Source organism: Pleurodeles waltl, chromosome 8, assembly GCF_031143425.1.
Source record: "Pleurodeles waltl isolate 20211129_DDA chromosome 8, aPleWal1.hap1.20221129, whole genome shotgun sequence".
Classification (NCBI taxonomy): Eukaryota; Metazoa; Chordata; class Amphibia; order Caudata; family Salamandridae; genus Pleurodeles; species Pleurodeles waltl.
The window spans coordinates 1530709595-1530781683 of NC_090447.1; the positions used below are offsets into that span (position 1 = coordinate 1530709595).

At 48.2% G+C, this 72089-nt stretch overlaps 1 protein-coding gene across 2 annotated transcripts; it reads left to right on the plus strand.

The window, feature by feature from the left end:
* The first annotated feature begins 22480 nt into the window (after positions 1-22480).
* SIK1 (salt inducible kinase 1) lies at positions 22481-39267 on the plus strand. 2 transcript variants are annotated; one of them, XM_069202947.1, is made up of 14 exons: positions 22481-22522; positions 26465-26671; positions 27479-27595; positions 30665-30728; positions 31119-31280; positions 31390-31514; positions 31887-32010; positions 32446-32663; positions 32840-32986; positions 33419-33538; positions 34714-34894; positions 35239-35514; positions 35975-36197; positions 36747-39267. In XM_069202947.1, the coding sequence occupies exons 2-14, from the start codon at positions 26537-26539 to the stop codon at positions 37087-37089; spliced, it is 2235 nt and encodes a 744-aa protein (XP_069059048.1). In that variant the 5' UTR covers positions 22481-22522; positions 26465-26536; the 3' UTR covers positions 37090-39267. The 2 variants fall into 2 exon arrangements, with proteins under 2 accessions (XP_069059048.1, XP_069059047.1); XM_069202946.1 differs by lacking the exon at positions 22481-22522 and adding an exon at positions 22677-22829.
* The last annotated feature ends 32822 nt before the right edge of the window (positions 39268-72089 follow it).

Genomic DNA, 72089 nt, shown 5'->3' on the forward strand with positions numbered 1-72089 from the left:
CCCCCCCAGGGTAGGTCGCTCCCCCACCTCCGCAGCGCCACCAGTGCCTGACTGCCTCCTCTCACCAACTCTCAGCTCCGCTCCAGCTGCCGTCTTGCCCGCTGGTGTCCTCCTTCTCCCGAGTGCTTGGCCCCGTGTGACTGGCTGAGTGATTGATTTCCCCCCGTTTTTTCCGTGTATCCCGAGTGCTTGGCCCCGTGTGACTGGCTTGAGTGATTGATTTCTCCCCGTTTTCTTCCGTGTAACCTGAGTGCCTGACCCCCCGTGAGTGCCCGGTCCCCCTGCCACGTTTCTCTCACCCCCGTTGTTTTTCTCTCCGCCCCCTCGCCGTTCTCTGGCCCTCGCCTCGCTTTTTGCCTCTTTTTCCACAGCTTTTGTCCACTTTTGGCCCCCTCGCCGTTCTCCGGCCTCACCGATTTTTCCTGCCGTTTTTCACTTTTCCCCGCCTACCCTCCCGCCGCCCACCTCCCAGCTGACCCCTCCTCCCCCAGCTACCCCATATATGGCGGCCGCGCACAGCGGGCGTGCCGCTGGCGCGCCGAAGGCAAGCCCGTCTGCGCCCGTCCGCGCCTGGACCGCGCCCAGCGCCCGAACCCCTGGCCCCCGCAACCCCTGCCTGACCTACGACTCAGCCACCCTCGCCAACCTCAACCCCGGCCGCACGCCGGGCTGCCACCGCGCCACCCCGAAACGAACCCATGGACCCTTCACCTGCAGCAACTGCCGCTTCACCTGCCAACGGACTCACACCGCTCCCGTCAAGAACGACTCCCCCGGAAGCAATCTCCACTGCATCCTGGTCAACACCCGATCCGTCCACAGGCACGCCATCGAACTGTGGAACCTCATCAACTCAACGAAACCTGAAATCGCCTTCCTCACCGAGACCTGGATGAACCCCTCCTCGACACCCGACATCGCCATAGCCATCCCCGACGGCTACAAAATCATCCGGAAAGACCGCACCAACCGCACCGGAGGAGGCATCGCCATCGCACACAAAAGCTCCATCCGCATCTCGACCCACACCGACGACTCACTCCCCGACGCCGAACATCTCCACTTCACGATCCACAGCGACCCCAAGACCACCCTCAGAGGCACCCTCATGTACAGACCACCAGGACCTCGCACCAAGTTCAGCGAAGACATTGCAGACTTCGTCAACCCTCACGCACTCTCGTCCACCGACTACATCCTCCTAGGAGACCTCAACTTTCACCTGGAGAACCTCACCGACAACAACTCCACCGCCTTACTGGACAACCTCGCCAACCTGGGACTGAAACAGCTAGTCAACACCCCCACCCACTACGCCGGACACACGCTCGACCCCATCTTCTCCTCCAGCAAACACATCACCTTCAGCCACGCCACCGAACTCACCTGGTCGGACCACAGCTGTGTCCACTTCAGCTTCAAGAAGACCACCATGCATCACCACACCCAGCAACCACCAAGAAGACACTGGAATCGTATCACCACTGAACAGCTCGCATCAACCCTCTCCCAGAACCAACCCACCAACACCACCGACCCCAACGAAGCCGCCAACAACCTCACAAGCTGGATCTCCGACTGCGCCAACCTCCTGGCCCCCCTGAAGACTCAAGCTAACACCAACAACCACAAGAAAAACTCCTGGTTCACCCCCGACCTCAAGGACTCCAAGAAAGAATGCCGCGCCCGCGAGAAGAAGTGGCGCCTCAACCAGACCGAGGAGAACATGTCAGCTCTCAAGGACGCCACCCGCCAACACCACCAACACCTCCGCGCCGCACGAAAAACAGGCTACCGGAACAGACTTGACAACAACGCCCACAACAGCAAGGAACTATTTGGCATCGTCAAAGAGCTCTCCAACCCAGACGCAGAAAACAACTCCATCCCTCCCTCACAAAACCTCTGCGACTCCCTCGCAACCTTCTTCCACCACAAGATCACCGATATATACAACAGCTTCACGACCGCCAACGCGAACCCCCCCCCGGAACCCGCCACCGACATCACCACCATCCTCACCTGGAGCCCAACCACCACCGAGGAGACCACCCGCGTCATGAACTCGATCCACTCCGGATCCCCATCTGACCCCTGCCCGCACCACATCTACAACAAGGCCGACAACATCATCGCACCGCACCTCCGAGACGTCATCAACGCCTCCCTCACCACCGCCACCTTCCCGAAGAGCTGGAAACACGCAGAGCTCAACGCCCTCTTAAAGAAACCCACAGCAGACCCCACCGAACTCAAAAACTTCCGACCCATCTCTCTCCTACCGTTCCCCGCCAAAGTGATTGAGAAAATCGTCAACGCTCAACTCACCACCGCCCTGGAAACCAACGACTCCCTCGACCCCACACAGTTCGGTTTCAGGGCCAACCACAGCACCGAAACCGCCCTCATCGCAGCCACGGACGACATTAGATCCCTGACCGACAAGGGAGAAACCGTGGCCCTCATACTCCTGGACCTCTCTGCAGCCTTCGACACGGTCTGCCACCGCACCCTGATACGCCGCCTCAGCAACGCCGGCATCAGAGGCAAGGCCCTGGAATGGATCGCCTCCTTCCTCTCCGGAAGGACTCAGAGAATCCGCCTGCCACCCTTCAGATCCACAGCCACGGAGATCATCTGCGGCGTACCCCAAGGATCCTCCATCACCCCCACTCTCTTCAACGTCTACATGACCCCCCTGGCGAACATTGCACGCAAACACGGACTCGACCTCATATCCTACGCCGACGACACCCAGCTCATCATATCCCTCACCAACAACCCCACCTCAGCAAGGACCAGACTACATGACGGCATGAAGGAAGTAGCGAACTGGATGACAGACAGCCGGCTGAAACTGAACACAGATAAGACGGAGGTCCTCATCCTCGGCCCTACTCCCACCGCATGGGACGACTCCTGGTGGCCCCCCGCCCTAGGCAGCACTCCCCAACCCACCGACCACGCACGCAACCTCGACTTCATCCTGGACTCATCCCTCTCCATGACCAGACAGGTTAACTCGGTGACCTCGGCATGCTTCAACACCCTCCGCATGCTCCGCAAAATCTTCCGCTGGATCCCCACCGACACCAGGAAGACCGTCACCCACGCCCTAGTCACCAGCCGCTTGGACTACGGGAACACTCTGTACGCCGGCATCACCACCAAGCTGCAGAGGAAACTCCAACGGATCCAGAACGCTGCCGCACGACTCATCCTGGACATACCCCGCCACCACCACATCTCCGTACACCTAAAGAGACTCCATTGGCTCCCAGTCAACAAGAGGATCACCTTCAGACTCCTCACCCACGCACACAAAGCCCTTCACAACCTCGGACCCAAACTCATCAACAACCGCGTCTCCTTCTACACTCCTCCGCGCACTCTACGCTCGACCGGACAGGCCCTGGCAGCCGTACCCCGCATCCGCAAAGCCACCGCCAGAGGAAGATCCTTCTCTTTCCTGGCAGCGAAGACCTGGAACTCTCTGCCCAGCCACCTTCGCGCCATACATGATCACCTCTCCTTCAGAAAGCAGCTCAAGACCTGGCTCTTCGAGCACTGACCCCCCCCCCCCCCACCAGCGCCTTGAGACCCTTTATGGGTGAGTAGCGCGCTTTATAAATACGAATGATTGATTGATTGAGGTGAGACTGTGTTTATGTGTGAGAGAGTGTGTGTATGTGTGATCGTATATGTACGTGAAAGCATGTACTTGTGAGTGAACGTAAAAGTGAAATGGCATCTGATGTCACTTCCTCTATACCTGGCCTTTTGGTGAATTGACTTTCATGCAACATATATCATGCCTGGTAATTTAGGACCTGGTTTAGAGTTTGGCAAAGGAGTTACTCCATCACAAAGGTGACGGATATCCCGCCCAATGTATTACAAGATCCATAGGCTATAATGGAATTGGAATACGGCAGACACGATATCCACCAAGTTTGTGACAGAGTAACCCCTCCGCCAAACTAGAAATCAGGCCTTTCATATCGTCCAATGGATACAGACGTCACATGCAATGGGGCAAAAACAATCGACCACGATCCTTCCGTTTTTTGAGTACCATATCCTAACATGCTGGTGTCTGGCCATTCCGAAATTCAAAGTTTCAAAAACTGGCGCACCCGCATTTCCTCAGATGTTTCTGGCATCCCAGACGCAAGAAACCCCAAGTTACCTCTAACCAGGAAAAGAATGCCAGGAACCCTATCTTTGAAAACGTATTACCCTCTTTGTTATCCTGGAAAGACTGCCTCACCGTTATCATCAGAACCTGAGAATTTAGAATACAATTTGTCTCATCCAGTTGATTACCTACTCTCAGGCCCTAATTTATGAGGCAAATGACTCAAAAATAAAGTTCCTTGTTCTCTCCTCATCAGTGCTGTCTTCCATGCCTGGATCTTTTCAGAGAGGGAGACCTTAAGGAAATTTAAAGATGGGGGTAGCATGTTCCTTCTTAGCCTATTGCTTCCCCTGGAGAACAGTCAGGTCCAAAGGCCATCTGTACCAGAAATGTAGGCAGCAGGATCAGAAAAGATCGCTCTCCTCGGTTCCTTTTGATCGCGATACAATGATCTCCACCTTGCCATACTTGCCTGACCGGGAGCATGGCTTCAAAGAACCTCGGGGGATCTTTCAATCCCTCTGCGATCTCATGGCTAAAAAGATGAGTTTATACATGCGTAGATGTTCCTTCTACTGCACGCGGACAGAACTTGGACCTTTCTCCCACACAAATATAAAGGGAAGTGGGCTTACTGCTAGTGCATCAGTGAACATCACACATGCAGGAGGGAAACAGGGTAGTTTTTATCCAAATGGCCATCTTCTCTAGATTGGTCCCTGTAGGAGGCTGGCCTGGCTTGTAGTGGGTACCAGAGGTACTTACACCTTGTGCCAGGTCCAGTTATCCCTTATTAGTGTAGAAGAGGTGTTTCTAGCAGCTTAGGCTGACAAAGCAGTTTAGGCTGAACTAGGAGACATGTAAAGCTCCTACTATACCACTGGTGTCATATGCACAATATCATAAGAAAACACAATACACAGAGTTACTAAAAAATAAAGGTACTTTATTTTTAGGACAATATGCCAAAAGTATCTCAGTGAGTACCCTCAGTATGAGGATAAGGTATATACACAAGATATATGTACACAAACCAAAATTAGGTAAGTAATAGCAAGAAAAGTAATGCAAACAGTGTAGAATTACAATAGATTGCAATAGGAGCACATAGGTATAGGGGCAACACAAACCATATACTCCAAAAGTGGAATGCGAACCACGAATGGACCCCAAACCTATGTGAGCTTGTAGAGGGTCGCTGGGACTGTAAGAAAACAGTGAGGGTTAGAAAAATAGCCCACCCCAAGACCCTGAAAGGTAGGTGTAAAGTGCACCTACTACCCCCAGAGAGCACAGAAGTCGTGATAGGGGGATTCTGCAGGAAGAACAAACACCAGCAATGCAACAACAGTGGATTTCCGGACCTGAGTACCTGTAAGACAAGGGGACCAAGTCCAATAGTCGCGACAGTGTCGAGAGTGGGCAGCAGCCCAGGAAATGCCAGCTGAGGGTGCAAGGAAGCTGCTACCGGATGGAAGAGGCTTGGAGTTCTGCAAGAAAGAAGAGAGCTAAGGACTTCTCCTTTGGAAGACGGATGTCCCATGTCGCGATGAAGCTTGCAGAGGTGTTCCCACACAGAAAGACCAATAACAAGCCTTGCTAGCTGCAAGGGTTGCGGTAGAGGTTTTTGGGTGCTGCTGTGGCCCAGGAGGGACCAGGATGTCACAACTTGGAGGAGGAGACAGAAAGGGCACCCAGCAACTCAGGGAGCCCTCACAGAAGCAGGCAGCACCCGCAAAAGTACCTGAACAGGCACTTAGAAGAAAGTGAACCGGAGTCCACGCGAAGTCACAAAAGGGAGTCCCACGACGCCGGAGGACAACTCAGAAGGTTGTGCACTGCAGGAAGGAGTGTAGGGGACCCAGGCTTGGCTGTGCATGAAGGAAATCCTGGAAGAGTGCACAGGAGCCAGAGCAGCTGCAGAACACGCGGTACCCAGCAATGCAGTCTAGCGTGGGAAGGCAAGGACTTACCTCCACCAAACTTGGACTGAAGAGTCACTGGACTGTGGGAGTCACTTGGACAGAGTTGCTGAGTTCCAGGGACCATGCTCGTCAGGATGAGAGTGGACCCAGAGGACCAGTGTTGCAGTCTTTTGGTGCCTGTGTTAGCAGGGGGAAGATTCCTTCGACCCACGGGAGATTTCTTCAGCGCTCCTGGTGCAGGGAGGAGGCAGGCTACCCCCAGAGCATGCACCACCTGGAAACAGTCGAGAAAGCCGGCAGGATGAGGCGATACAAGGTTGCTAGTAGTCGTCTTGCTACTTTGTTGCGGTTTTGCAGGCGTCCTGAGCAGTCAGCGGTCGATTCTTTGGTAGAAGGTGAAGAGGGAGATGCGGAGGAACTCTGGTGAGCTCTTGCATTCGTTATCTAAAGAATTCCCCAAAGCAGAGACCCTAAATAGCCAAAAAAGGAGGTTTGGCTACCAAGGAAGGAGGATTGGCTACCAAGAGAGGTAAGAGCCTATCAGAAGGAGCCTCTGGCGTCACCTGCTGGCACTGGCCACTCAGGGCAGTCCAGTGTGCCCCCAGCACCTCTAAATCCAAGATGGCAGACGTCTGGGACACACTGGAGGAGCTCTGGGCACCTCCCCTGGGAGGTGCAGGTCAGGGGAGTGGTCACTCCCCTTTCCTTTGTCCAGTTTCGCGCCAGAGCAGGGCTGGGGGATCCCTGAACCGGTGTAGACTGGCTTATGCAGAGATGGGCACCATCTGTGCCCATCAAAGCATTTCCAGAGGCCTACTCCTCCCCAGCCTTCACACCTATTTCCAAAGGGAGAGGGTGTAACACCCTCTCTCAGAGGAAATCCTTTGTTCTGCCTTCCTGGGCCAGGGCTGCCTGGACCCCAGGAGGGCAGAAACCTGTCTGAGGGGTTGGCAGCAGCAGCAGCTGCAGTGGAGACCCGGAAAGGCAGTTTGGCAGTACCCGGGTACTGTGCTAGAGACCCGGGGGATCATGGAATTGTCCCCCCAATGCCAGAATGGCATTGGGGTGACAATTCCATGATCTTAGACATGTTACATGGCCATGTTCGGAGTTACCATTGTGACGCTATACATAGGTAGTGACCTATGTATAGTGCGTGCGTGTAATGGTGTCCCAGCACTCACAAAGTCCTGGGAATTTGCCCTGTATGATGTGGGGGCACCTTGGCTAGTGCCAGGGTGCCCACACACTAAGTAACTTTGCACCCAACCTTCACCAGGTGAAGGTTAGACATATAGGTGACTTATAAGTTACTTAAGTGCAGATGTAAATGGCTGTGAAATAACTTGGACGTTATTTCACTCAGGCTGCACTGGCAGGCCTGTATAAGAATTGTCAGATCTCCCTATGGGTGGCAAAAGAAATGCTGCAGCCCATAGGGATCTCCTGGAACCCCAATACCCTGGGTACCTCAGTACCATATACTAGGGAATTATATGGGTGTACCAGTATGCCAATGTGAATTGCTAAATTTAGTCACTAGCCTGTTAGTGACAAATTTGGAAAGCAGAGAAAGCATAACCACTGAGGTTCTGGTTAGCAGAGCCTCAGTGAGACAGTTAGGCATCACACAGGGAACACATACAGGGCACATACTTATGAGCACTGGGGCCCTGCCTGGCAGGGTCCCAGTTTCACATAGATTAAAACAACATATATACAGTGAAATATGGGGGTAACATGCCAGGCAAGATGGTACTTTCCTACACAACCCCCCCAAACGAAGGACAATAAGACTAGCCATGACCTGATGAGTCTTCATTGTCTAAGTGGAAATATCTGGAGAGTCCATCTGCATTGGAGTGGGTACTCCCAGGTCTATGTCCCACTGTATAGTCCATTCCCTGTAGAGATATGGACCACCTCAACAATTTAGGGTTTTCACCTTTCATTTGTTTTAGCCAAAGTAGAGGTTTGTGGTCTGTCTGAACAATGAAGTGAGTGCCAAACAGGTGTGGCCTCAACTTCTTCAGTGCCCAGACCACAGCAAAGGCCTCCCTCTCTATGGCAGACCAACGCTTTTCTCTAGGGGTCAACCTTCTGCTGATAAAAGCAACTGGTTGATCCTGGCCCTCAGAATTCAGTTGTGATAAGACTGCCCCTACCCCTAATTCAGATGCATCAGTTTGAACAATGAATTTCTTGGAGTAACATGGGCTTTTTAGGACAGGTGCAGAGCACATGGCCTGTTTGAGCTCCTCAAAAGCTTTTTGACAGCTAGCTGTCCACAATACCTTTTTAGGCTTCTTCTTACTTGTGAGATCATTAAGAGGGGCTGCTATAGTTTTTAATGAATCTCCTGTAATACCCAGTGAGGCCTAAGAAGGCTCTCACCTGGGTCTGAGTTGTAGGGGGAACCCAATCCATGATTGTCTGGATTTTCCCCTGAAGTGGTGCAATCTGTTCTCCTCTCACCAGGTGTCCCAAATAAATCACCTTTCCCTGCCCTATCTGGCACTTTGAGGCCTTGATAGTGAGGCCTGCCTTTTGCAGGGCCTCCAAAACTTTCCAAAGGTGGACCAGGTGCTCATCCCAGGTGGAGCTAAAGACAGCTATATCATCTAGATATGCTGCACTAAAAGCCTCCAACCCTTGCAGGACTGTGTTCACCTACTTCTGAAAAGTGGCAGGTGCATTCTTCAAACCAAAGGGCATCACTGTAAATTGGTAGTGCCCTCCTATAGTTGAAAATGCAATTTTAGGTTTAGCATCCTCAGCCAATTTGATCTGCCAATACCCTGCAGTCAAATCAAAGGTGCTTAGATACTTGGCAGATGCCAGTGTATCAATGAGCTCATCTGCCCTGGGTATAGGGTGAGCATCAGTTTTTGTTACCTGATTGAGACCTCTGTAGTATACACAAAACCTCATCTCCCTTTTTCCATCTTTTGAGTGAGGCTTTGGTACAAGCACCACAGGACTCGCCCATGGGCTTTCAGAAGGTTCTACCACTCCTAGATCAAGCATTTTCTGCACCTCTTGTTTTATGCAGTCCCTGACATGGTCAGGCTGCCTATAGATTTTACTTATGACAGGCAAGCTGTCTCCAGTATCAATTGCGTGTTCACACCAGGAAGTTGTTCCTGGCACAATTGAAAAGAGGTCAGAAAACTGTCCCAGGAGATTTATGCAGTTGTCTTTCTGTTCTGTAGTAAGACAGTCTGCCAAAACTACTCCCTCCACTAAAGCATCAGATTCAGTGGTGGAAAAGAGATCAGGGAGAGGGTCACTCTCTTCTTCCTGTCCCTCATCTATTGCCATGAGCAGGGTGAGATCAGCCCTGTCATAGTAGGGTTTTAGGCGGTTGACATGAATCGCCCTAAGGGGACTCCTGGCAGTGCCCAGGTCTACCAGGTAGGTAACCTCACCCTTCTTTTCAACAATGAGATGGGGTCCACTCCATTTGTCTTGGAGTGCTCTTGGGGCCACAGGCTCCAATACCCACACCTTCTGTCCTGGTTGGTACTGGATCAGAACAGCCTTCTGGTCATGCCATTGCTTTTGCAGCTCTTGGCTGGCCTGAAGGATTTTACTGGCCTTTTTCATGTACTCGGCCATTCTGGATCTAAGGCCAAGTACATAGTCCACTATGTTCTGTTTGGGAGCATTTAAAGGTTGTTCCCAACCCTCCTTCACAAGTGTTAGTGGACCTCTTACAGGGTGTCCAAAGAGGAGTTCAAAGGGGCTGAAACTTACTCCTTTCTGGGGTACCTCCCTGTAAGCAAAAAGGAGGCAAGGTAACAGGACATCCCATCTCCTCCTGAGTTTTTCAGGGAGTCCCATTATCATACCTTTGAGAGTTTTATTAAACCTCTCTACCAGTCCATTAGTCTGTGGATGATAAGGAGTGGTGAATTTGTAGGTTACACCACATTCCTTCCACATTGCTTTCAAGTATGCAGACATGAAGTTGCTACCTCAGTCTGATACAACCTCTTTAGGGAAACCCACCCTGGAAAAGATTCCCAGGAGGGCCTTTGCCACTGCAGGAGCTGTAGTGGTCCTTAGAGGAATAGCTTCAGGATATCTTGTGGCATGGTCCACAACCACCAAGATAAACCTATTTCCTGAAGCAGTAGGAGGGTCAAGGGGGGCAACTATGTCAACCCCTACCCTTTCAAAGGGGACCCCCAACCACAGGTAGTGGAATAAGGGGAGCCTTTGGTGTGCCACCAGTCTTGCCACTGGCTTGGCAGGTCACACAAGACTTGCAAAAATCTTTAGTGTCCTCTGACATCCTAAGCCAGTGAAACAGGGGGACAAGCCTTTCCCATGTTTTGATCTGGCCCAAATGCCCAGCCAAAGGAATGTCATGTGCAAGAGTTAGGAGGAACTCTCTGTACTGCAGGGGAATGACCAATCTCCTGGCTGCTCCAGGTTTTGGGTCCCTTGCCTTGGTGTACAAGAGGTTGTCCTCCCAATAAACTCTATGTGAGTCACTGACATCCCCATTTTGCTGCTTGACAGCTTGCTGTCTGAGACCCTCTAATGTGGGACAGCTTTGCTGTGCAACACTCAGCTCTTCCCTGGCAGGCCCCCCTCCACCCAAAAGCTCAGCAGTGTCGGCTGCCAGCTCATCTGGTGAAGGTTCTGCACAGGGAGGAAATTCTTCTTCCTCAGAAGGAGAATCATCTGTAGAGGGAGGGATAGTGGATAGGGATTTACCCTTGCTACCCCTAGCTTTAGGGAGCACTTGGTCCTTTGTTCCAGGATCCAAGTTACCCTGTCCTTTTTTCTTCTTGGTCTGAGCCCTTGTCAAAGCAAAAATATGCCCAGGAATGCCCAGCATTGCTGCATGAGCCTCCAACTCCACTTCTGCCCAAGCTGATGTCTCTAAATCATTTCCTAGTAGACAGCCTACAGGTAAATCTGAAGCAACCACAACTTTCTTTGGACCAGTAACCCCCCCAGTTGAGATTCACAACAGCCATGGGGTGGCTAAGAGTGTTGTTATGAGCGTCTGACACTTGGTACTGCTGACCAAGTAGGTGTTGTTCAGGGTGGACCAGTTTCTCTCTCACCATGGTAATACTGGCACCTGTGTCCCTGTAGGCCTGAACCTCAACACCATTTATTAGGGGAAGTTGCTTGTACTTATCCATATTAAGGGGATAAGCAACCAAGGTCGCCAAATCAATGGCACCTTCAGAGACTAACACAGCCTCTTTGGTCTCCCTAACAAGACCAACCCCAACTACATTACCAATAGTGAGCCCAGCTACTCCCTTGGATTGGCTATTTGTAGATTTGCTCCCACCACCACTGCTATTACTAGGGGCACTAGTATTTGCAGTAGGGGTTGTGGTAGTGGGAGGTTTGTTGTTTTTCTTTGGACAACTGGCATCAGTTGTCCAATGGCCTTTGACTTTACACAAATAACACCAAGGCTTTTTATGTTGATTATTGGAAGAGGATTTGGACCCACCACCCCCACCAGAGGATTTTTGTGGGCCTGATGAAGACTCAGTTTTACTTTTGTCCCCACCCTTGTCAGAAGACTTACCATCCTTGTCACCCCCTGTTTGAACTTTTCTGTTCACTCTTGTTCTGACCCATTTGTCTGCCTTCTTTCCCAATTCTTGGGGAGAGGTCAGATCTGAGTCCACTAGATATTGGTGTAACAAGTCAGACATACATTTATTCAGAATATGCTCTCTCAGAATAAGATTATACAGGCTTTCATAGTCAGAAACTTTACTGCCATGTAACCACCCCTCCAAGGCCTTCACTGAACAGTCTACAAAGTCTGCCCAGTCTTGTGAGGACTCTTTTCTGGTGTCTCTGAACTTAATCCTGTATTGTTCAGTGGTTAAGCCAAATCCATCCAAGAGTGCATCCTTCAAAACTGCAAAATTGTTAGCATTACTTTCTCTAACAGTAAGGAGCCTATCCCTACCCTTTCCAGTTAAAAATAGCCATAATATAGCAGCCCACTGCCTTTGAGGGACCCCCTGTACCATACAGGCCCTCACAAGTGCAAACCACTTGTTGATGTCATCCCCCTCCTTGTAAGGGGGGACTATCTTGTGCAGATTCCTGGAATCATGCTCTCTAACAGGATTACTATCAGGAATACTGCTGCTCCCACCATGGGGTCCTAACCCCAACCTCTGTCTCTCCTTCTCAATGTCTAGGGATTCCCTATCTAAGGCCAGCTGTTGCTGTTTAAGCTTCAGTCTGGTCTCTCCAACCCTCAACTTTTTGAGTTCCCTTTCTAACAAGTTATCCTCAGGGTAGGTGGGTTGGGAATGCTTGGACACAGAAGACAAGTTTGAAACAACAGAGGGGGATCTGTCCCTAACTGATTGAACCCTAATAACCTGGCCTCCAGGAATAAAGATACCCCTACTATGATGGGAACCTCTATTACTACCAGCATTGCTAGGTGGTCTGCTAAGGGGCAGATTTGGAACAGAACCCTCCCTACCTCCCTCAAGGAGATCCCTGAGTCAGATTGGGAACCATCTATTAACCTCTCATTTGATGTGCCTGCTTGGGACTCATCATTTACAATAAGCATGTTAAATAGAAATTCTTTGGTAGGGTTTTTTCCTATCACTAAACCTCTATCTAAGCAGAAACTCCTTAGGCTCTTGTAATTCAAATTGTCATAAGTAGTATTGACGATTTTAAGAGTAGAGTCTTCTACAGACATGATAGTAAAAGGTTTAGAAATAGTGAGAAGGAAGAAAAAGTTTCAGGACTTTTTTAGAGAACAGAGAAAACATTTTTTCTAACTTTTAGAAAACTTTTAGAAGTTTAGAGAAACTTTTCAGAACTTTGTAAAACGTTTAAGAGGAGAAAAGCAAAACCTTTTGGTTAGGTGTACATACACTGAACTGTTTTGTATATTATTCTCTTATGAAAAGTACACAATGACAAAGTGGTAAGTAGTTACAAGTACTTATCCCACCGCTGCACAACCAATGTAGGAGGCTGCCCTGGCTTGTAGTGGGTACCAGAGGTACTTACACCTTGTGCCAGGTCCAGTTATCCCTTATTAGTGTAGAAGAGGTGCTTCTAGCAGCTTAGGCTGTAGAAGGTAGGTATGGCAAAGCAGCTGAGGCTGAACTAGGAGACATGTAAAGCTCCTACTATACCACTGGTGTCATATGCACAATATCATAAGAAAACACAATACACAGAGTTACTAAAAAGAAAGGTACTTTATTTTTATGACAATATGCCAAAAGTATCTCAGTGAGTACCCTCAGTATGAGGATAAGTTATATACACAAGATATATGTACACAAACCAAAATTAGGTAAGTAATAGCAAGAAAAGTAATGCAAACAGTGTCGAATTACAATAGATTGCAATAGGAGCACATAGGTATAGGGGCAACACAAACCATATACTCCAAAAGTGGAATGCGAACCACGAATGGACCCCACACCTATGTGAGCTTGTAGAGGGTCGCTGGGACTGTAAGAAAACAGTGAGGGTTAGAAAAATAGCCCACCCAAGACCCTGAAAGGTAGGTGTAAAGTGCACCTACTACCCCCAGAGAGCACAGAAATCGTGATAGGGGGATTCTGCAGGAAGAACAAACACCAGCAATGCAACAACAGTGGATTTCCGGACCTGAGTACCTGTAAGACAAGGGGACCAAGTTCAAGAGTTGCGACAGTGTTGAGAGTGGGCAGGAGCCCAGGAAATGCCAGCTGAGGGTGCAAGGAAGCTGCTACTGGATGGAAGAAGCTTGGAGTTCTGCAAGAAAGAAGAGAGCTAGGGTCTTTTCCTTTGGAATACGGATGTCCCACGTCGCAATGAAGCTTTCAGAGGTATTCCCACACAGAAAGACCGCAAACAAGCCTTGCTAGCTGCAAGGGTTGCAGTAGAGTTTTTTGGGAGCTGCTGTGGCCCAGGAGGGACCAGGATGTCGCCACTTGGAGGAGGAGACAGAGGGGGCGCCCAGCAACTCAGGGAGCCCTCACAGAAGCAGGCAGCACATGCAAAAGTACCTGAACAGGCACTTAGAAGGAAAGTGAACTGGAGTCCACGCGAAGTCACAAAAGGGAGTCCCTCGACACCGGAGGACAACTCAGAAGGTTGTGCACTGCAGGAAGGAGTGTTGGGGACCCAGGCTTGGCTGTGCACGAAGGAAATCCTGGAAAAGTGTACAGGAGCCGGAGCAGCTGCAGAACACACGGTACCCAGCAATGCAGTCTAGCGTGGGGAGGCAAGGACTTACCTCCACCAAACTTGGACTGAAGAGTCACTGGACTGTGGGAGTCACTTGGACAGAGTTGCTGAGTTCCAGGGACCATGCTGGTCAGGATGAGAGGGGACCCAGAGGACCAGTGTTGCAGTCTTTTGGTGCCTGCGTTAGCAGGGGGAAGATTCCGTTGACCCACGGGAGATTTCTTCAGAGCTCCTGGTGCAGGGAGGAGGCAGACTACCCCCAGAGCATGCACCACCAGGAAAACAGTCGAGAAACCCTGCAGGTTTTGCTACTTTGTTGCGGTTTTGCAGGCGTCCTGAGCAGTCAGCGATCGATCCTTTGGTAGAAGGTGAAGAGGGAGATGCAGAGGAACTCTGATGAGCTCTTGCATTCGTTATCTGGTGAGATCCCCAAAGCAGAGACCCTAAATAGCCAGAAAAGGAGGTTTGGCTACCTAGGAAGGAGGATTGGCTACCAAGAGAGGTAAGAGCCTATCAGAAGGAGCCTCTGACGTCACCTGCTGGCACTGGCCACTCAGAGCACCATCTGTGCCCATCAAAGCATTTCAGAGGCTGGGGGAGGCTACTCCTCCCCAGCCTTCACAACTATTTCCAAAGGGAGAGGGTGTTACACCCTCTCTCAGAGGAAGTCCTTTGTTCTGCCTTCCTGGGCCAGGGCTGCCTGGACCCCAGGAGGGCAGAAACCTGTCTGAGGGGTTGGCAGCAGCTGCAGTGGAGACCCCGGAAAGGCAGTTTGGCAGTACCCGGGTTCTGTGCTAGAGACCCGGGGGATCATGGAATTGTTCCCCCAATGCCAGAATGGCATTGGGATGACAATTCCATGATCTTTGACTTGTTACATGGCCATGTTCGGAGTTACCATTGTGACGCTGTACATAGGTAGTGACCTATGTACAGTGCACGCGTGTAATGGTGTCCCCGCACTCACAAAGTCTGGGGAATTTGCCCTGAATGATGTGGGGGCACCTTGGCTAGTGCCAGGGTGCCCACACACTAAGTAACTTTGCACCCAACCTTCACCAGGTGAAGGTTAGACATATAGGTGACTTATAAGTTACTTAAGTGCAGTAGTAAATGGCTGTGAAATAACGTGGACGTTATTTCACTCAGGCTGCACTGGCAGGCCTGTGTAAGAATTGTCAGAGCTCCCTATGGGTGGCAAAAGAAATGCTGCAGCCCATATGGATCTCCTGGAACCCCAATACGCTGGGTACCTCAGTACCATATACTAGGGAATTATATGGGTGTACCAGTATGCCAATGTGAATTGGTAAATTTAGTCACTAGCCTGTTAGTGACAAATTTGGAAAGCAGAGAGAGCATAACCACTGAGATTCTGGTTAGCAGAGCCTCAGTGAGACAGTTAGGCATCACACAGGGAGCACATACAGGGCACATACTTATGAGCACTGGGGCCCTGCCTGGCAGGGTCCCAGTGACACATAGACTAAAACAACATATATACAGGGAAATATGGGGGTAACATGCCAGGGAAGATGGTACTTTCCTACAGTCCCCCTGCCGCTGCTACCTTGATGGATCTCTGGTTCCTCTCAAGCCGAGCATGGAAGAAAGGTCCAGAGACCAGTTTGGGGCCTGAACCTGGCTTGGACCTCTAATTCCAATGCATCTGTCCCAATGAAGACAGGAAACAAAACAGGAGAATTCTGGAAATGTTGCAGTGCCAGGTCTTACATTCCCAGCACATGTGATGTTTCCTGTGTCAGAGGTGGCTTCAGCTCACATGTAATGACTGGGAAGAGGGCGAGGGGCGTAGAGGTAATGTCATGGGATGATCAGTCCCAGCTCCTTGTGAGCAGCAAAACAAAAATACTGTTGGCAAAAAACATTGTACATAGGCAAGGGCGCAGTGAACCACCTGCTATACCGGCTGAAGCGGGGGTGCTACTGAGGCAGGTTAAGTTGTTTCAAGGCCCTTCGTAACATTTAACTTGTCTCGCAGGTCACAAGTTAAAACTAAGAAACTCTGCGAGAATAAACTATAACAATACAGCCGAGGGGTGTGGACCAAAAGAAAACCTATAAGTAGCCTAAAAGGTGACAGAGAGAAAGAAAAACTTAAAATGACTAAGGAAAAAAGTTAGAGGTCAATGGAGTAAAACAGTGCAAAGGAAAGCAAGTAAAATGGGAAACAAGTACAATGCAAATAATGAAGGAAGGAAAAAGGAAACATGAAGGGAAGAGGGTACAAATGAACACAGGAAATAAGGAAAGAGGGTGTAAAAGAAGAAAAGCAAGGATGAAAAGAAAGAATGAACGGTGGAAAGAAGAAAAGGAAAAATTAAAGAAATTTTAAAAAAAGAAAAATTAAAGGAAAGAAAAACAAGGAAAGCATAAAAATATAATGAAATAACAAAGTGAAAAGATGAGTGATTGAAGAAAAGAAGAGAAAGAGTTAATGAATGGGAGGAGTACAAAAAGGAAAGATGCAAAGAAGGTGTGGAATAATGCCAGGAGCAACATAAGAACAAACATGTGTAAAGAAGTATAAAAAGCTAGAGACAATGGTGGAATGAGAGAAAAAATAACAGAAGCAAAAAAAAGATGCAAAGAAGAAAACAAAAACAAAAAAGAAGGCAAACAAGGAAAGAAAATGAGGAAGGTCCCCTAGGAGGCATACCGAGGGCTTTGCCAGGCAGTAAAATGAATGAGGCGTATGACACTCAGGCCCTGATTTATACTTTTTGGTGCAAAACTGCACCAACTCAGTTTTGCACCAAAAAGTTTAGCACCGGCTTGCACCATTTCTGTGCACCAGACGGGCACCATATTTATGGAATGGTGCAAGCCAGTGCAAAGGGTAGGCTAGTGGCAAAAAAAAGGACTCTAGCCAGGTTGGGCTGCCAGTATGGAAGAAGGGGTTTTTGCACTAAAAAATGGCGTTCGGCAGGCTAGGGTAAGAAAAAAGACTCTAACCAGCCTAGCGTCATTTTCTGACGCAAAACCATCCATACTCATGACTCCTGTCTTAGAAAAGACAGGAGTCATGCCCACCACCCCAATGGCCAGCACAGGGGACCAGGGTCCCCTGGGCATGGCCAATGCACCCAATGCCATGTAGGGGGGTCCATTTCAGGGCCCCCAATGGCACTTTCGAAAATTAAATACTTACCTGGGATGGGGTGCCCCATCCTCCACTGTCCCTCTGGTGTGGGTGGGGGTGTCCCTGGGGCCTGGGGAGGGCACCTGATGGCTTCTTCCATGGTGTTCCACCATGGAAATAGGCCCACAGGTCCCCTAATGCCTGCCCTGACCCAGGCGTTAAGAAATGGGGCAAAGCAAGCTTTGCACCATTTTTTGACCCCTCCTCCCTCCCGTGCACCATTTTTGCACAGGAGTATAAATATGGCGTTAAGGCCATAGAGTCATTTTTTGCACTGGAACGCCTACCTTGCATCTCATTAAGGCAAGGTAGGTTTCCACTTCCAAAAAATGACTTTAACTCCATAAATTTGGCGCTAGACGGGTCTAGCACCAAAGTATAAAGATGGAGTTCGTTTTGCACCGAATTAGAGTAAAAAAAAATGACGCGAATTCGGTGCAAACAGAGTATAAATATGCCCCAAATGGTCCAGCTGGGAAACTTTTCATGGCTTGTGTGGAGCATGGGGGGCTTTTCTAGGTGCCATCAGTTATGAAAATGTTTTAATACATTGGTACGAGGCAGTCAGTTGCCTGATATTATAAAACAGGTCAGTGGTAAATTGCCTGTAATACTGTCTACTTTGTGAAACACTATCAAAAGAGACAGGTCACCAGTTTTCGGCTGCTTCCTCATATGAAAGTATAACTTCTGTGCTTTCCTTAGTGTCTCTCAAGTATAGATGTTAGCAGTAGTCACGTTAGGCATCAATATTTTGAGGGCTCCCCACTGCACAGTCGGTAGTGCCTGATGTCACCTCTATGAGAGATCTGGAAGTTTTTTAGAGCTTTGGCATCAATCATTTCACATGCAGGCACCGAATCACCCACCATAAAATAACAAGGTGGCTGTCTCCTGCCACAATGGAGGCTGAGGAGCTAGCCGTGGCTGTGAGGGACCTGGGTCCCCCCTCCCCCTCTTGCCACCTCACCAAAAAAACAAGCATTCGCAATGCAACGGGTCTCACATTACGTTGACTTAGAGCTATTAGCGTTGTAAACTCCTAACTGGACTTTTCTTGCCACATTAAATGAAAAAAAAAACGAGCATGATCGTGCTGTGTAAAAGTGAAAAAGTAGTCCAGAAACCATACAGAAAACATGGAGCCTCGTATGTTTCCCGGTGCTCTCCAGGAGGGCTAAACACTGGAAAAAGCATGACGTATGCATGCCTTTCACGAATGAAAACAAGTGGATTTTAAAAGGCAAGCCCACAAACCAATGAATGTGACTGACGTAACATGGGTGTGGTTAAAGTCCCCTTAAACAGAGATTAGAAGAGGGACGGAGCACTTTGCGCTCGCCGCTATAAATGTGTGAGTGCCCAAAAAATAATTTAAAAAAAAGAACAATAAATGAATGTCTGCAGATGCTCATTTATTATTCACTGCTCCGCTAAAGGAGTGTCCCATAATGCCCTGCAAAGGCTTTTTGTTTATATTTTCTGGAGCTTGGTGGTGCCCCTAGAAGAGGAAATGCACCACCAATACTTGTTTTAATGTTGTTGGGGGACACATGGAGTGCAGCAGCTCCCAGGCAACATTTTTTTTTAAGAACAGTAAGTCTTCTGGGTCATTAAATCCATGACCTCAGGAGAGCATAACATATGTTTAAACCACTTTTAGCTGGAGCTCTATGCTCTTCTGCAAAGTGCCCTTCTGGTTAGTCCTGTGGCTCTGTTTTGTAGCCTCAAAACTGTTATAAAAACTCACAAATATTGATTATTTTTCAATACAACTATGTTAACATTTTTAAGACAATTTTTTAGATCAAACGTTGCATCGTGTGAATAAATAAAATAGTCATATGATTACAATTATTGGTGTTTTGTGCAATGAAAATAAGTGTGCTTTATATATTTTGATATGGTGGCCCCTTGTGAATCCAATAGACCCACTTTTTACATTTTGGTGTTGTGGCCTGTTGACAAAGTCAGTAGCTCTGCCTTACTTAAAATGACACTCCTAGTATTCAGTCATGCTCGCCTGCGGGGGTATGGGCGCCATGCTCTGCTCCCGGCCCTTGTTACACATGGCTTGTATGCAGTGGGGAGGCGTTGGGTACCAGAGTGGTTTGGGTGCAGGACCTGAGCCCTGCCCGAACCCATGCTGAACATGGCTGAAGGCCATGCATGGAGTGGGGTTTGCTGCCTGCGAGGATTTGGATGCAGGGCCTGGCCGCCTGTGGCCAACCACATGCTATGCACGGTTAAAGCACATGTGTGGCGTGGGGTAGACTGCTTGTGAGGGTATGGATGGCGGGCAAGCCACAGGCCAGATCCTGCAGCCAGCCGTGCATGGCATGGGGATCCCGTTACGTATGGTCATAAAATATTAATTTACATGAAAAAAAACTAGAAATTCACTGGAAAAACACAAAGGTAAAAGTGACATTATAGTTAGGTACGGTAATAATATCTCACTTTGCTAAAAAAAAAAAAAAAAAAACTTAGAAATCCACTGAAGAAACAAAAGTTAAAGCATGTTATAGTTAGGTAAAAATGTCAATTAAGACTTTTTGTTTTAACCTAACAAAATCACCGAAATTCACCAGTCTCATGTAACTATAACTTGCACCCTCGACATGCACTGCTGATTATCTCCAATATTACATCACTCATGGCATGCTTGATGACATCATTGATAACATCACTGCAACATCTGAAATATTATCATTGATAACAACATTCTGCAAGACGAGTGACTGTTTATTATTATTGATAATCGAGACATGAAGCGTGGAGTAGTAGGCAGAGCAAACTCCTAATGTCATCACCTCTTGGCAGACCAGGCGTATAACTTGTAACTTCAGGAGACTGAGGCATGCCGCTGAGACTTATTACAAGGCAGTCACAAATCGCTGTTTATCAGTTGAAACGTCTGCGCTTTGGCTTTGCATAGCTTTTTCCCCAATTCTTCTTGCCAGTTCAGCTGCATTCTGTACAAGTTACTCAGCTCCCCCTTGGTCTCACGGCCTTGACTGAATTGGGAGGACAGTCCAACGTGTGATACTTAAATGTCCTCTGGTTACCTGGGAACGTATCATTATGTTCTATTGTTCTAAAGTTAACAGTCACTGTAGTGGTAATGCAGAGGCACACACATGTGATCGCAGGAAGTAGGAGATGTGGAAGAGAAGTGGCATTGCAGCTAGAGGCTGACTTTGGAACTGGGGAACCAACTCCAAATCCTAGCCTTGATGCCCCATCATTTAATCTCCCTGTGCCTAAAAGACAGTGTAAGGCTTAAGGTGCTCATGTAAAGTGCTCTAATGCGCTTAGGCCAGGTTTGCACTATAAAAAACTTCCAAAAAAGGAAAAGATTATGAATTAAGGTATAGTTTAGTATCCTTCAAAGCCTTGATTATTCGTGACAATTACAGGTGACTCAACCTGAATCCCCAGTCAGCTCTGGCCCCAAAAGATGTCCAGAATTAAAGGAAAACCATATCTGGTCCAGATCACAAACTGCACAAAAGGCAAGCAGAAAGGTTTGCTATGGATGTAATGTATACAATTGTTGCTTTTTATATGTATTGTGACATGTATGTAGTGCTTGCTACTTATATGCAGGGATCTGATGTGGGAAATAGGGTTGCCACCTTTTGCAGAGAAAATGACTGCCCATTTCTTCAAGTTTTGAGGTTCTGCAAGGTCCTGAACATGATACTTCAATCGAACTTTACATAAAATCATCTGTAATCATTTTTAACAGGACTTTCTGTCTTTGTTTGCTTTAACTATCACTCAGGGATCATGAAGGTAGCTCTAGAACATATTTTCGAGGGCTCTATTCTTATATTTGCTGTTTAAAGTATGCACTGATAAGGTGAAAAATATTGGATTTAGGTAACTTTCCTAACTTTTGGACTGGCTGGTCCATTAAAATAGTACTCATGCTGTACACAAGTGGCCTGGAGCAACCTTAGTGAAAAGGGTTCCATGATGGCTGTCGGTGTGTGGTTATTGTGTTATGGGACGCAGCGCTTAGCAATGTGTTGGATTAGGGGGTGTGAGAGATAGGCGTGCAGCTTACGTTTTTAATACTGTGGCAGTTTGGAACAGCTTCGCAAGCCCCTGTATGGTCAGTGGCATAAAGAAACTTGAGGGGGTCCCCGCAAAACCCATGCTCTGGACTCAGTCAGGAGCACTCAGCCAGGGACCCCCCACCAGTGCACAGTGCCAGAGGGGTGCCCAGGAGCTCGGGGGGGGGGGGGGCGCACCATGGGGGCTGTGGGGGCTTTTGTTACAGCACTGTGTATAGTATTTCTCAGAATCAAGTCCTGCTTAGATGGTTACAGCACTGGGATGTCCATTGGGAGGTATTTGCTTTAAAGAGGATGGTCCTGGGCATGCATAGTTTGTAGGAAGACATTAACAACTGGGCCATGAAGTGTGTGGTGGAGGAGACACCATGCCCAACACTTACACACTTTGAAATGCGTGCCTTGGTTGAGATTCTAGCTCTATGGCACTTTAATAATGGACTACACTGTCTATTAACTCTAAAATGATACTAATTGTAAGCAGTAGTACAGTAGAGATGCTGTTGCGTTTTATAAAGCTCTGCTATGGATCAGCGGATGAAAGGGATATTGAACTGCGCTGCCAGATAAGAGGTGAACAGGGGTCAATTTTGTTGGCAACCTCTGATACATGTTTATGCTATTAGGAGGTTGGGAAGATGCTGGCACTGTTGCACTTTATTAGTGGACCACACGGTTTCTTAACTAAATTGATATTTTTTTTTGTATTGTAGCGGTTCAGTTGTATTTTTAAAGCAGGGGCAGTAGGCGCTATATAAAAGCAGCTACAATGTAACTACCAAGCCTGAGTCATGGTAGTCCTTCTCCTCTTTCCATCGCCTGTACACTTGAACACTACCTTCGCTGCGCGTGCGCAGACAGGGCGCTATGTGCAGGTCATGGTCCGCTAGTAGCGGTACTGCGCCTGTGCAGTGTGTGTGTCACTGCCGGTCAGGTGAGGTTATTAACGTTAAACAGACGTGTGCAGCTCTCTGTACGTCAGTCTTCGGGTTTCCATGGAGACGGGCTAGTACGTCACGGCTGATGAGTAGACCTGGCAACAAGCCGCCGCCTCGCACACCTCCCCCCCCCTCGCTCAGTCAGCCGTGCGTTCTGCTGACGTCAAAGTGACGTCAATGAGGCGGCCCGACCTGTCAGCGCAGCGAGGGGGAAGCGACGCGAGAGGGCACGAGGGGGGTTTCCAGTGAAGAGCGAGGGCGAGGAGGAGGCGCGAGACAGAGCGAGAGTGGAGCGCGAGGGCACCGGCGCGAGCTCCTCAGACACACACTGAGCGCGAGGACACCTGCGCGAGCTCTTCAAGACGCACAGAGCGCGAGGTACTGACTATTTTAGAGGCGGCGCGCGGCCACCCGAGAGGGCGCGCGGGGACGTCAGGGAGAAGGGGCGCGAAGTTCCAGCCGAGAGCGGCGCGCGGCAGAGCCGTTAACGGCCGCAGAGAGCCGTTAACGGCCGCTCCGGGGCTGAGGCGCGCGGAGTGTCGGAGAGAGGGGCTCAGACCGCAGAGATCTTGCCTCCAGAAGGGCGTCTGTGACCACAGGCGGGTGTGTGACCAGCACAGGGTGGCTATAACGCAGGGGGCACCTGTTGGCATTATATGATGCCCACAGACAAGGGTCAGTCCTCCAGAGGGGCGGCACTGACCACAGGCGGGTGCCTGACCAGCAGATGGTAACTTTAAATCCGGGGGCTGCTGAGGGCTTCATATGATGCCCACCGATGGGGTTCTTGCCTCCTGAGGGGCAGCACTGACCACACGTGGGTGTCAGACCAGCACAGGGTAGCTAAGGCTCGGGGACAACTCGGGATTTCATGTGATGCCCACAGAGGGGGTTCTTGCCTCCTGAGGGGCAGCACTGATCGTAGGTGAGTGTCTGGCCAGCACAGGGTAGCTTTAGCCAAGGGGTCAGCTGGGGGCATCATCTGATGCCCACTGAGGGGGTTCTTGCCTCCTGAGGGCAGGGGGCACCTCAGGATTTCATGTGATGCCCACAGGGGGGGTTCTTGCCCCCTGAGGGGCACGCACTGATCGTAGGTGCGTGTCTGACCAGCACAGGGTAGCTATAACCCAGGGGGCACCTGAGGGCATCATATGATGCCCTCAGACAAGGGTTGGCCCTCCTGAGGGGCAGCACTGACCACAGGCGGGCGCCTGACCAGCAGATGGTAACTTTAAATCCGGGGGCTGCTGAGGGCTTCATATGACACATTATTGCCTCCTGAGAGGCAGCACTGATCGTAGGTGAGTGTCTGGCCAGCACAGGGTAGCTTTAGCCAAGGGGTCAGCTGGGGGCATCATCTGATGCCCACTGAGGGGGTTCTTGCCTCCTGAGGGCAGGGGGCACCTCAGGATTTCATGTGATGCCCACAGAGGGGGTTCTTGCCTCCTGAGGGGCAGCACTGATCGTAGGTGAGTGTCTGGCCAGCACAGGGTAGCTTTAGCAAGGGGTCAGCTGGGGGCGTCCCGTGAGGGGCGGACACTGACCACATCTGAGGGATGCAAACGTTGAGCCGATGGCTTCGGGCACCTCGGGGCCTGCGAAGACCTGGCACCTGCCCCGGGAGAGGGGGTGTTGTGCACCCGCTCTTCCCTTCCCTGCTCTCGCCCTCTAGGTGGGCTCATGACTCGTCTGGTGTCACCTGGTGCTGAGATGCGACCCACTTCTTTCCGACCCCCCACACTGGTGTGCCCTTGTGGGTTTCACCCTCCATCGCCGTGTAACTTCATCAGTCCCCTGTGTCCTGCAGCACACACTGAAGCTGCCAGCTGACGCCTGTGGACAAGGGGCACAGGTGGCCCGTGCACGTCCTTGTTCTGTTGCACACTGACGTGCCAGCTCCTCTGGGGGCATTACGACTCCCCCAGGCCCGTAAGTGCGAATGAGAGCCAGCTGTCCTCTGTGGATAAGGGAACCAGGTGGCCTGTGTACGTCCCTTTACAGTTGGACACCCTGGGGGCAGCTTCTCTCGGGGATAAGGGGCACACGTAGCTGTTGTACGTCCTGGCACTGCTAGACACAATGACATATCTGCCCCAGGGGACACACAAATTCCCCCAGTCCTGTAAGTGCAGAGGGGAGCCATCTTCTCCCTGGGATCATGGGGCACATGCGGCTTTTGCACTTACTGGCCCTGCTGGGCACACTGACGTGCCATCTGCTCCTGAGAAACTAAAACTCCCCCTGTCCTATAAATGCAAGGGGAGCCAGCTTCTCTCTGTGGGCAAGGGGCACAGGCGGCCTATGCACGTCCCTGTATGCACTGTTGGACACACTGGTGTGCCATTTGCTCCAGGGGGCCTACGCCCCCTTCTATAAGTGAAGGGGGGAGCCAGCTTCTCTCTGGGGTGAAGGGTGCGGGGTACACGCCCTGGCCTCGATGGACACGGATATCCCCCTGCAAAGGGGGGGGGGGATTATTAAAACACCCCAGTCCTAGGTGCCGAGGGTAGACTTCTTTCTGTAGACAAAGAGCATACGTGGCGCCTCATTGGCAGCAGCCACTGCTGAGGTTACCCTTGGGTTATCCTCTATCATTGGGGCGCTGGGTGGGTCTGTTTCTCTTAGTACCCTGGGTAGCATTGGGTGAATCTGTCTACCTATACCCTGCAGGACGGGGGGCTGGACTTCCCAGTCTTAATCCTACCTGTATGACACTGCCTGGGTTTGTCTCTATACCCTATAGGGCAGAGGGCTAAACCTCCCAGTCTCAATCCTACCCGTGTGGCACTGCCTGGGTCTCTCTATATCCTTTAGGGCAGAAGGCTGAACCTCCCAGTCTCAATCCTACCCGTGTGGCACTGCCTGGATCGGTCTCTATACCCTATAGGGCAGAGGGCTAAACCTCCCAGTCTCAATCCTACCCGTGTGGCACTGCCTGGGTCTGTCTTTTTCTGTACCCTGCAGGGCACGGGGCTGGACTTCCCAGTCTCAATCCTACCCGTGTGGCACTGCCTGTCTCTGTACCCTGCATGGCACGGGGCTGGACCTCCCAGTCTCAATCCTACCCCCTGTGTGACACTGCATGGGTCTGTCTTCTTCAGTATCCTTCAGGGCACAGGTCTGGAACTCCCAGTCTCCCTCCTTACCCCTGTGTGGCACTGCCTGGGTCTGTCTCTTTCTGTACCCTGCAGGGCACGGGGCTGGACCTCCCAGTCTCCCTCCTGCCCCTGTGTGGCACTCCCTGGGTCTGTCTCATTCGATATCCTACGGGGCAGGACCTCCCAGCCTGAATCATACCCTGTGGGTTATGGTGTGGGTCTGTCTCCTTGGGTGGCTTTTTCCCAGTGTGTCCCAGCCGGCACTGGTCCCCCGGATAGCGCAATTTGTGTGGCCCCAGATTGCGGTTCCTGCGTGGTATTGATTTTAGGAGCGGTTTCAGCAGCTTCAAGTCTGTGTCGGTGGCAGCCGTAACCCGAGCAGGCGGTGGGAGGGAATGTGCGTGTGCAGCTTGCCCACACATGGCGTCAGGTGGCCAGACCTGCTGACTTGGTCCAATAAAATAACAGTTCGAAGCTTTGCTTGTGGAGGGTCTCTCCCTGGGGAGTGCTGTCAGCCATTCCACGAATGTCACGTTAACTCGAAGGACCTTGTTTCTTCCTGTTCAGCACAGATGGCAGGAAGTACGTGTGGAATAAATATATGCGAGCGCTTGGTGCGGCCTAGAGCTATTCGCAAGGCATGCTGCTTCGTGAGCTCAAGGCTGCACCAAGATCTCTAACCGAGGAGGTCTCAGAGTGTATGTTGGATGGCGGAGTGTGTGCTTATCTGCCTGCAAGGTGAGGGATGTGAAGGCCTGATGCTAGAGTCCCATGCAAAACAGTTTGCTCAATGGTCCCCTTCCCTGGCCATTGTCTTTTTGTGACCTCAGCTCTCTTCTCTGCCTCCTCGCCATTGTATGGTTACTGTAGGGACCTGTGCCTGATTTAATCTGCTGTGGTTCTTCCTCTGCACAGGTGCTGTTCGTGCCATTCGGTGGCTGCCTATGTCTCTCCTGTAACCTCCACCTGCAGTGTCCAGTCCGAATCATGGTGGTCATGACCGATTGCAGCTCGCCCCGCTGCAGACCCCTCCGGGTTGGCTTCTATGACATCGAGCGCACCCTGGGGAAAGGAAACTTTGCAGTGGTTAAGTTAGCCAGGCATCGAGTGACCAAGACCCAGGTGAGAGAGTGTTTTGTGACTTTAAATGGTTGCCATCTGGTCTAGGCTCTGGTCATCTGATGGAGGTTGGCTGGGGACGTCCTTGTCTTATGCGAGGAGCTGAACATCTAGTTCAGCACAGCAGCTCCCTGTTCAGACAAGCACTGCGCATCCATGGTTTTCTAGATGTGCATTTCTTTGGTGTGGCATGTAGGTCTTAGTCAAGCTCTGGTGACATCTTTTGTTCAGTACATCTTCAATGTGACCTACTGAACGTAAAGTGTCGAAAATAGCTCTCGTCACTCATTCCTTTACATCCCCTCGGCCTGTAATACAAAGGTGTGTGGGGGGTGGATTGCATGTATGTAACCTAATGAGTGAGATTGAGCTGTGGAGCCTCCCCAGAAGGAGTGAGTATACCAAGATCCCACCACATGCCTCCAGATAACGCTGCCTAACGGCGCATCAGACAGATTAGAGGAGTTGAGCTGGCAGTTCAGCCTCAGTCTGAATCTCACGATGTAGCCCAAGGAACTCCTCCGCACAGGCTACTTAGACTGACTAACTCCAACGTAGAATGGGTGCCAGGGACTGACTCTCGTTTCAGTGCAAAGTCTATAGTGATGAAGTGCTTGTGCAGTGCACTGTTTTATGCTGCACACTGAACAAAGGCAGATTCTGACCAGTTATCTCTTCTCCTGTCACCTGTGTGTTATGCTTGGCAGCCATTGCCAGGTGAGAATTGGTATCACACATGCAGTGCATGCTGATTTCACCTGTTGCTTCATGTTTCTCTAACCCGAACAATCTACATTTTTACATTGCCAGGTTGCCATCAAAATCATTGACAAAACCAGATTAGACCCATCGAATCTAGAGAAGATCTACCGGGAAGTACAAATCATGAAACTTCTGAACCACCCGCATATCATCAAGCTTTACCAGGTAAGAGACTTGTGTTAGCTCCTCTGGAGCTTCAAGTGCCTCAGTTTACCCCGTCCCTTCAGCTTCCTGGGCCTTTTCTTACATGCCTCCTGCAGCCGAGCTGCAGTTTCATCGGCTTGGACGATTGTTTCATGGTGCCAGTGGTGTGATTGAGGCTTTAAGTGGAACTCCAAATCTTTCTACAGATGTGCCAGCTGGTGCCTCCCATGGGTCGGATCTGGGCGTTCAGTCTTTCTTGGAAGTCCTGGTGAGGGCCCTTGTGTTTGGTTTAGATCACTGGCACTCAAGACCGTTCACATCTCTCACTCTTGCACTGTGAGGAATTTTGAGTGTCACAATACAAACACTTCATCACCCTTGGATGGGTCTGGTCTCCTCTCCAGCCCCTCCCTGGGGCTGTGTGGCTGATCAGGACCTCGCTTCATGATGTGCAATGGTATGTGGATTTGTATAGTGCGCTGTGACCCATGAGGGTATCCTGGCACTAAAGCAGGAGCTGGAAGGACAGAGCCCTGGTCTGGGTTAGATGAAGACCCAGGTCTTCAGTTTCTTGCAGTACTCTAGAAGAGAGTACAAATCTCCAATGTGTAGTAGGTTGTTCCATGTTTTATGAGCGGAGAAGGTCCGCCCTCCAGATCAGCTTGTCAATGCATGGGATGTGTGGGTAGGAGTCCAGCTGACTAGAGGTGCCTGAGTGGTTGGTGGAAGGAGATCTGTGTTCAGGTATGTGGTGCCCTGAATATGTGTATGAGGGGTTTGAAATGAGCATGTTTGTGTATTAGGCGCCAGTGTAGTTCCTTGAGGTATGGTGTAATGGGAGCTGTGTGTGGGAGGTTGAGCGTGTGTGGCTGCCGAATTCTGGTTGATTTGTAGACTTCTAGTGAGTTTCTTTCTGATTCGTGCTTAGAGGGTGTTCCCATAGTCTCTCTCGTTGTTGACTATGGCTTGTGTGATGGTCTTTCTGGTGTTGCTCAGGAGCCTTTTGAAAAATGTCCTCAGCATCTTCAGGGTGTGGAAGGGGGATGCTATGCCGGCTTGGAGTTGCGCTGTCCTGTGCAGTTTGTTGTCAATGATGATCAGATATTCCTGGTGCTGGTCCACGGTCAGCCAGTCACTAGGTGGAGGCCCATGGTGAGGTGTTCTTGCCAAAAATCACTAGTTTTGTATTGTTGGTGCTTAGCTTGAGATGGTTTGACTTCGATCATGCAGGCTGTGAACCCCTAGTACAAGTGACCTCTGCTGCTCGTGACTGGCTTCGGACAGCTTTTCATTGTGCGACGGGTGTAAGGGGGGGCTCTGACTTGGGAGTCACTTGAGTCCTTGGCATCCCCCTGCGTGTGTTGGAGTGTCTGTTCGGTTACACCGTGGTTTCTTGGGATGGTGCCGACGGCCTTGCACATGGCTGTCTTGTTGGGACGTGTTGGGACTGAGCAGGCACCTCCTTCTACAGGCAGCCTGTTCCTGAGGACAGGGCCTCTGGTGACCTGGGGTGTGACTCTGCGTGACCTGATGCTACTTGCTGCAAGGGCCTGTGGTCCCTAGAGATTGTACCCAAGTTCAAGCGTGACTCAGGCGTGACCCCTGTCAATGCAGGAACCGATGGTCACTAGGGGTTGTACCCAGATTCAAGCGTGACTCTGCTCTTACTGCAGGGGCCTGTGGTCCCTATAGGTTGTACCCAGGTTCAAGCGTGACTCTGCTGTTACTGCAGGGGCCGGTGGTCTCTAGGGGTTGTACCCAGGTTCTGGTGTGACTATGGTGTGACCTGCTGTTACTGCAGGGGCCGGTGGTCTCTGGGGGTTGTACTCCGGTTCTGGTGTGACCTGTTGTTACTGCAGGGGCCTGTGGTCCCTAGAGGTTGTACCCAGGTTCAAGCGTGACTCTGCTCTTACTGCAGGGGCCTGTGGTCCCTAGAGGTTGTACCCAGGTTCAAGCGTGACTCTGCTGTTACTGCAGGGGCCGGTGGTCCCTAGAGGTTGTACCCAGGTTCAAGCGTGACTCTGCTGTTACTGCTGGGGTCAGTGGTCTCTAGGGGTTGTACCCAGGTTCAAGCGTGACTCTGCTGTTACTGCTGGGGTCAGTGGTCTCTAGGGGTTGTACCCAGGTTCTGGCGTGACTATGGTGTGACCTGCTCTTACTGCTGGGGTCAGTGGTCTCTGGAGGTTATACCCAGGTTCTGGCGTGACTATGGTGTGACCTGCTCTTACTGCTGGGGTCAGTGGTCTCTAGGGGTTGTACCCAGGTTCTGGCGTGACTATGGTGTGACCTGCTCTTACTGCTGGGGTCAGAGGCTGGGGTCAGTGGTCTCTGGAGGTTGTACTCAGGTTCTGCCGTGACTCTGCCGCCCTTGACATCCCCGACGGCTCCGGTTTGATCGCATTACAGGCTGCGTCGTTCGCGTTAATCGTCTTTACTTGGAGCTGTCAGGAGGACTCGGTGGAAGGAGCCATCGTCGGCTGAGTCTGTATGGATTAGGGCGCTCAGCCCCCTCGTGGAAGAGGATTAGGGGGGCACGTGAGGTGCTGAGCACCCTAAGTGTTAATGGTGATGGTGTGAGGACAGGGTTATCTACTCCCAGTGCCCGTCGCTGCCCCGGGCACTCGGTGCGGGTGTGGTAGGTCGCACAAGGACTGCCTCCACCCGGCGTGGCGGAGGGAGGGGACGGCGTGCCGGTGCGTCACGGGCCGGTGGGGCGCGCATTCATGGCCTGTCGTGGCTGGACACATTCCTGGCCTGGTCCAGGCGTGCACTCTTTGTGGCGGGTGGCATTGCCCTTTCAGTGCCAGCCAGGGAAGAGCCTTCTCCATGGAAGCGGATTATGTAAGGCAGGAGTGACGCAGCCTCGCAGCAGGAACGGCCTTGTCTCCTTTCTTCCCCCCCCCCTCCTGGCCCGAGTCAGAGCTCTCCTCCCCACCCTCCTTTCCTGGCCCGTGAGATCTGTCTCCTACTCTAAACCCCCACCCCCCACACGACCCCATGCACCAGGCTCCGCGCGATGTCATATGTGCTACAGCTGCCCCACTGCTGTGCTTGTGATGACCAGGTCTCTTCTGCATTGTGTTTTGTCAGGTGATGGAAACCAAAGACATGCTCTACATTGTGACAGAGTTTGCAAAGAACGGAGAAATGTTTGGTGAGTTTTCATGCTTTGACTTGTCATCTCACTCCTTGCAGCCCGACATCATGGAATAATGGGCCCAGTTTCCCCAGACCATCACACTACATCACCTGCTCCCATTTCCCACCTTAAGGCGCTAGACCTTGGTCCCTGCATCCTTTCCCCCTTACCCGGTCATATTTTGCACCCTGCTACCTGCAGCACTTTCTCCCACATGAGATTAGGGATTCTTCCTGCTCCCTGAAGTGATGTCCTGCGACCATATTCCTCCCCCATTCAGAGGTGATCATAAGACAGATTCCCCCCCCCCAGCTCAGGTGACAGTCTGTGATGAGTGTCTGTATTGTGCCCCTGGGGCTTCACTGACAGTCTGTAGAACATCATGTTTTTCTCTCTGCCCTGCAGATTACCTGACGACCAATGGGCACCTGAGTGAGAGCGAGGCACGGGCCAAGTTCAGCCAGATCCTCTCTGCGGTGGAGTATTGTCACTGCCGTCACATCGTGCACCGAGACCTGAAAACTGAGAACCTGCTGCTGGATGCCAACATGAACATCAAGATAGCTGGTGAGCCTCGCTTCGGCTGGGGTTTGGTGACCATCTTAGGGTGGGCGATTGTGCAGGGACTCTGATATTGGGGGCATACACAGAGCTAACTGTTCATTATTCCCAACAGACTTTGGATTTGGGAACTTCTACAAGTCAGGGGAACCTCTATCAACATGGTGCGGGAGCCCTCCTTATGCAGCTCCGGAGGTCTTTGAGGGCAAGGAGTACGAGGGACCCCATCTTGATATTTGGGTAAGCCAGGTGGTGATTGCCTCCTGCATTGCTTGGCCTGGTCATCCTCCCTCCCCACCCTGCGGCCAGTAGCTAGGGGCTTGAGTTCTCCACCATGCCCCCTACAGGCGTGTGGTGTCCTTCTCTAGAGCGCTCTTTGGTAGCCATGAGCATCTCAGTCCTCTGCTGTTGGCTTCCACTAGTCACTTTAACTCCATTCTTCGCACATACTCTTGGTGACGGTCTGCACGGTCCACACCTCTGGCCCTTGTTGGCACCCAGCATGCCCTTCGAGGCCCCTCTTCAGGCTTTGAATGCGACTTTCCATCATTGTTTGGAACTAGCATTTTGAGTGGTGGTGATGTTCTAACGCCCATGCTGTTTTCCTTTCAGAGTTTAGGGGTCGTGCTCTATGTTCTTGTCTGCGGCTCGTTCCCTTTTGATGGACCAAACTTGCCAACTCTGCGGCAGCGAGTGCTCGAGGGCAGGTTCCGCATCCCGTACTTCATGTCGCAAGGTATGTTCCAAGGACTCGAGAGTGACTGCATTGCATGTCCCGCCATAGAGAGGTATCTATCCCAGTGTTTATAATACTTGGTGGGGTGGGCGAGGGCGACAGTACCGTAGATAGTTTATATTATTGCTCTCAATCAAAGCATTTAAAAGTCTGATCGTCAGACCCATCTCCATCACAGCCCGCATGTTGTGCACGAGTCTGCTGGGCCTACAAGTCCGGTGCGAGAGTGAGGAATGCTTTCTCTCCACTCCTCAGCAATTCCTTTGCGCCCCCCCCCACACACACGCACCCCCAGTCCATCTCTGGGCTCAGGGGGTGATTTTGTCGTGCTGTCTAGTTCTAAACACTGTCAGTGAGAGCATTCACTCTGCCTGCTTTCAGTATGTGACGGATTGAGAGCGCCTCTGACCCTCCACATGTCCATCTCTCTCTCAGATTGTGAGTCGCTGATCCGTCGGATGCTGGTGGTGGATCCCACCAAACGCCTAACCATCAGCCAGATCAAGCAGCACAGGTGGATGCAAGCGGAGCCCCCTCTCCAGCTGTCGCTGTCCCCTCCCCTGCAGGACTACAACTCCAATTTGGGAGACTACAGCGAGCAGGTCTTGGGCATCATGAGCACCCTGGGCATCGACCGGCAGAGGACCGTGGAGGTGAGCTTGTTCGGCTGTTTGAGCGGCTGCAGAGACCGGCAGAGTGCAGCCTGGAGGCTGGTGTGTTAGATTGTGTAATCTGCTGGTTTCTGCCCACTTCTCCCTGCTTGCTTGTACATAGAGCTCACCTCTAGTGGATTCTTGGGTTGCTGACGAGTGGCTTCTTTCCTCCGCAGTCTCTACAGAATTCCAGCTATAATCATTTCGCAGCCATTTACTATCTTCTGCTGGAGCGTCTAAAAGAACACAAGTCTGCTGTTTCTTCGGCTCTTCCTGCAGCGAGCCCGCAACCTCGACTGAAACCTCTGGATCTCTGCATGGAGGTGAGTGGCGGTGGCCCTGGCCACCAAAGAATGTAACATTCCTGTCTGTCTGCTCTTTGACCTGCTGTCTCCCCTCGAAATCCTTGACTTGATGAAGGGATTCGCAAACTTGTGTTTGGTAGAATATCCAGGACCATGGCTTTACATTTGAAAATAATTTAAACGTCAAAATATGCCCGAGGGAAGCAACATTTTTGTCTTTATGCATGTGCAGATTAGTGAAATGAGTCAAAGTAATGATGACTGACAATAATGCCCCAGTACCAATAGAATTTTGATAAGAAGAATAACCATTCCCAGCTAATTTTAAGTCGAACTAAGGTTGAAAACTTGAAGTGGGTACATCAAGAGGCCCGGAAGCTGTCTTGCCCTGAGCTCTCTGTGACAGGTGGGAAAACCATCCCTTATCTCTGAAACTATTTTGGTTTGCAGCTTCCTCAGGACAGTGCTGGGTGCGACTCGTTGCAGACCTCCCTCTTGTACCCGCAGCCTGCAGGCCTCATGCAGCCCTCCTCACAGTCAGACATGGAGTGCGACTTGAGCACCCTGCAGGTATGTTACTGTCTGACCAGAGTCTTCTGTGAAGTACACAGTCCTGGTGGGCAATCGCAGAAAGCTGTGTGTTATGTGTGCCTGTTCAGTGTGTGTGAGCTGTGTGTCCTCCGCCGGTGTGCCTGCTTAGGGGTTATAGGGTCCTGTTTGCGTGTTGAGAGGTACGCTTATGGTGGGTACCTCCTCGACGTGCCTGGTCAGTGGCTCTTTAGGTCTTTCTGATTTGTGTGTAAGATTTATGGTGGTCGCTGTCTCGGTGTGCCTGGTCAGGGTCTGTGGGGTCCTGTTTGTGTGTTAGTGAGGTGTCTGTGGTGGTCATTTCCTCTGTGTGCCTGGTCCGGGTCTGTGGGGTCCTGTTTGTGTTAGTGAGCTCTCTCTGGTGGTCGCTTCCTCGGTGTGCCTGGTCAGGGTCTGTGGGGTCCTGTTTATGTGAATGAGGTGACTCTGGTGGTCGCTTCCTCGGTGTGCCTGGTCAGGGTCTGTGGGGTCCTGTTTGTGTGAATGAGGTGACTTTGGTGGTCGCTTCCTCGGTGTGCCTGGTCCGGGTCTGTGGGGTCCTGTTTGTGTTAGTGAGCTCTCTCTGGTGGTCGCTTCCTCGGTGTGCCTGGTCAGGGTCTGTGGAGTCCTGTTTGTGTGAATGAGGTGACTTTGGTGGTCGCTTCCTCTGTGTGCCTGGTCCGGGTCTGTGGGGTCCTGTTTGTGTTAGTGAGCTCTCTCTGGTGGTTGCTTCCTCGGTGTACCTGGTCAGGGTCTGTGGGGTCCTGTTTGTGTGAATGAGGTGACTTTGGTGGTCGCTTCCTCGGTGTGCCTGGTCCGGGTCTGTGGGGTCCTGTTTGTGTGAATGAGGTGACTTTGGTGGTCGCTTCCACGGTGTACCTGGTCAGGGTCTGTGGGGTCCTGTTTGTGTTAGTGAGCTCTCTCTGGTGGTCGCTTCCTCGGTGTGCCTGGTCAGGGTCTGTGGGGTCCTGTTTGTGTGAATGAGGTGACTTTGGTGGTCGCTTCCTCTGTGTGCCTGGTCCGGGTCTGCGGCCTTCGTTGTGAGGTGTGATTGCTCCCCGAGGCCGCATAGGGGCCGTGCGCGCTAGGAAGGGCCGGTGGCTGCTCCCTCTCTGTAGGGCCCCCCACCTCGCCGGGATCTGCTGTACCTTATGCCTTCTTTCTTTGTTAATTTCCAGCCCCTGTTCTTTCCCTCGGATGCAAACCTCAATGGCTTCTTCAAGCCTTGCTCCCCCTCCCCAGGCGACGAGGCGAGGCCGGAGCGGGAGCTGGAGGACGAGCTGGCCTCTTCCTGCAGCGGGAGCAGGAGGCACACGCTGGCGGAAGTCATGTCTCGCTTCCACCAGTGCACCACTCCCTGTAAGTGGCGAGCACTTTGTGGGTGCCTTTCTTCTTACGTGGCGGCTGGGGGGCAAGGAATGCACACACAGCAGCAGTTTGGGGTGGGGACATGAGGTCCATGGTTGTCCTGCCTAGGCCCCAGCGCGCGCATTTCCTATCTTACCCGAGTCCTTATTCAGTGGGCAGAGGCCTAGACGGCAGGTCCTTGCCCATCGGTGAGTTGGTACCTGTGGACACGTGGGCTCTTGCTGGGATGAGGGTGGGCATGGTTGGGCTTGTTGTGACGTAAGCGGGCAGCAGCCGTGTCTCAGACACCCTGTCCTCTGTCTCCGGACTCACGTGGGATGTCCTCTTGTTCACAGGCATCGTTGTCTCCTCCTCCGGAAGCCAGGCCGAGGAAGTGAGCTTGGAAAACTGCCTTGGTGCCTCCGCCACCGGAGGCTCGCTTTCGGCCGGGGTCTGCCTGGCAGAACAGGTGCGCATCGCCAACCAGGCCACCGCCAGGATGACCACGCCGTTTCTGAACGCCCAGTCCGCCGCGCCGGCCTTCCAGGCTCAGGGCTGCCTGAGCGGGAACTCCCTGCTCCCGGTCACCTTCCAGGAGGGAAGACGGGCCTCCGATACCTCGCTCACACAAGGTAGGTGATGGGGTGCCGCCGCCGCTTCATCGGGTTAAGGGGGCTAGCAAGGCTCGCGCCCCCTTCATCTCCCATTGCAAGCCGGGTCTGCACCCTCGGACACCGGAACTGAGTTTAGTGTGGTGTAGGGGTGGGCTTGGGCTTTTTCACACACGGCTGCTACGTCATGCCACATCTCCGGGGGAGGCTGTTAAATGGGATTTCTATAGCTGGGCCTCTTTGCTCGTAGTATAGTATGGGGTGGTTTGACGTACAGTGCCTTCATTCCTTCTGGTGCCCAAAGGCCGGTAGCACAACAAGGGCATTTATTTTGTTGCACGTTCCTTTACATGCTATTGCTTCGGCCTCCTCAATCACGGTCTAGCCCTCCCTCCGACTTCCAGAGGATTTCACAGGTTTTGCTTTTTGTGTTCATCCAAGAGTCCCAAGCTCTAAAAATGTCCTGTCGCTTGCTCCACAGGATTGAAAGCTTTTCGGCAGCAGATCCGCAAAAATGCTCGAGCCAAGGGCTGCCTGGGGCTGAACAAGATCAAGGGCTTTGCTCGCCACGTGTGCCAGTCGCCCTCTGCCCGGGCAGCGCGCAGCTGCCCACTGCAGCATCCGGTGCAAAGCTCCTGCATGTACGGCTCGGGGAGTGGACGAGAGAGCCGTGGCCTGCTGGAGGACGTGCTGCATCAGCAGAGGTGAGGAGTGCAGGGGGTGGCATGGGCGCTTGGCACCGTGCTGGTGGAGGGAGACTAGTGTGGGAGAGCCGCAGATTACTCGCAGACGCTTCCAGTCGGACATGCAGGCTTCTCCTGTAAGAACCAGGCAATACTCTTAAACGGCGGTTCTTATGATGCATGTACGTTCAATGGAAAAGGCGCACAGCCGCATTAATAACGTAACAATAGAAAGACGAGTCTGGCCCCAAGCACTGGTACAGAAAGGCCGACCCCAGTAATCAATATTGGAATAGGAACCGCTGTTTTTAAAGAATAATCTTTCTGGAAGCTTCAACTATGGCTAAAGGGAAGGGCTGCCACAAGATGTCTTCATCTTGGGCATTGGCCCTGCTGCTGCTCCCTGCCAGACCCGTGCTAGAGGAGCACGTTTGAGAGGGAAGGGTTTGTGGCAGTGAATGGAAGGTAGACGGTTTATTGAAATGTAGAGGTTTTACCTGAATGTGTAGTGTTTTCCGAGCTTTTGTATCAAGCGGCATGCTGACGCTCTCTTCATTCCTGTCTCCGTAGAATGCTCCAGCTGCAGCTCCAGCCCGCACACCTACCCCCGGCGCACATCCTGCCACCCACCACTGAAATCATCAGTCCACCCAGCACAGCCTCGGTGCTCTTGGAGCTGCAGCCCCAGATCTCCGCGGCGGAGAAGGCCCAGGTCTCCAGTGTGTCTTCATCAGCCCATCTCCTGGATTCCCGGCTCTACCTCAGTGGTGGCAGCCCCATTCCCTGCTTCCCTCAGCTGCCTCATTTCACCTTCCTGACCCCTCAGTACCAGCCCATGGGCCTGCTGTCGGCAGACTGCGAGATGGAAGACCTCAGCTCCCTGCAGGCAGGGAAATTCGTGCTGGTGAAGTAACGAGGCTAGCTCCAGAGCCTTTCCTGAGACTTGAAGGAATCTGCACCATATAGAACCCGGGGCCTGTGGTTCCAGAGTCTAGCAATAAGTGACGATGAGGAGCCCTGGGGCCCAAACAAAACCAGCAATATTCTTGGTAGGCACTGCCTACTTGCACTGAAGGGCCTTTGCAAGCCTTTGAACTCAAAGGAACGATTGAACAGTTCCAATCAGCACAATGGCACAGGCAACCTGCTGTCACCACGCAGAGCCACCTTTCCTTTGCACCTCCTTGTGACTCTGAAGATTACCTCTCAAACCGCCAGCATATTCATGGAGCGTGAGAAAACCAAAGTGATGACCCAGTCCTTTAGGCTGGGTCTTCACTGGCCCAGCACAATAACCTTACTACCTGTTAACCCTTCTGAAAGGTCAACGTGTACATTGTGTAGGCGGAGCACTGACTGAGGAACCCCTGCACGTATGCAGTATTCCCTGCTCTGAAGAGTTCAGTTGATGGGAACTTTTATGTGCATCTCTGATGGGCATTCAGAGGTAGTCGAACCAAAAAACAGCACAGTGGGTAGATTAGGTGACCTCATCAGTATACGCAATGTCCTTAGTTACCCAGCACACTCTCAGTTCCCACCCGTGGCCAGGCTGCCCCCCTGTGTGGGGTTGATGCAGTGACCTTCGCCACCATTCCAGAACTGGTAGAGCCTGTGCCCTGGGAAGGGGCTGGGAGATTGCATATGATGCACTTTACTAATATTTAATGCTGCTTTTGTGTGTGCGTGTCTTTTTTTTTTTTCTTCTTTTGAAGAACATTTCAGGTCCGGATCCAGAGTTACCTGAAAATGATTTGGGGGGGAAACGCGGTGGATCCTGTTAACTTGGAAATTTCTTGTAACCATGCTGGAACAAATGGAATAGCTGTGAGTTAGGTCATCTCTTAATACGTCAGAACACTACTACATGGAAGGGTAGTCTCTTTGAAATAATCCGTCCCCCCTCCCACTTTTACCAAAGAACATCTCACCTTCCCTCACCCCTTTTTCGGCAGCCTGTCCTTATTGTAGCACGCAAGTTGAGGCAATAAGTCCTGGTATAATCTCTCACCTAGCCATTTTGTCATCTCGATTCAGTGGTAGCTTTAAAGGTTATGGCACTTGAGGTAAACGTTGTACACTGCTTAGGTGCAGTATCTAATTTGCCTGTGGCCTGCTCCTGCGTTTAGCCAACAAGCTCTGGTGGCATGGGTTAAGGGAGAATTGTAGGATGTGTGGATTTCTGTTCAGAAAGACTATGACTACAAGTGTGTCAGACTGGCCTACTATTCCTTGGCACAGCTGAAGCTTCAGGAAACCCCAAAAAGCCTGCTACCTCAGTAGACCTATAGACTGAAGTAAACAGGGAAGTTTAGGGGAATACTCACTGCAATCAGTGGACCTTGGCCTGTGCACACTGACAGGGAAAGCTATCTGAGGAGCCACAGGTACTAGTTTGAAAAGTTGTCTGCTGTGTGGATCCTTTATCCCTGCAGGTGATGGATGGTTTCTGGCTCACATGGATATTCAGTACTTGTCATAAAGTAGACCACTGTGGTCTGGTAGTGTAAGCTGGAGGAGTCTGGTGCTTATCTCTCTCGGCACCTGCTAACCCTCAGTTTCTACATTGGATGATCTTGAAATCTTTAGAAATTGTGGTCCCTTTTCACAGGACTTGAGGCTAGCCTCTTGATTTCAGAAAGATGCACACGCCCTGTTCGTCACAGGTGACGCATGGGCAGAGGGATAGCATCACTTTTTTTCTTCTGTTGCAGTTCTAGCATGCCAGCCTCTCCTCTCTACATTCTCCACAGCCTAAAAGAAGCACCTTGGGCTGTTAGTATTTTACAGTACGGGAGACTTTTCTTTGGAGTGACCCCCACATTGAATAGTTTCGGCTGGATATGTTCTTTGAGCTGCTTTTATCCAGACTGCAGAGCAGTCTTGGAATATGTAAAAGTAGACACTACAGAATCTTTCATCCAGATGTAAGAGTTTGTTTGTTTTTTATTTGTGTTACATTTTTTTTTTTTACACCATGATCTGTACTGATAACTTGTATTTCTTATGTTTCAATGAGAAATGTCTATAAAAATATGAAATGGTTGATGTCTATTTAATATTTAAATAAACAAATGTTCAAGCCAGGAAATGTCCTCTGATTCTGTGTTGGCTGGTGGTGCATCGGGCCAGACCATGAAACACTTGAATGGCAGAATATTGGTTTCCAAAAACACCTCCTGAGGGCTTGGTTCTGTCATGTGCATTTACAGTAGCAACTGTTCTCCAACATTAGAACCATTTCCTGTCATCAGCCTCGGAATTCTCTCTCTCTCTCTCTCTCTCTCTCTCTCTATATATATATATATATATATATATATATATATATATATGTTCGGTGGCATGTGTAGCTGCAGATTCACATGCTGTGCACATCCCGCCATCTGGTGTTAGGCTCTGAGTGTTACAAGTTGTTTTTCTTTGAAGAAGTCTTTTCGAGTCACGAGATCGAGGGACTCCTCCCATTTCGGCTCCATTGCGCATGGGCGTCGACTCCATCTTAGATTGTTTTTTTTCCGCCATCGGGTTCGGACGTGTTCCTTTTCGCTCCGTGTTTCGGGTCGGAAAGTTAGTTAGAATCTCGGAAAAATCGTCGGTATTGTTTGCGTTCGGTATCTGGTTAGTTATAACAGATCGACACCGACTTTTGAAGAGCTCTGGTGGCCCTTTGGTTTTTTTTCGATCCCCCTGTCTGGGCCTGGGCGGCCCGGCCACGTCTTTCTTCAAGGCTGATGAAACGGACCCCATTCCGCTTCTGCCCAAAATGTCATAACAAGTATCCATATACAGATCAGCATCTGGTCTGTAACTTGTGTCTGTCTCCAGAGCACAAGGAGGATACCTGTGAAGCCTGTCGAGCGTTTCGGTTGAGGAAGACATTAAAAGACCGAAGAGCAAGAAGACTGCAGATGGCGTCAGCGCCGACAGGACAAGGGCGTTTCGAAGAGGAAGAAGAAAGCTTCTCCATCCATGAATCGGACTCGGACGAGCTCGATCCCGAAGAAACGCCGAAAACCGTGAGTAAGACGTCGAAACATAAAACTCACGAGAAGACAACAAAAGACCAGGGGACGCCATGGCTTAACCCGAAAAATAGGTGACTGATCATCGGCACCGAAAAAGGGCATGCATGTGGCGAAGTCATCCGACTCTGGTCGAGATACCGCCACACAGCTATCTCGGGCCAGAGACAGCGGCTCCGAACAGATTCAGCACTGAGACAGTGGCACCGAAATGGTTCGGCACCGAGACACCACGACACCGAAAATAAAGAAGGTTGCCTCGGAGCCCAAAAAGGCGACCGAAAAGATTTCGATTCCGAAACATCCAGCCTCGGAACTGAAAACAGGTTCCTACACAGAGGAACAGGGATTGTCCTCCCAGATGCAAGGGCATAAGTTCGGAGAGGAACTTCAATCTGTTGAGCCAGACTACACTCAAAGAAGGCTCCACATTCAAAAAGACACAGGGAAGATAAGCACTCTTCCCCCAATTTAAGATGAAAAGAAGACTTGCCTTTCAAGAAAAGGACAAGCAGCCACAGGCAAAGGTGGCAAGACAAACAACTCCACCACCATCTCCACCACCATCAATGCACACATCACCGGTAGCCACTCCACCACTGATGCAATCCCCGACTCCTACTGCAATGAGTCAAGATGATCCTGATGCATGGGACCTTTATGATGCTCCTGTATCAGACAACAGTCCAGACTGTTACCCTACAAGGCCGTCGCCACCTGAAGACAGTACATCCTACACGCAGGTGGTCTCAAGGGCAGCTGCGTTTCATAACGTCACCTTGCATTCAGAACCAATTGAGGATGACTTTATTTAATACACTCTCCTCCACTCATAGCCAATACCAAAGCTTACCTATGCTCCCGGGAATGCTAAAACATTCAAAACAAATTTTTCAGGATCCTGTTAAAGGCAGAGCCATAACTCCAAGGGTGGAAAAAAAGTACAAGCCACCACCAACAGACCCTGTTTATATTATGCAGCAATTAACACCAGATTCTGTGGTTGTTGGGGCAGCTTGCAAGAGAGCAAACTCTCATAGCTCGGGAGATGCACCACCTCCAGACAAGGAGAGTCGCAAATTCGATGCTGCGGGTAAAAGAGTTGCAGCACAAGCAGCAAACCAATGGCGTATTGCCAATTCACAAGCACTTTTGGCAAGATACGATAGAGCTCATTGGGACGAAATGCAGCATTTCATAGAACACTTACCCAAAGAGTTCCAGAAAAGGGCACAACAAGTGGTAGAAGAAGGACAAAGTATCTCCAATAATCAGATACGGTCATCAATGGACGCAGCAGATACAGCTGCAAGGACAGTAAATACTGCAATAACAATAAGGAGACACGCATGGTTGCGTACGTCAGGATTCAAGCCGGAAATACAACAAGCCGTGCTGAATATGCCCTTTAATGAACAGCAGTTGTTTGGGCCGGAAGTCGACACTGCTATTGAAAAACTCAAAAAAGATACTGATCCCGCAAAAGCCATGGGCGCACTCTACTCCCCACAAAGCAGAGGCACATTTCGCAAGACACCATTTAGGGGAGGGTTTTGAGGTCAACCTACAGAGGCCACAACCTCACAAGCAAGGCCCACTTATCAAGGCCAATACCAGCGGGGAAGTTTTCGGAGGCAATATAGAGGGGCACAATTCCCAAAAAATAGAGGGAAGTTCCAAAGCCCTAAAACCCCTCAAAACAAACAGTGACTTCCAAGTCACACATCCCCAACACATAACACCTGTGGGGGGGAGACTAAGACTATTTTACACGCATTGGGAGGAGATAACAACAGACACTTGGGTACTGGCAATTATCCAGCATGGTTATTGCATAGAATTTCTCAAATTCCCTCCAAACGTACCACCGAAAACACATAATATGTCAAAAGAACATATAAATCTTCTAGGACTAGAAGTTCAGGCATTACTACTAAAAGAAGCAATAGAATTAGTACCAGAACACCAGAAAGGAACAGGAGTTTACTCTCTGTACTTTCTCATACCCAAAAAAGACAAGACTCTGAGACCTATATTAGATCTCCGAACATTAAATCCCTACATCAAATCAGATCACTTTCACATGGTGACATTACAAGACGTAATCCCACTACTCAAACAACAAGACTACATGACAACACTAGACCTAAAGGATGCATATTTCCATATACCGATACATCCTTCACACAGAAAGTACTTAAGGTTTGTATTCCAAGGGATTCATTACCAATTCAAGGTGTTGCCATTCGGAATAACAACTGCGCCAAGAGGTTTTACAAAGTGCCTAGCAGTCGTAGCTGCACATATCAGAAGGCAGCAAATACATATGTTCCCGTACCTAGACGATTGGTTAATCAAAACCAACACGCTAGAAAAGTGTTCACAACACACTACGTACGTCATAGAAATCCTCCACAATCTAGGTTTCACAATAAACTACACAAAGTCACACCTTCTGCCGTGTCCAACACAGCAATACTTAGGGGCGACAATCAACACAGCAAAAGGGATTGCCACTCCAAGTCCACAAAGAGTTCAGGCATTTCACAATGTAATACAGGCCATGTATCCAAATCAAAAAATACAAGTCAAAATGGTGATGAAACTCTTAGGCATGATGTTCTCATGCATAGCCATTGTCCCAAACGCAAGGTTGCACATGCGGCCCTTACAACAGTGCCTAGCATCGCAGTGGTCACAGGCACAGGGTCAAATTCTAGATCTGGTGTTGGTAGACCGCCAAACATACACCTCGCTTCAATGGTGGAACAGTATAAATTTAAACCAAGGGCGGCCTTTCCAAGACCCAGTGCCACAATATGTAATAACAACAGATGCCTCCATGATAGGGTGGGGAGCACACCTCAATCAATACAGCATCCAAGGACAATGGGACACTCACCAAAAACAGTTTCACATAAATCACTTAGAACTATTGGCAGTATTTCTAGCGCTGAAAGCATTTCAACCCATAATAAGCTACAAACACATTCTTGTCAAAACAGACAACATGACAACAATGTATTACCTAAACAAACAGGGAGGCACACACTCAATACAGTTGTGTCTCCTGGCACAGAAAATATGGCATTGAGCGATTCACAACCACATTCGCCTAATAGCACAATTTATTCCAGGAATTCAGAACCAGCTAGCAGACAATCTTTCTCGGGATCACCAACAGATCCACGAATGGGAGATTCACCCCCAAATACTGAATACTTACTTCCAGAGTTGGGGAACACCACAAATAGATCTATTTGCAACAAAGGAAAACTCAAAATGCCAAAACTTCGCATCCAGGTACCCACAAGATCAGTCTCAGGGCAATGCGTTATGGATGAGTTGGTCAGGGATATTTGCTTACGCATTTCCCCCTCTCCCACTCCTTCCATATCTAGTAAACAAGCTGAGTCAAAACAAACTCAAACTTATACTAATAGCACCAACATGGGCAAGGCAACCTTGGTACACAACACTACTAGACCTCAGTAGTGCCTCATGTCAAACTACCAAACATACCAGATCTGTTAACGCAACACAGACAACAGATCAGGCATCCAAATCCAGCATCGTTGAATCTAGTAATTTGGCTCCTGAAGTCCTAGAGTTCGGACACTTAGACCTTACACAGGAATGTATGGAGGTCATAAAGCAAGCTAGGAAACCTACCACTAGACATTGCTATGCAAATAAGTGGAAAAGATTTGTTTATTACTGCCATAATAATCAAATTCAACCCTTACACGCATCTGCCAAAGACATCGTAGGATACTTACTACATTAGCAAAAATCAAAGCTAGCTTTTTCTTCCTTTAAAATACATCTTACAGCAATTTCAGCTTACCTGCAAATTACGCACTCAACTTCTCTATTTAGAATACCAGTCATAAAAGCATTTATGGAAGGTCTAAAGAGAATTATTCCACCAAGAACACCACCAGTTCCTTCATGGAACCTCAACATTGTCTTAACACGACTCATGGGTCCACCTTTTGAGCCCATGCACTCTTGTGAAATGCAATACTTAACATGGAAAGTTGCATTTTTAATTGCCATCACATCTCTAAGAAGAGTAAGTGAGATTCAAGCATTTACCATACAAGAACCATTTATTCAGATACACAAGCATAAAGTAGTTCTACGAACAAATCCTAAATTTTTACCAAAAGTCATATCACCGTTCCACTTAAATCAAACAGTAAAATTACCAGTGTTCTTCCCACAGCCAGACTCCGTAGCTGAAAGAGCACTACATACATTAGACCTCAAAAGAGCGTTAATGTACTACATTGACAGAACAAAACTAATTCACAAAACAAAACAATTATTTATTGCTTTCCAAAAACCTCATACAGGAAATCCAATTTCTAAGCAAGGCATTGCTAGATGGATAGTTAAGTGCATTCAAACCTGTTATCTTAAAGCAAAAAGAGAACTGCCTATTAAACCAAAGGCACACTCAACTAGAAAGAAAGGTGCTACCATGGCCTTTCTAGGAAATATTCCAATGACAGAAATATGTAAGGCAGCTACATGGTCTACGCCTCATACATTTAAAAAACACTACTGTGTAGATGTGCTAACAACACAGCAAGCCACAGTAGGCCAAGCAGTACTACGAACATTGTTTCAGACAACTTCAACTCCTACAGGCTGAACCACCGCTTTTGGGGAGATAACTGCTTACTAGTCTATGCACAGCTTGTGTATCTGCAGCTACACATGCCACCGAACGGAAAATGTCACTTACCCAGTGTACATCTGTTCGTGGCATTAGTCGCTGCAGATTCACATGCGCCCACCCGCCTCCCCGGGAGCCTGTAGCCGTTTAGAAGTTGATCTTGAACATCTGTATATTTGTAAATATATATATTACTTTAAACTACATTATGTACATACGTATTCACTCCATTGCATGGGCACTATTACTAGCATATACAACTCCTACCTCACCCTCTGCGGGGGAAAACAATCTAAGATGGAGTCGACGCCCATGCGCAATGGAGCCGAAATGGGAAGAGTCCCTCGATCTCGTGACTCGAAAAGACTTCTTCGAAGAAAAACAACTTGTAACACTCCGAGCCCAACACCAGATGGCGGGATGTGCACAGCATGTGAATCTGCAGCGACTAATGCCACGAACAGATGTACACTGGGTAAGTGACATTTTCCATATATATATATATATATATATATATATATATATATAATGTGCGGTGGCATGTGTAGCTGCAGATACACATGCTGTGCATTATCCTGCCATCTAGTGTTGGGCTCGGAGTGTTACAAGTGGTTTTTCTTCGAAGAAGTCTTTTCGAGTCACAAGACCGAGGGACTCCTCCCTTTCGGCTCCATTGCGCATGGGCGTCAACTCCATCTTAGATTGTTTTCTTTCCGCCATCGGGTTCGGACGTGTTCCTCTTCGCTCCGTATTTCGAATCGGGAAAGTTAGCTAAATATCGAAAAATCGACGGTATTGTTCTCGTTCGGTACCGGGTTAGTGTTAAAGTATCGGCACCGATCGCAGAAGCGCTCTGGCGGCCCTTCGGGGCTTCCGCTCTTCAGCGGGTCCTGGTCGGCCCGAACGCATCCATCGACTAAGACTAATGGACCGGACCCCCTTCCGCTTCTGTCCTAAGTGTCATTCGAAGTATCCTTATACAGACCAGCACCGGGTCTGTAATCTGTGTTTATAACCTGAACACAGGGAGGATACTTGTGAGGCCTGTCTAGCGTTTCGATCAAAAAAAACCTTCGTGATTGACGAGTGAGAAGATTACAAATGGCGTCGACACCGAGAGAACAACTCGGCGCAGAGGAGGAAAGAATTTCCATCCAGGGGACGGACTCTGACGAATCCGAAAGTGAGCGAACGACGATGCAGAAAACAGTGAGTAAAACTGCCCCGTCCAAAGCTCACACAAAGATCGTTAAGGCCAAGGGGACGCCACCTCCAGCAGGCCCTGGCTTAACCCATCGAAAAGAAGGTGACCAAACATCGGCACCGAAAAAGGCCAGAGATTTGCCGAAGACTTCCGACTCCGAACTATCTCGACACCAAGAGTTCGACTCGCCCAAGGTGAGAAAAATAACGTTGGAACCGAGAAAGACTTTATCGGAAACATCGGTACCGAAAAAAGAGGCTTCGGAGCCGAAAAGAAGCTCTTACACAGAAGAGCAAGGACTTTCCAGCCAAATGCATGTAAAATACAGATTTCAGCAGGAAATAAGTATGGTTGAGCCAGACCATACGCAAAGGAGGCTGCATATCCAGAAGGAAACTGGAAAAATACAAACTCTTCCTCCAATTAAAACAAAAAGAAAACTGGCATTTCACAACCTTCCCCACTACACTCACCACAGTTGTCTCCAGTGGGAACACCTCCTATGCAGTCACCTACGCATACAGGGATGACGCAGGATGATCCTGATGCATGGGACTTGTATGATACAACAGTCCGGACTGTTACCCAACAAAGCAGTCACCTCCAGAGGACAGTACAGCATATACGCAGGTACTATCAAGGGCAGCTATGTTCAACAATGTAGCAATGCACTCTGAACCAATAGAGGATGATTTCTTGTTCAACACCTTGGCATCCACCCACACTTCCTACCAGAGTCTGCCAATGCTCCCGGGCATGCTCATACATGCAAAACAGGTATTCCAGGAGCCAGTGAAAGGAAGGGCTATCACGCCTAGGGTGGAGGAAAAATACAAGCCTCCCCCAACGGATCCTGTGTTTATAACACAGCAACTTACACCAGACTCAGTGGTTGTAGGAGCAGCAAGAAAGAGGGCAAACTCTCAATCGTCAGGAGACGCTCCACCGCCTGATAAAGAGAGTAGGAAGTTTTACGCAGCGGGCAAACGAGTGGCAGCACAGGCAGCCAATCAATGGCAGATCGCAAACTCACAAGGCCTACTTGCTCGCTACGACAGGGCACACTGGGACGAGATGCAACACATTATACAACACTTGCCCAAAGAACACCAGAAACGTGCCCAACAGGTTGTGGAAGAAGGACAAGCAATATCCAACAACCAAATAAGGTCCGCATTAGACTCGGCAGACACGGCAGCACGAACAGTCAACACTGTGGTAACCATTCGCAGGCATGCATGGTTACGAAGCTCTGGATTCAAGCCAGAAATCCAACAAGCAGTGTTGAACATGCCTTTTAACCAGGAACAATTGTTTGGGCCGGAAGTGGACACAGCAATTGAAAAATTAAAGAAGGACCCGGACACGGCCAAAGCCATGGGCGCGCTCTACTCCCCACAGGGCAGAGGCACATTTAGAAAGCCACAATTTAGAGGGGTGTTTCAAATGCAAACACCAGAGCCTTCCACCTCGCAAACCAGACCCACCTGTCAGGCACAATACCAGAGGGGAGGGTTTTGTGGCTCATATAGAGGTGGACAATTCCCAAGAGGAAGGGGAAAGTTCCAGACACCTAAAACAAGCCAAACCAAACAGTGACTTCAATGTCATAGAACCCCAACACTTAACACCAGTGGGGGGGAGACTTACCGCATACTATCAAAACTGGACACACATTACTACGGACGCATGGGTCCTAGCCATTATCCAACATGGTTATTGCATAGAATTCACAAATTTCCCACCAGATGTGCCCCCAAGGGCACACAATATGTCCAAACAACACTTAGACCTATTATAAATAGAGGTCCAAGCATTACTACAAAAACAAGCAATAGAGTTAGTACTCAACCATCAGAAAGGAACAGGCGTCTACTCACTATATTTCCTAATTCCAAAGAAGGACAAACGTTAAGACCTACACTGAATCTCTTCATCAAGTCGGATCACTTCCACATGGTAACACTTCAAGACCTGGTTCCCTTACTAAAAAAGGACTACATGTCAACATTAGATCTCAAGGATGCCTACTTTCACATACCCATCCATCCTTCTCACAGAAAATACTTAAGGTTTGTAATACACGGCGTACACTAACAATTCAAAGTGTTACCGTTCGGGATAACAACAGCCCCCAGGGTATTCACCAAATACCTTGCAGTAGTAGCCGCTCACATAAGGAGACAGCACATGCACGTATTCCCATACTCAGACGACTGGCTAATAAAAACCAACACTCAACAACTGTGTCTTCTTCACACGCAATACGTTAGAGAAACTCTACACAAACTAGGGTTTTCTATAAATTACCAGAAATCACATCTGCAGCCATCCCAAATACAACAATACTTGGGAGCAACACTCAACACACAAAAAGCGATTGCCACTCCAAGTCCACAAAGGCTCCAAGCATTCCAAAATATAATATCAAGCATACAACCAAACCAACACTACCCAGTAAGGTTTGTAATAACTTCTAGGCATGATGTCTTCATGCATAGCCATTGTCCCAAACGCAAGATAACACATGCAGCCCTTACAACAGTGCCTAGCAAAACAATGGACACAAGCACAGGGTCAACTCCAAGATCCACTGTTGATAAACCGCCAGACACACTTCTCGCTTCAATGGTGGAACCCTATAAATTTAAACCAAGGGCGGCCATTCCAGGACCCAGTGCCTCAATATGGGATCACAACAGATGCTTCCATGATGGGGTGGGGAGCACACCTCAACAAGCACAGCATACAGGGACAAGGGGACAATCAACAAAAACAACTCCACATAAATCATTTAGAACTGTTGGCAGTGTTTCTAGCATTAAAAGCATTTCAACCACTAATAGCCCACAAACACATTCTTGTCAAAACCGACAACATGATGACAATGTATTATCGCAACAAACAAGGAGGGACACACTCGTCACAACTGTGTCTCTTAGCACAAAAAAAGTGGCATTGGGCAGTTTACAATCACATTCGCCTGATAGCACAATACATACCAGGCATTCAGAATCAGTTAGCCGACAATCTCAGTCGAGATCACCAGCAAACTCACGAATGGGAAATTCATCCCCAGATCCTACAGGATCACTTCCTCTGCTGGGGAACACCAAACATAGACCTATTCGCAACAAAAGAAAACACAAAATGCCAAAACTTTGCGTCCAGGTACCCACACCCTCAATCCAAGGGCAATGCACTATTGATCGGTTGGTCAGGGATATTTGCTTACGCCTTTCCCCCTCTCCCACTCATTCCTTATCTGGTCAACAAACTAAGTCAAAACAAACTCAAACTAATACTCAGCACCAACCTGGGCTCGCCAACCGTGGTACACACCACTGATGGATTTATCAGTAGTACCTCACATCAAGTTACCAAACATACCAGATCTGTTAACACAACACAAACAACAGATCAGACACCCGAATCCAGCATCGCTCAATCTAGCAATCTGGCTCCTGAAGTCTTAGAATTCGGACATTTAAACCTTACACAAGAGTGTATAGAGGTCATTAAACAAGCTAGAAAACCTACAACAAGACATTGTGACGCAAACAAATGGAAAAGATTTGTTTACTACTGCCACACTAATCAGATTCAACCACTACATGTCTCCACAAAGGATATTGTAAGCTACTTATTACACTTACAAAAGTCTAATCTAGCATTCTCTTCCATTAAAATACATCTCACTGCAATATCTGCCTATTTGCAGATTACACATACAACATCGCTTTTTAGAATCCCAGTCATCAAAGCATTTATGGAGGGACTAAAAAGATTCATACCCCCCAAGGACACCACCAGTACCTTCGAGGAACCTTAATATTGTATTAACACGACTCATGGGACCACCATTCGAACTCATGCACTCTTGTGAGATGCAATACTTAACTTGGAAAGTAGCCTTCCTAATAGCTATCACATCACTTAGAAGAGTAAGTGAGATACAAGCATTTACTATTCAAGAACCCTTTATACAAATACATAAACATAAAGTGGTCCTCCGTACAACTCCCAAATTCCTACCAAAGGTCATATAACCATTCCACCTAAACCAAACAGTGGAACTCCCAGTATTCTTTCCGCAACCAGACTCGGTAGCTGAAAGAGCCTTACATTAGTGCTCTCTTTATGTCTAATGTATGTATTACATTGACAGAACAAAACAATTTCGTAAAACAAAACAATTGTTTGTAGCCTTCCAAAAACCTCATGCAGGTAATCCTATATCCAAACAAGGCATCGCCAGATGGATAGTTAAATGTATTCAAACTTGCTATATTAAAGCAAAAAGAGAATTACCTATTACACCAAGAGCACATTCCACTAGGAAAAAAGGCGCCACAATGGCTTTTCTTGGGAATATACCTATGACAGAAATTTGTAAGGCAGCCACCTGGTCTACGCCTCATACATTCACTAAGCATTACTGTGTAGATGTGTTAGCAACGCAACAAGCCACAGTAGGACAGGCTGTATTAAGAACATTATTTCAGACAACTTCAACTCCTACAGGCTAAACCACCGCTTTTTGGGAAGATAACTGCTTAGTAGTCTATGCACAGCATGTGTATCTGCAGCTACACATGCTACCGAACGGAAAATGTCACTTAGCCAGTGTACATCTGTTCGTGGCATGAGACGCTGCAGATTCACATGCGCCCTCCCAGCTCCCCGGTAGCCTGTAGCCGTTCTTAGTTGAATGAAAATTGTAAATTTGTAAATAAATATTCTTTTGATACACATTAAGTACATACATACCTACTCCATTGCATGGGCACCTCTAATATACTCACAACTCCTACCTCACCCTCCGCGGGTAAAACAATCTAAGATGGAATCGACGCCCATGCGCAATGGAGCCGAAAGGGGGGAGTCACTCGGTCTCGTGACTCGAAAAGACTTCTTCGAAGAAAAACAACTTGTAACACTCCGAGCCCAACACTAGATGGCAGGATAATGCACAGCATGTGAATCTGCAGCGTCTCATGCCACGAACAGATGTACACTGGGTAAGTGACATTTTCCATATATATATATGTATATAGAAGTCTTTTAGAGTCACAGGATCGAGTGACTCCTCCTCTTGGTTCCATTGCGCATGGTCATAGACTCCATTGTTAGATTGTTTTCTTTCCGCCGTCGGGTTCAGACGTGTTTCCTCACACTCCGAGATTTCGATTCGGAAACCTTTAGAAAACCTTCCCTTTCGTCGGTATTGTATCGATCACGTTCTTCATCTAGCATCCAACCGGTAGTACTGTCGGAAAACCACTATGTTTGCACTTCGGGGCGCGCATGCGTCTAACTCGGGCCTATTCGGGCCGACCGCGTGGAGAGCCTGATGGATCGGACTCCATTCCGATTCTGTCCTCCGTGCCATGCTAAGTACCCATAAACAGACCAGCATTTGGTTTGCAACCTCTGCCTTTCTCCAGACCATTGGGAGGAAAACTGCGAGGCCTGTTGATCGTTCTGATCAAAAAAGACTCTTAGAGACCGAAGAGCAAGAAGGCTGGAAATGGTGTTGAAGAGCGGCGAACATTTCGACGTTACCGAAGAGGAACAGACGCAAACAGCAGTCTCTATCCGAGACACAGAATCGGAGCAGGAGTCCGAAGAAGACAGACCTATCACAGCCGGCCAGCATGTGAGTACGTCTGCCCCTGCACCCCCACACAAAAAACAACAGAAGGCCTTGGGTACACCACTGAAGGAAGGCCATGGTTCGACCCGGAAAAAGACTGTTGGTGACCGACCCTCGGCTTCGGCACTGAAAAAGGCCACACCATACGACTACTTCAGAGTCGACAAAAAATATCAAGGGCTCCATTTCAGACTCCAGAAAAAACAGCCATTTTTGGAGTCGTAAATTAGAAAGATAGATTTGGAGCCAAGTCCTTCCACAACATTTTCGATAACGAAAAAACTTCAAACTTCGGAACCTAAAAAGACAGGGTTATACAGAGGAGCAAGGACTTTCCAAAAAACTACGAGAGAGCCATAAAACCTCTGAGGAAGAGTCGGATATTGAACCAATTCTGCAAATTATGGATGAGAGACAATCTAGGATACACATCCATAAAGAGATGGGGAGAATTATTACAGCACCTCCTCTAAAGACAAGGAGAAAGCTGGCATTCCAAGAGGAACTGGACACTGCACAGTCCCCAGCTAAAGTGGCAAAGCAAAGAGAGAAGCCAGCACCTCCTTAGTCTTCTCCTTCTCATTCTCTGCACCAACCTACCTCTCCTCACACCAGCCCTCCACCAATACATTCTCCAACACATTCTTTTGATTCTCAAGAAGACATTGTTGATCCATGGGACCTTTTATAACCCTGATCCCATCCCAGTTAACGACCCAGACACCTACACCTCTAAACCATCTCCACCCGAAGATACTACAGTATAAAATCAGGTTATAGCCAGGGCTGCAGCCTATCACGGGGTAACAATGCACATAGAACCATTAGAGGAAGACTTTTGTTTAATACGTTATCCTCCACACATTCTAGGTACCAATGCTAGCAGGCATGGTAAAGCACACAGACCACATTTTTAATGAGCCTGTGAAAGCAAGGATAATCACACCTAGAATAGAAAAGAAGTATAAGCCTGCACCCTCTGACCCTGATTACATCAGCCATCAGGTGCCTCCTGATTCAGTAGTGGTTAGTGCTGCACGTAAGAGGGCAAATAGCCAGTCCTCAGGAGATGCACCCCCTCCTGATAAGGAGAGCAGGAAATTTGACGCTTCAGGAAAGAGAGTTGCGTCCCAAGCAGCAAACCAATGGAGGATAGCTAATCCACAGGCACTACTAGCCCGTTATGATAGAGCACATTGGGATGAGATGCAAGATGATATACAGCATCTCCCAAAAGAGCACCAAAAGAGGCCACAACAGGTAGTAGAGGAAGGGCAAGCTATCAGTAACACCCAGATAAGGTCTGCCCTTGATGTGGCTGATACAGCTGCAAGAAGCGTGAACACAGTAATAACCATTCGAAGACATGCATGGCTGTGTCCTCTGGTGTTAAACATTCCTTTTGAGAAGAAACATCTTTTTGGGCCAGAGGTGGACAATACAATAGACAAATTGTGAAAAGACTCCAATACAGCCAAGGCAATGGGTGCTCTCTCTACTACAACCATATAGGGGGTCATTTCGTAAACCTCCGTTTCGAGGAGGTTTTAGACCACAATCCTCAGGCGTCAACTTCACAAGCAAAACCAACTTATCAAACCCAGTACCAGCGAGGTGGGTTTTGAGGTACATATAGAGGACAATACTCTAGAAATAGAGGTAAATTCCAAACCTCTAAACAACCAGCAACACAACCAAAACAGTGGCTTTCCTCACTCCCTTCCACTCCACGCATCTCTGGGGGGGTAAGGGGGGGGTGGTGGGTGGGGAGATAGACTACAACAGTTCCACGCACATTGGCAAAATATCACCACAGACAACTGGGTGTTATCATTTATCCGCAATGGCTATTGGCTAGAATTGATAAACACTCCTCCAACTATTACACCAAGGTATCTCAAATTAACCCCAGAACATACAGTTCTGTTACAACAAGAGGTTCAATCTCTACTACTCAAACAAGCGATAGAATTAGTTCCACAGTCCCAGCTAGGAACAGGAGCTTATTCACTATACTTTCTAATTCCCCAAAAAGATGGCACCTTCAGGCCAATATTAGACCTCAGGCCCCTAAATCCCAGCATCCTATCAGAACATTTTCACATGGTAACTCTGCAAGATGCTATCCCACTGCTACAAAAACAAGACTTTATGACAGCCTTAGACCTCAAAGATGCTATTTCCACATACCCATCCATCCAGCTCACAGAAAATACCTCAGGTTTGTTATACAAGGAAAACACTACCAATTCAAGGTGTTACCTTTCGGCATAACAACAGCTCCAAGGGTATTCACAAAGTGCTTAGCAGTAGTAGCAGCTTACAGAAGAAGACAACATATCCATGTCTTTCCATATCTAGACGATTTGGCTAATAAAATCAAGCAATCGTACACAGTGCAAAAATCATACATGTTATGTGATAGAAACTCTGCACACCCTAGGTTTTTCTATAAACTACCAAAAGTCACACCTTCAACCAGCACTAGTGCAACCGTATTTAGGTGCTATCCTAAATACTCAACTAGCTCTAGCATATCCAAATACACAAAGGATTCAAGTTTTTCAAAATGTAATTCCACTTATACAACCAAATCAACAATACACTGTAGGATTTGTCATGAAAATACTAGGAATGATGGCGTCTTGCATAGCAATAGTACCACATGCAAGATTAAACATGAGGACCTAACAACAGTGCTTTGCACAACAATGGTTACAGTCACACAGTCAACTTCAAGATCTAGTGTTGGTAGACCGCCAGACACATATGTCCCTTCAGTGGTGGAATCACAGCAACTTAATCAAGGGGCGGTCATTTCAAGACCCTGTGCCTAAGACCATAATTACAACAGATGCATTGATGATTGGTTGGGGAGCTCACCTAAACAATCACAATATTCAAGGGCAATGGGATGTCAAACAGAAACAGCTACACATAAACCATTTAGAGTTATTAGCTGTGTTCCTTGCCCTCAAAGCATTTCAACCTCTTCTCAAACAGAAGAATGTTCTTGTAAAAACAGACAACATGACAACCATGTATTATCTCAACAAGCAGGGGGACACACATTCATCTCAACTGTCCCTTCTAGCCCAAACAATTTGGAAATGGGCAATTCACAAATTCATCTATTAGCACAGTACATTCCAGGGATAGACAATCAGTTGGCAGATGTCCTCAGCAGAAATCACCAACAAACACACAAATGGGAGATTCACCCTCAAGTACTTCAAAAGTACTTTCAAAAGTGGGGAACACCAAACATAGATCTATTTGCAACAAGTGAAAATACAAAATGCCAAAACTTCGCATCCAGACACCCACATCCCCTATCCAAAGGCAATGCTCTATGGATCAATTGGTCAGGGATATATGCTTACGCTTTTCCCTCTCTCCCGCTCATTCCATTTCTGGTCAACAAGTTGGTAAAACTTCACTCAACATGATACTCATAGCACCAACATGGGTACGTCAGCCGTGGTACACAACACTACTAGATCTATCTGTGGCACCCCATTCCAAACTCCCATGCAGACCAGATTTGTTAACACAAAACAAAGGTCAAATCAGACATCCAGACCTCAATGCTCTCAATCTAGCGATTTGGCTCCTGAAGTCATAGAATTTGGATATTTAAAACTCCCATCAGAATGTATGGAAGCTATTAAAAAAGCACGTAAACCCACTACTAGACAGTGCTATGCAAACAAATGGAAAATATTTGTTTATTATTGTCAATCTAAAACCATAGATCCTCTTACAGCATCAATACAAGACATTGTATGTTATTTACTTAATTTGCAAAAATCTAATTTAGCTTTTTCCTCAATAAAAACACACCTTACCGCAATATCCACATATTTACAAACTATTCAACATAGCTCTTTATTTAGAGTTCCTGTTAAAGCTTTCATGGGAGGCTTAAAACTCATCATTCCACCAAGAACACCACCAGTTCCAACATGGAAGTTAAATATAATACTTACTAGACTTATGGGGGACCACCTTTTGAACCCATGCACTCTTACCAAATTCAATTTCTAACATGGAAAGTTGCCTTTCTTGTGTCAATTACTACTTTAAGAAGAGTAAGGGAAATACAAGCTTTTACTGTTGAAGAACCTTTTTTCCACAGACACAAGGTTGTACTAAGAACAAATCAAAAATTTCTACCAAAGTAGTCTCACAATTTCACATCAATCAAACAGTGGAACTGCCAGTCTTCTTCCCACAGCCAGATTCTGTGGCAGAAAGAGCTCTACATACATTAGATCTCAAAAGAGCTCTAATGTACTATATAGGCAGAACTAAACAATTTAGAAAAAAATCAACTTTTTGTAGCTTTCCAACAACCACATACAGGCAATCCTATATCAAAACAAGGTTTAGCAAGATGGATTGTTAGGTGTATACAAACATGCTATATGAAAGCAAAAAGACAACTTGTACTCACTCCTAAAGCACATTCTACAAGAAAGAAAGGTGCAACAATGGCTTTTTTTTAAGGAAACATACCAATGGCTGAATATATAAAGCAGCTACATGGTCAACACCTCATACATTTACTAAACACTACTGTGTGGATGTTTACTCACAACAAGAAGCCACAGTAGGACAAGCTGTACTGAGAACATTATTTCAAACAACTTCAACTCCTACAGGCTAGCCACCGCTATTTTGGGAGGACAAACTGCTTTGTAGTCTATGCATAGCATGTGTACCTGCAGCTACACACGCCATAGAACGGAAAATGTCACTTACCCAGTGTACATCTGTTCGTGGCATGTTGTGCTGCAGATTCACATGCACCCTGCCTCCTCCCTGGTAGCCTGTAGTCGTTTAGGTTAACACATTTGTATATACATTAACATTTGCATGGACATCTCTTTTTCTCTTATATACTTTATCACTCCTTTCTTCACCCTCTGCGGGAAAACAATCTAACAATGGAGTCGATGACCATGCGCAATGGAACCGAGAGGAGGAGTCACTCGATCCCGTGACTCTAAAAGACTTCTTCAAACAAAAACAACTTGTAACACTCCGAGCCCAACACTAGATGTCGGAATCGATATGCATAGCATGTGAATCTGCAGCACAACATGCCACGAACAGTTGTACACTGGGTAAATGACATTTTTTATATATATATTTATATGCAGCCACACCCAAGCACGTTGCTCACTATTTTGAAGACTTCGATGCAGTCAGACCTTGTGGGGGTTTCTCTGAAGAAGAACAGGGTTCCTGGATGGCAGAGTGTCATCCAATCGACGTATCCTTGTTTCCATGGTGAATTAAAAAACGAGTAGGTCGTACTCGTAGCGGTGAGGCCTTGATTAATCCAATTTTGAAAGAAGTCGTTACTTCCAGAGGTAAAGTGCTCTTTGCACAGCAATTCAAGCGTTTCGGTCTACAGATGTAAAGCGCTCTTGGCACGGCAATTCAGGCGCTTCAGTCCACAGTTGTAAAGCACTCTTGACACAGCAATTCAGGTGCTTCAGTCCACAGTTGTAAAGCGCTCTTGGCACGGCAATTCAAGCGTTTCGGTCTACAGATGTAAAGCGCCCTTGACACGCAATTCAGGCGCTTCAGTCGACAGTTGTAAAGCGCTCTTGGCACAGCAATTCAAGCGTTTCGGTTCACAGTTGTAAAGCGCTCTTGACACGGCAATTCAGGCACTTCAGTCCACAGTTGTAAAGCGTTCTTGGCACGGCAATTGATATCACGGAGACGCATTTAGTCAAGATGAGTTATATTTCTATGAATGAGTAAGTGCATATTTGTTCTAACCTTTTCTTTTCAAATCTCTCTCCCTGCTGTTCCCTACCCTAATTCCCTTCCCCCCGACTGGCTTCATCATAACTCTGTGCTACAATAGCTTTCTGAGTTGGTGACGCCGGAAGGTGGGCCTTTTGTTCAGCAACGTGCAGATCCAGAGGAAAGGACACTGTGACACAACCAATCCTGGTGCTTCTTTCATGCTACTTAACATTATCAGCAGCTCCTGGGGTCATTCAGGGGTTGACTGAGGCTCAGACTCGGGTCACGACTTCCGAAGAGAACACCGACGATGCGTGGCTGTTAATTGTTTTTTAATGTACTTTTCGACCCACTGACGGGCATTGTGAGAAATTGACACTTCCTTCAGCCTGATGCTCGGAGTTCTGTCATGGCCCGTTAGAAATAAAACACTCCCTAAGAGCCATGATTGAGAGATTTGGCTTCAAGACTAAAGGCGTTTATGACAGTGGCTACCAGGTTAAAACATCCACTTATTTCCGGTGCCCCACTACATCTATATAACACCGCCTGCAACTGCCTACAAGCTATCTACTTCAATGTCAACCATAAAAGGAAGGGCTTTTCAGCCCTGTGGGAAGAAAAGTCTTCATTCTGAAGATGTACATATGGACTATATCTACTGCTCCAACCCTACCCTCAAGGTAAGATTGCAAAATGTGTCACCTTTTCTACCAAGACACTAAAAGATTGGGAAGGGAGGCTTAATTTATGGCTTCAGAAGTTGAAATTAAGAATATCTTAGTGAAGGAAGATGGTGCTGCAACCTCAGAAAAGGTCACATAAAAGGAAAAGGTCTTGTGACGAGATAAGTCTGAGGTATCAAAAGATTGAAAGACTCACCATGAGTTTACTGAACACAGTTCTCACAAGGCAAAGAGTGCCAGGGTTATAGAAATGAAGCATGAAATATAAGCTTGGATGATCCAAAAAGAAGACAAAGCTGAAGAACTGGGCCGAGCTCAGGGGGACTCCCTTCACAGAACGTGCGGTAGAAAATCTGAGGGACTGGGCTCTGTTGGGAGTGTTCTAGAGGGTGCTGTCGCCTGATTGGTTATGGTTTAAGTTTGGTCCGTTTTTAAAAAGGTCATGGATAGGCCATTAGACTGACTTGTTCATTGCCACTATAGCCTATGATAGTGATATATATATACTGCTTCATTAAGTTACCGTGGGACTCCCACTTCAACGACTGGGAATGATTCAAGCATGTGAATCTATGAAAGTTACCAATACTGGAGAACTGCAGTTACAGGTAAATAACTTATTTTCTTATGTAGCTGGACATAGTTTGTGACCTATGTCCAGTACACGCGTAAAATGGCTTCTCCGCACTCACAAATTCCATGAAAATGGAGCTGGAGTTTGTGGGGGCACCTCTGCTCATGCAGGGGTGCCCTCACATTCTGGTACCGCCGTGCTGAAGAGCGCCAGTGCAGGCAGTTTTCTGCATAGCGTATTATGACTGCTGGCAGCCCTCGTCCTTTTTCTGGCGGTTGGCAGGGAAGTGGAGGCTGCTCCACCTCCCCTACCACGTCATCAGAACACCGCCCACCGAATCACGTCCCAGGATTCGGTGTGGCGGTGTTCTGGTGATGGGGTGCTGGCGGCGGAGCAGCCCCCATGGATCCCGTTCCCTCCTGGAGGATCACCGGAACAGGTAAGGTGATTGTCCGTTAGGGGAGGGGGTGGGGAGGTGTTGTGTGTTGTGTGCGTGCATGGGGGTGTGAGTGTGTAGAAGGGGTGTGTGAATGCGTGTATGCATGCGGGGGTGTTGTGTGTTTGGAAATGTGTGCGTGTCTGTCTGTATGTATGTCTGTGAGTATGTGTGCGTGTATGACTGTGTGTCTGTTTGAATGTTTGTTAGTATGTGTGTGGTGGTAGTGTCTGTGTGCATGACGGGGGTGTGTGTCGATGTTGGGGGGGTGGGGAGGGGGGTCCTGCCACCTTTGGGGAGTGGTAGGGGGGTCGTGGGTGTGGGGGGAGGACTCTGGGGAGGGGGTGGGGGAGACCCCTATCAGTGCCAGGGAACGAATTCCCTGGCACTGATAGTGCCTACCGCCATGGATTTCGTGGCGGTTCCAAACCCCACGAAATCCATGGCGGTATGCAGGGTCCTGAATCGGAGCAGGAGTCCGAAGAAGACAGACCTATCACAGCCAGCCAGCATGTGAGTACGTCTGCCCCTGCACCCCCACACAAAAAACAACAGAAGGCCTTGGGTACACCACTGAAGGAAGGCCATGGTTCGACCCGGAAAAAGACTGTTGGTGACCGACCCTCGGCTTCGGCACTGAAAAAGGCCACACCATACGACTACTTCAGAGTCGACAAAAAATATCAAGGGCTCCATTTCAGACTCCAGAAAAAAGAGCAATTTTTGGAGTCGTAAATTAGAAAGATAGATTTGGAGCCAAGTCCTTCCACAACATTTTCGATACCGAAAAAACTTCAAACTTCGGAACCTAAAAAGACAGGGTTATACAGAGGAGCAAGGACTTTCCAAAAAACTACGAGAGAGCCATAACACCTCTGAGGAAGAGTCGGATATTGAACCAATTCTGCAAATTATGGATGAGAGACAATCTAGGATACACATCCATAAAGAGATGGGGAGAGTTATTACAGCACCTCCTCTAAAGACAAGGAGAAAGCTGGCATTCCAAGAGGAACTGGACACTGCACATTCCCCAGCTAAAGTGCAAAGCAAAGAGAGAAGCCAGCACCTCCTTAGTCTTCTCCTTCTCATTCTCTGCACCAACCTACCTCTCCTCACACTCTCCTTCAGTGGTGGAATCACAGCAACTTAATCAAGGGGCGGTCATTTCAAGACCCTGTGCCTAAGACCATAATTACAACAGATGCATCGACGATTGGTTGGGGAGCTCACCTAAACAATCACAATATTCAAGGGCAATGGGATGTCAAACAGAAACAGCTACACATAAACCATTTAGAGTTATTAGCTGTGTTCCTTGCCCTTAAAGCATTTCAACCTCTTCTCAAACAGAAGAATGTTCTTGTAAAAACAGATAACATGACAACCATGTATTATCTCAACAAGCAGGGGGACACACATTCATCTCAACTGTCCCTTCTAGCCCAAACAATTTGGAAATGGGCAATTCACAAATTCATCTATTAGCACAGTACATTCCAGGGATAGACAATCAGTTGGCAGATGTCCTCAGCAGAAATCACCAACAAACACACAAATGGGAGATTCACCCTCAAGTACTTCAAAAGTACTTTCAAAAGTGGGGAACACCAAACATAGATCTATTTGCAACAAGTGAAAATACAAAATGCCAAAACTTCGCATCCAGACACCCACATCCCCTATCCAAAGGCAATGCTCTATGGATCAATTGGTCAGGGATATTTGCTTATGCTTTTCCCTCTCTCCCGCTCATTCCATTTCTGGTCAACAAGTTGGTAAAACTTCACTCAACATGATACTCATAGCACCAACATGGGTACGTCAGCCGTGGTCCACAACACTAGTAGATCTATCTGTGGCACCCCATTCCAAACTCCCATGCAGACCGGATCTGTTAACACAAAACAAAGGTCAAATCAGACATCCAGACCTCAATGCTCTCAATCTAGCGATTTGGCTCCTGAAGTCATAGAATTTGGATATTTAAAACTCCCACCAGAATGTATGGAAGTTATTAAAAAAGCACGTAAACCCACTACTAGACAGTGCTATGCAAACAAATGGAAAATATTTGTTTATTATTGTCAATCTAAAACCATAGATCCTCTTACAGCATCAATACAAGACATTGTATGTTATTTACTTAATTTGCAAAAATCTAATTTAGCTTTTTCCTCAATAAAAACACACCTTACCGCAATATCCACATATTTACAAACTATTCAACATAGCTCTTTATTTAGAGTTCCTGTTAAAGCTTTCATGGGAGGCTTAAAACTCATCATTCCACCAAGAACACCACCAGTTCCAACATGGAAGTTAAATATAATACTTACTAGACTTATGGGGGACCACCTTTTGAACCCATGCACTCTTGCCAAATTCAATTTCTAACATGGAAAGTTGCCTTTCTTGTGGTAATTACTACTTTAAGAAGAGTAAGGGAAATACAAGCTTTTACTGTTGAAGAACCTTTTTTCCACAGACACAAGGTTATACTAAGAACAAACCAAAAATTTCTACCAAAGTAGTCTCACAATTTCACATCAAACAGTGGAACTGCCAGTCTTCTTCCCACAGCCAGATTCTGTGGCAGAAAGAGCTCTACATACATTAGATCTCAAAAGAGCTCTAATGTACTATATAGGCAGAACTAAACAATTTAGAAAAAAAACAACTTTTTGTAGCTTTCCAACAACCACATACAGGCAATCCTATATCAAAACAAGGTTTAGCAAGATGGATTGTTAGGTGTATACAAACATGCTATATGAAAGCAAAAAGACAACTTGTACTCACTCCTAAAGCACATTCTACAAGAAAGAAAGGTGCAACAATGGCTTTTTTTTAAGGAAACATACCAATGGCTGATATATGTAAAGCAGCTACATTGTCAACACCTCATACATTTACTAAACACTACTGTGTGGATGTTTACTCACAACAAGAAGCCACAGTAGGACAAGCTGTACTGAGAACATTATTTCAAACAACTTCAACTCCTACAGGCTAGCCACCGCTATTTTGGGAGGACAAACTGCTTTGTAGTCTATGCATAGCATGTGTACCTGCAGCTACACACGCCATAGAACGGAAAATGTCACTTACCCAGTGTACATCTGTTCGTGGCATGTTGTGCTGCAGATTCACATGCACCCTGCCTCCTCCCTGGTAGCCTGTAGTCGTTTAGGTTAACACATTTGTATATACATTAACATTTGCATGGACATCTCTTTTTCTCTTATATACTTTATCACTCCTTTCTTCACCCTCTGCGGGAAAACAATCTAACAATGGAGTCGATGACCATGCGCAATGGAACCGAGAGGAGGAGTCACTCGATCCCGTGACTCTAAAAGACTTCTTCAAACAAAAACAACTTGTAACACTCCGAGCCCAACACTAGATGTCGGAATCGATATGCATAGCATGTGAATCTGCAGCACAACATGCCACGAACAGTTGTACACTGGGTAAATTACATTTTTAATATATATATATTTATATGCAGCCACACCCAAGCACGTTGCTCACTATTTTGAAGACTTTGATGCAGTCAGACCTTGTGGGGGTTTCTCTGAAGAAGAACAGGGTTCCTGGATGCCAGAGTGTCATCCAATCGACGTATCCTTGTTTCCATGGTGAATTAAAAAACGAGTAGGTCGTACTCGTAGCGGTGAGGCCTTGATTAATCCAATTTTGAAAGAAGTCGTTACATCCAGACGTAAAGCGCTCTTTGCACAGCAATTCAAGCGTTTCGGTCTACAGATGTAAAGCGCTCTTGGCACGGGAATTCAGGCGCTTCAGTCCACAGTTGTAAAGCACTCTTGACACAGCAATTCAGGTGCTTCATTCCACAGTTGTAAAGCGCTCTTGGCACGGCAATTCAAGCGTTTCGGTCTACACGACTTCCGAAGAGAACACCGACGATGCGTGGCTGTTAATTGTTTTTTAATGTACTTTTCGACCCACTGACGGGCATTGTGAGAAATTGACACTTCCTTCAGCCTGATGCTCGGAGTTCTGTCATGGCCCGTTAGAAATAAAACACTCCCTAAGAGCCATGATTGAGAGATTTGGCTTCAAGACTAAAGGCATTTATGACAGTGGCTACCAGGTTAAAACATTCACTTATTTCCGGTGCCCCACTACATCTATATAACACCGCCTGCAACTTCCTACAAGCTATCTACTTCAATGTCAACCATAAAAGGAAGGGCTTTTCAGCCCTGTGGGAAGAAAAGTCTTCATTCTGAAGATGTACATATGGACTATATCTACTGCTCCAACCCTACCCTCAAGGTAAGATTGCAAAATGTGTCACCTTTTCTACCAAGACACTAAAAGATTGGGAAGGGAGGCTTAATTTATGGCTTCAGAAGTTGAAATTAAGAATATCTTAGTGAAGGAAGATGGTGCTGCAACCTCAGAAAAGGTCACATAAAAGGAAAAGGTCTTGTGACCGAGATAAGTCTGAGGTATCAAAAGATTGAAAGACTCACCATGAGTTTACTGAACACAGTTCTCACAAGGCAAAAAGTGCCAGGGTTATAGAAATGAAGCATGAAATATAAGCTTGGATGATCCAAAAAGAAGACAAAGCTGAAGAACTGGGCCGAGCTCAGGGGGACTCCCTTCACAGAACGTGCGGTAGAAAATCTGAGGGACTGGGCTCTGTTGGGAGTGTTCTAGAGGGTGCTGTCGCCTGATTGGTTATGGTTTAAGTTTGGTCCGTTTTTAAAAAGGTCATGGATAGGCCATTAGACTGACTTGTTCATTGCCACTATAGCCTATGATAGTGATATATATATACTGCTTCATTAAGTTACCGTGGGACTCCCACTTCAACGACTGGGAATGATTCAAGCATGTGAATCTATGAAAGTTACCAATACTGGAGAACTGCAGTTACAGGTAAATAACTTATTTTCTTATGTAGCTGGACATAGTTTGTGACCTATGTCCAGTACACGCGTAAAATGGCTTCTCCGCACTCACAAATTCCATGAAAATGGAGCTGGAGTTTGTGGGGGCACCTCTGCTCATGCAGGGGTGCCCTCACATTCTGGTACCGCCGTGCTGAAGAGCGCCAGTGCAGGCGGTTTTCCGCATAGCGTATTATGACTGCTGGCAGCCCTCGTCCTTTTTCTGGCGGTTGGCAGGGAAGTGGAGGCTGCTCCACCTCCCCTGCCACGTCATCAGAACACCGAATCACGTCCCAGGATTCGGTGTGGCGGTGTTCTGGTGATGGGGTGCTGGCGGCGGAGCAGCCCCCATGGATCCCGTTCCCTCCTGGAGGATCACCGGAACAGGTAAGGTGATTGTCCGTTAGGGGAGGGGGTGGGGAGGTGTTGTGTGTTGTGTGCGTGCATGGGGGTGTGAGTGTGAGTGTGTAGAAGGGGTGTGTGAATGCGTGTATGCATGCGGGGGTGTTGTGTGTTTGAAAATGTGTGCGTGTCTGTCTGTATGTATGTCTGTGAGTATGTGTGCGTGTATGACTGTGTGTGTCTGTTGGAATGTTTGTTAGTATGTGTGTGGTGGTAGTGTCTGTGTGCATGACGGGGGTGTGTGTCGATGTTGGGGGGGTGGGGAGGGGGGTCCTGCCACCTTTTGGGGGTGGTAGGGGGGTCGTGGGTGTGGGGGAAGGACTCTGGGGAGGGGGTGGGGGAGACCCCTATCAGTGCCAGGGAACGAATTCCCTGGCACTGATAGTGCCTACCGCCATGGATTTCGTGGCGGTTCCAAACCCCACGAAATCCATGGCGGTATGCAGGGTCCTGATACCGTCGGCGGTCTGGTGACTGCAGCCGGGCTGGAGACCGAAGTCTCTAGCCTAACGGTCATCACCACCCTGGCGGTCGGAGTGGAGAAGTGGCAGTTGTCCATGGTGGTAACTGCCATGGACATAATTCCATTTTTTTCCGCCGGCCTGTTGGCGATATTACCGCCACTTCTCCACCGACCGCCAGGGTCATAATGCGGGCCAATGTCTCCATATACATAAGAATAATGGTTTACAGCCCTACTTTTAAGTAATCTATCCAAGTCCTTATCTAAAAAAGGACCAATCTCCAGAATCAACAAATCAGATGATCCCACCCTCTAGAACCCTCCTGACAGAAACTCCAGTACCTCAGATTTTCTACTGCACGTCGTGCTAGGGAGTCTCCACTGAGCTCTGCTCATTTTGTCCTGTTGGAATAGGTTTCACCACTACATCTGGAATTATTCTCTATTCTAGAGTGTTTTTGTTCACACTTGGAATATCTGGGGCCTGACATTATCAACATAATGTCTGACAGAGGAAAAGTCGCTTCAGAGCCTGCAGTACATGTGGAAAGAAAATACTCCACTCTGAGGATCCACCTAGAGACTGTATATTTTGCCTATATCCTGAACATTCTGCTGCAGAATGCAAGGTATGTTGTACCTTTTCTTCAAAAACTCTAATGGATAAAGAGGGAAGTCTGCTCATATGGTTCCAAAAGCTTAAAACAAGGAAAAACCCTGTCTCAGATTCTGACAGTGAGGAATCTTCCTGGTCGTCCAAAAAGTCCCAAAAGAAACAAAGATCACTTCACTCTGTAAAGGGTTCAGGGCAACCCTCTAAAGCTGTTAAAAAGACCTCACATGGGTCTGGTGAAGGCCGCAGTCTATCGACATCACCTCATGAAAGAAAATCTCCATCAAAATCTAAACACTGGCCTTTAACTTTAAAGGAGGTTTCCAAACCTTCTTCAGAGCCATCCACACCTCCACTGAAGATCATTACTACTTTTAAAAAGCCTTTTTCAGCCCCTGGTGTCAGCCTGTCGACGATGACCCCGCCTTCGTCGAAGTCATTGTCGTCGACACCATCGTCGACGAGAACATATATTGCAACTGTATCAGTGACAACATCCACTGTTACGAGCCTTTCTACTGTTACTTGGTATCTAAGACCAGACCGTTGACGATGAAGATAAAGATGTTATCGATGATGGCATCAACAACACCATCGTCAGCGGCCATTCTGGTGGCAACGACATAGTCGACGGCGACCAGAGGTGGACCTTCACAGATGGAGACAACTTCGTTGATGGCCTCATCGACTACACCGTTGACGAGGAGAAAAATTCAGTTCTCAACTAGAAAAAGGGACATAACACCACATGCCACGTCTCCAAGTAAGGTCACGCCCTTACTTCCGGACCATCTACTGGAGGAAGATTCGGATGAATATGGGCCATTTGGGGTGGCTCCTAGTCCTTCTCAGCTCCAGGTCAAGTATCAAGATGATGAAGACGAATGTGGCTAGCAGTATTATTCTCCTCAGAGAGATCAACGAGGTGTGCCAGAGGATATGGTCTGTATTCCAAGTTCCCTTATCTCTGATCGGCAACTTATTTTGACAGACTACAAAAACAGGTTTCCATTGGCATCACAGTCAGAAAAAATCCCAACGGAACCCCCTCCGTCAGTACCTTCCACCCCAGTACCAAGACCTATGTCGTTTCCTAGATCGGTGAGGAGTACCCCGCAGAGAACCTTTCTACAAGTTACAGACTCCTCAGACGATGATAGGGAGGAAGGTGAGCTCCAGGACACGCAATCTGAATGCGACACCTATATATTGCCAACCCCATTATCTCAATTGCCTACTCCGGTGGATTCACCCCCAGGAGACATTGGGAGTTTCCATAATCTGCTTGAAAGAGCAGCAAAGAGATTTGTTCTTCCCATGCCATCTATGCAAATGGATTGCTTCGTATATGATTTTAAGGAGCCCTTTCGAAAGAGTGTACGCTCCATACCCATAGTGAGTTACATCTGGGAGGAATGTCTGAAAGTAATGAAAAACCCGGCTACTGTGACTGCAGTCTTACCAAGGTTAGACAAAAAGTATAAGGCTCCAGAAGATGCTCCAACATGTCTCATTGGGCATCTGAAGCCAGACTCGGTAATAACCCAGGCAGTGCAGAGGCGTTCAAAGAATCCGTCAATGCCAAATTCAGCACCTCCAGACAAAGGTAGAAGGCTAGACAACATTGGGAAGTGGTTTTCCTCTATGTGAGGGCTTATAGTGAGAGTAGCAAACTCTTTGACTTTTTTGGGTGGATACAACAGGCAATTATGGGCGGATATTGCTCCGAATCTGGACCAGCTTCAGAAGGATTCAAAGGTGGAAGCAAAGAAGATCCTGTTGGAGGGGAGCGCACCTCGGGTGAGGTTATTGATTGCGCAATGGATATTGCTACCACTGCTTTTAGACAACTAGCAGGTGGGGCGGTGCTCCGTAGACAAGACTGATTTAGGGCAGCTACCTTTGGACCGGAAGTACAGAATAAGGTATTGGACCTTCCGATTGATGGGGATGCTCTTTTTGGCAAGCACATGGATGAAGCCTTACAAGCGATTAAAACGGACACGGACACCGCCAGATCATTGAGTACCCTACAGTTCAAGAAGTTTCCTTTTCGTGCCTCTAAAGGGCAAGGAATCCCATCATATAGAGGGAGTTTTCAAAACCTTCATTATCCCTCCTATGCAACTCAGCAGTTTCGAAGACAATATCCCCAAAGACAACCACCCCAGGTTTCCTATTCTAGACCTCCTCCTAGGGGTAGAGCACATCAAGGCAAAGGCACAGTTCGTCACCAATGACCGCTTTCACGCTCTGGCTACCTCCCCAGCCACCAATTTATAGAATAGTGGGAAGAATATCCCACTTTTTTAAAAAAATGGCAAGAAATAACGTCAGACCAGTGGGTATTAAAAATAGTTCAATTTGGCCACACCTTGGAGTTCATCCAAATCCCACCATCACACCCTCCACATACCTTCCTTCAAAAACAACTAAAACAACTCTGGTCCGAGGTTGAAACCATGCTAAAGAAGGGAGCAATAGAGAGAGTTCCTTCCTCGAAAAAGGGCAGAGGTTTTTACTCTTGTTTCTAATACGCAAGAACTGGGAGGAATGGCGTCCCATTCTTGACCTCCGGAACTTAAACAAATACCTCAAACGTCAAGCCTTTCGCATGGTCATGTTGCAGGACATTCTCCTCTGCACGAATCACAGAGACTTTATGGCAACCCTGGATCTACAGGATGCATACTTTCATATCCCAATCTCGCCTGCCCACAGAAAATTCCTTCGTTTCACAGTAGCCGGCAGCCATTTCCAGTTCTGAGTTCTTCTATTTGGTCTGAAATCTGCCCCCACAATATTCACAAAGTGTCTTGCTCTGGTAGCAGCTTGGCTGAGAAGGAAAAAACACCAGATTTTTCCATATTTAGGTGATTGGCTAATAAAAGCGTGGTTGAATTGAGAGGCTCATGACTCAACAACGGCTTGCATGGAATTATTCGGCGAACTGTGTCTCACCCTGAATCGGAACAAATCAAAGATCTTGCCACCAAGAGTAACGACTTTCTTAGGGGCGACAATAGACATAGTCAGAGACAAAGCCTTCCCTACTTCGGAAAGACAAACCAAACTCATGTTGCCACCAACCAGAGTTCAAAGAAGAAAGTCTCTTTCAGTACACAGTTACAAATCTCTATTGGGGATGATGTCATCTTACATTCAGCTACTTCCATTCTTCCGCCTAAGAATGCACCCTCTACAAGAAGAATTGGATCTTCAATGGGTTCGAAAGGAGGGCTCATTCAACAACTCGGTCACAGTGACTCCACGCATGATCGAAACGCTCCACTGGTGGTCAGAACAATTGAACATCACAATAGGTCTTTCATTTCTGCCCCACTGACCCCTGCTGGTCATTACCATGGACGCCTCTCTGGAGGGATGGAGTCTTACCTTCAAGACCTACAGGTGAGCGGAAAGTGGAACAGCTCTTTTAAAAAATATCACATCAATTTCCTGGAGCTAAGAGCAGTTTTTCTGGCTTTGCAGGCTTTCCTCCCCAGAAAAAAACAATCTGTGGTTCTCATATGGACAGACAATACAACAACAATGCATTACCTGAACAAGCAGGGAGGAATGAAGTCTCTTCTCCTATCTCGAGAATCTCAAAGTATTTGGAATTGGGCTATTCAAAATGGGGTGAGTTTAAGAGCAGAACACCTTCCAGGAAAACGGAACGAGACAGCAGACTCCCTCTGCAGACTAACATCCTCCTGTCATGGGAGTTGAACCAAGAAGCTCTCGACCAGGTCTTCAAGGAATGGGGAAAGCCCAACCCAGATCTCTTCGCGACTCCGCAGAACACCAAATGCCGCTTCTATGCAAGCTGGGATAACCATCCAGGCTCAGGGAATGCCTTTTCGATGGCATGGTACAGAATATTTGCCTACGCTTTTCCACCCATTCCCCTGATTTCAAGAGTGTTCACAAAAATCAAGGGAGAACGTTTCAGACTAATCCTGATATCTCCGTATTGGCCTCGCCAATATTGGTTCTCGGAACTGTTCCTGTCCTCAGATAAAGACCGCATTCCACTGAAAGTCTCACTAGATCTAACGAGGAACAAGTGTCAAGTCTTGCACCCGGACCCCAAATCACTAAAGTTATCAGCTTGGATCCTGAACACAATGAGTTTGCCCATTTAAACATTCACCCAGAATGTAGGAAAATACTTTCAAAGGCCAGAGCGGATAGCACAAAAAAAACATACTCTCTGAAGTGGAAACGTTTTGTTTATGGCGTCAGAAAGAACAGATTGATCTGCTATTGTCACCGCCAGAGGAGATATTGCACTATCTCCTCCATCTGGCATCTTCGGGATTAGCTCATGCATCCATTAGAGTACGCCATATCTCTTTTCATATGTTCCCCAACATCTCCATCTTTATGGTCCTCCAGGTTAATAAAACAGTTTAGACTCTTTAGAGTTTTTCCTCCAGTAAAACCTCCTCCACCCTCCTGGCAACTCAACATGGCTCTATCTCAGCTTATGAGAAATCCATTTGAACCCATTCACAAAGCGGAATTGAAATACTTATCATGGAAAGTTGCTCTTCTGGTGGCTCTTCTACTAGACGCAACAGTGAAATCCAGGCTCTAACCATTCAAGAGCCTTTCCTTTAATTTAAACACGACAGAGTGATCCTTTGCACAAGCCCAAAATCTGTTCCCAAAGTGCCATCGGACTTGCACATTAACAAACCTTTCATCTTAAAGACTTTCTTTCCAAATCCGTCATCTCCAGCAGAAAGGGGTCTTCACTCGTTAGACATCAAAAGATGTATTACGTTTTTTATTTGGAGAAAAACAAACATTTTCGCAAGCATAAACAGCTATTTGTCCCTTATAGTGCCCAGCGAAAGGGCTAATACCTTTCGAAACAAGGAATAGCAAGATGGATAGTAGCTGCTATAAAGTTTTGTCACCAGGCAGCTGGAAAGCCTTTACAATCCTCAATACGGGCACATTCCACGAGATCTGTCTCAACATCGATGGCACTGTTCGCAGGTGTACCCTGTAGGAAAGTACCATCTTGCCTGGCATGTTACCCCCATATTTCACTGTATATATGTTGTTTTAGTCTATGTGTCACTGGGACCCTGCCAGGCAGGTCCCCAGTGCTCATAAGTATGTGCCCTGTATGTGTTCCCTGTGTGATGACTAACTGTCTCACTGAGGCTCTGCTAACCAGAACCTCAGTGGTTATGCTCTCTCTGCTTTCCAAATTGTTTCTAACAGGCTAGTGACCAATTTCACCAATTCACATTGGCATACTGGAACACCCTTAGAATTCCCTAGTATATGGTACTGAGGTACCCAGGGTATTGGGGTTCCAGGAGATCCCTATGGGCTGCAGCATTTCTTTTGCCACCCATAGGGAGCTCTGACAATTCTTACACAGGCCTGCCACTGCATCCTGAGTGAAATAACGTCCACTTTATTTCACAGCTATTTACCACTGCACTTAAGTAACTTATAAGTCACCTATATATCTAACCTTTACCTGGTAAAGGTTGGGTGCTAAGTTACTTAGTGTGTGGGCACCCTGGCACTAGCCAAGGTGCCCCCACATTGTTCAGGGCAAATTCCCCGGACTTTGTGAGTGCGGGGACACCATTACACGCGTGCACTGTACATAGGTCACTACCTATGTACAGCGTCACAATGGTAACTCTGAACATGGCCATGTAACATGTCTAAGATCATGGAATTGTCACCCCAATGCCATTCTGGCATTGGGGAGACAATTCCATGATCCCCTGAGTCTCTAGCACAGACCCGGGTACTGCCAAACTACCTTTCCCGGGGTTTCACTGCAGCTGCTGCTGCTGCCAACCCCTCAGACAGGTTTCTGCCCTCCTGGGGTCCAGCCAGGCTTGGCCCAGGAAGGCAGAACAAAGGACTTCCTCAGAGAGAGGGTGTTACACCCTCTCCCTTTGGAAAAAGGTGTCAGGGCTGGGGAGGAGTAGCCTCCCCCAGCCTCTGGAAATGCTTTGATGGGCACAGATGGTGCCCATCTCTGCATAAGCCAGTCTACACCGGTTCAGGGATCCCCCAGCCCTGCTCTGGCGCGAAACTGGACAAAGGAAAGGGGAGTGACTACTCCCCTGACCTGCACCTCCCAGGGGAGGTGCCCAGAGCTCCTCCAGTGTGCTCCAGACCTCTGCCATCTTGGAAACAGAGGTGCTGCTGGCACACTGGACTGCTCTGAGTGGCCAGTGCCAGCAGGTGACGTCAGAGACTCCTCCTGATAGGCTCTTACCTGTGTTGCTAGCCTATCCTCCTTCCTAGGTAGCCAAACCTCCTTTTCTGGCTATTTAGGGTCTCTGCTTTGGGGAATTCTTTAGATAACGAATGCAAGAGCTCATCAGAGTTCCTCTGCATGTCTCTCTTCACCTTCTGCCAAGGAATCGACCGCTGACTGCTCAGGACGCCTGCAAAACCGCAACAAAGTAGCAAAGACGACTACTGCAACC

Bases quoted from the DNA above. Each gene is read 5' to 3' on its own strand.
- SIK1 (XM_069202947.1), top strand. From the start codon at position 26,537: ATGGTGGTCATGACCGATTGCAGCTCGCCCCGCTGCAGACCCCTCCGG. The intron at 32,987-33,418 runs GTGAGTGGCGGT...TTTGGTTTGCAG, and splicing joins CTCTGGATCTCTGCATGGAG to CTTCCTCAGGACAGTGCTGG. The intron at 35,515-35,974 runs GTAGGTGATGGG...CTTGCTCCACAG, and splicing joins CGATACCTCGCTCACACAAG to GATTGAAAGCTTTTCGGCAG.